General features: G+C 39.1%; 2 protein-coding genes across 4 annotated transcripts in view; one reads left to right on the top strand and one right to left on the bottom strand.

Annotated features, from left to right (window-relative positions):
- The first annotated feature begins 18,618 nt into the window (after nucleotides 1–18,618).
- On the top strand, nucleotides 18,619–38,323 carry SPARCL1 (SPARC like 1). The gene is made up of 10 exons (XM_028117752.2): nucleotides 18,619–18,675; nucleotides 21,785–21,958; nucleotides 22,959–23,954; nucleotides 25,469–25,541; nucleotides 26,310–26,428; nucleotides 26,898–27,018; nucleotides 28,699–28,835; nucleotides 31,159–31,307; nucleotides 31,925–32,073; nucleotides 38,295–38,323. Exons 1-10 carry the CDS (start codon nucleotides 18,622–18,624, stop codon nucleotides 38,321–38,323), a joined length of 2,001 nt encoding a protein of 666 aa, XP_027973553.1. The 5' UTR covers nucleotides 18,619–18,621.
- Nucleotides 38,324–59,387: 21,064 nt separating this feature from the next.
- Nucleotides 59,388–72,089, bottom strand: part of NUDT9 (nudix hydrolase 9) — a 21,648-nt gene continuing 8,946 nt past the window's right edge. For all 3 annotated transcript variants that reach the window (XM_028117783.2, XM_028117782.2, XM_028117784.1), the window contains exons 4-8: nucleotides 70,216–70,302; nucleotides 64,918–65,029; nucleotides 62,382–62,528; nucleotides 60,949–61,033; nucleotides 59,388–59,898 (exon numbers count right to left, since the gene is read on the bottom strand). In XM_028117783.2, coding sequence (XP_027973584.1) covers nucleotides 59,720–59,898; nucleotides 60,949–61,033; nucleotides 62,382–62,528; nucleotides 64,918–65,029; nucleotides 70,216–70,302 — 610 coding nt within the window. In that variant the 3' untranslated portion in view covers nucleotides 59,388–59,719. The remainder of the gene's footprint in view (nucleotides 59,899–60,948; nucleotides 61,034–62,381; nucleotides 62,529–64,917; nucleotides 65,030–70,215; nucleotides 70,303–72,089) is intronic.

Consider the following 72,089-nt stretch of genomic DNA (forward strand, 5'->3'; position numbering starts at 1 on the left):
GAAAAGAAAAGGTAGATAAAAAGAGAGAAGAGGTGTATAGTGACACAAGGAGTGCCCAGTGGAGAGAGATGGTTAGAATAGGTAGATTTAAGCAGCAAGAGAACATGCAGAACTTCAAAAACACGATTTATCTTTTTAAGTTTAAATTTAAATTAGTACTTCAAATGAAACAATTGAACGAATGTCCTACAAAACTACAGAAACTGAAAAGAAATCAGATACAAAAGTCTACTGTGACCCAATCTTATTCTAATTTAAACTTCCTAGAAAATATCCTAGAAACTGAAATGCAACCAATCACAAATAAGAACTCATAATGAATTAGAGTACCCAACATATATTCTGGTAGTTTGTGTAAGTTCACTCCTAAATCTAGATGGAGAATGACATTCTAGGGATTGCCAAACTTTAGGCTCCCTTCCCTACTCTAAGAGATAGAAATTTCTGGACATCAGGAGATAGACCAAGAGTCAGAGGGTTCCATTCAGAAATATTCCCTACCAAAGCAGCATCCAAGCCATATTTAGCTATCACATGCACTGCTTTCCACCCTCCATCTAAAGGACAGGACACTGGTCCTAGAGGCCAGAGCTGACATAGCTCCATCAGTCAGGGGTGGCTGACACACGCATGGCCTATTTTTCCTGTGCCTTTAGTCCAGTCCCTTTGGGCTCAGCTGGGCTACTTTCCCAGCTAGAGGAAAGGATATCCAGGCCCTTTTCCTTGTTTTTCCAGAGACAGAACTTGTAGACCTGCTGAGAAATCTAATTACAACCTCCTTTCATGCTAAAATCCAATTACAACCTCTCTTAGGGTGAAAGCCAATCTTTTTGATACAAAAGGAAGCCAAACAAAGAGGCTTCAAGCAGAGGGTGTGCCTGTGTTCTGCCTTCTCTTAGGCAACTATTCAGAAAGGTTGCAGTGACTTTCTCTTGCCTTGAGTACGAATGGCGGTCATAATCTATTACGACTCCCGTCCTCATAAGAAGGAAAAATATTTTTCTATCGATGCTGGAGTTGCTGGAGTTGCTGGGGATTTTCTCAAGCATCCATTAGTTGGGCAAAGCAAATTTTGAGCCACTCTCCACACACACATTTTTGATTCAGCAAGATGACATTTTTTATTGAATTTGGAATATGTTAAACAAGAAAAAAGTGAGTTATTAAATCCAATATCCTCCTATAATCTGTTCCTACCATCTTCAGTGTCCTATGCCACCCTTTCAGCTACCTGTTCACTTAAAGATAATGAGAAACTGCAGTGCTGCTTGAAGAAGGGTCACCCCAAATTCCTGAAACCTAAATAAGATGAACAGAGACAGTTCTCAAAATAGTCATTTATGGAAATACATATTTTCCAAGTACCTGGCATAAGTCTGTAATTGCTGAAACAATAAAATCCTAACCACGTTCTAATCAAATATCTATCACAACTACATAATTACTAGTCACAGACTATGTATAAAATCCAGATTTGCAGCTTATCCCCCCCAAAAATGGGCAAAATGTTTAGAAGGAGCATCCAGTTATCTATTAGGTTTTTAATTGGATATGAGTGGAGCAATGGTTTTTTTATAGGATAAAAATTACCCTAGGCCCAAATCAAAGTGCTACAGCCATAAAGTTAATATAAATATATGAACAAGGATAAGATCCACCATTTAATGAATCTCAAATACATCCAAAAGCAAAACATTTTTACTACGCTTGACTCATCTTCAGAACCTAATCATCTATATAATATGATAGGGAGCCAGTAGCAAGGATGACCAAGATTTACAAAAGTCAGAAGAATTGACCTTGACTGTAAGTCAGTGAAAACCTGTAACTAATTTTAAGACACCATGTTTGCTCAGATCTTCATGTTCTCTTAGCCCTCTGGAATCATTTTTTAGCTCTCAAGCCATTCGTTCAGAGGGTTCCCTCAACCTTTTATTGGAAACCAAAAAACTTTGAGCTAACTCTAAATCCATGTAGCATTCTGTTGGAATTCAGGAGAATTAAAACACAAATGCTGAACCCCAAATGTCCTCTCTTCCTCTCTTTTTCTTCCCGGATCCCCAGTGTCAGCACATAACAGTAGCCTTTGAAGACTTCACAGTAGAGTGCAGGTTAAGCTCTTTCCAGGAAACTTTTCAGTAATTTCCTAAAATATAGGTAGAGGAAAATACTAGAAGTTTTTGTTTTAAACTTGGAAAACTTTTGGTTTAAACCTTGGTACTCCCAATGGTCTTGCATTTAAGAGCTTCTTAGATAGGTATGGAGGCTTTAGCCACTGATAAAAACAGCTGATTGATGTCTCCTTGTAATCTGAAAACAATTGAATGTGATGGATTTCAAAAGCAAATGTTTTCCTATAATTTGAAAAATACTCTGGGTAGGAAAGTAGACGGTTACTATAGTCTGAGCTCTGGATATGATTAACTTCTTTTCTTTACCCAAAACGTGACAGACAGAAATTAGCCCATGCTTATTCTATGTTTGGTTTTTTTGTTGTTTTATTTTTCCCAAATCCTCTGTATTTGGATGGTGGCCACAATAAGGTCTGAGGTTGTAATCATGGCTGGAAGTAGCTGACTCACCTCACATTCCCAGCACCCTGATAACAGGGCTAATATCTCTAGAGATCCATAGTGTAGTTATTGAATGTAGTACGTACATTTTAGTGCCATGAAACTATCAAAAATAGTCATTGTCCCAAAAGAATTAACAGCAGATTCCCTTATACACTATTATTCATCCAAAAGACAATTTTGTTTCAATGTGGCTAATTAGACTACTCTTTTTTTTTTTAAGATTTTATTTATTTATTTGGCAGAGAGAGAGCAGGAGAGCACAAGCAGTGGGAATGGCAGAGGGAGAGGGAGAAGCAGGCCCCCTGTTGAGCAGGGAGCCCTACTGGGGCTCAATCCCAGGACCCTGGGATCATGACCTGAGCCAAAGGCAGTCGCCCAACCAACTGAGCCACCCAGGTGCCCCTAGACTACTCTTGATGAGGCAAATTTCTGCATGTTTTGGGACTAACTACCCCAAAACAGTGATTTTTAGAACAGAGGTTTACAGTCTGTAGTCAGCCTGAGCTAATGAGTTGGATTTCCTTTGGCATAGAAAAAGACTGCAAAATGGAGGGGAAAAGAACAGAGAGACTAATTTACTTCCTAAGGTTCCAGATTAATCCTGGTGTCATAACATTCTAGAGATTGTATGAAAAGCAAAATGGGAGAGTACTTTAAAGTGAAAAAAAAAAAAAGCCGTGTTCTAACACAAAATACTCCCAGAGCTACTTGCCCATATTTCTTTCTAAAACTCTTCAGTTCACTCTTCAAATCTTATGATTATAGCAGCAAAATCATCTTTATTGAGTGCTAATCACATTTGAATACCTTGTAGCTTTGGATTCTCTCCAAAGATGAGGACTGCTATGTTCCATTTAAAAAGAAAAATGTGCCTCAGCTAAGGCACTACAGAGGAGGAAAAACTTTTTCCTCTACCCGCTCCTGTTCAGTGTCTGAGGTCTGCAAATTAAACTGACAAAAGACAGGTTAACAGGAGAAAAAGGTTTATCTGTATGCACCCAGGAGCTGGCTCCTTAAAGAGTTAAAGTTTAAGGCTTATACATCTAACTTAGTAGGGAAAAGGAATGAGTGAGGGAAGAAACAGCTTCTACGAAAGGACAAAAGGTTTCTTTAGGAAAGACAAATGGGTTTTTAGAACAAACTGGAGATAAGAGAGTTTGTGAAAATGTGTGATTATACACATATAAGTGGTCTTTCTTCTTCAGAGCCATAAAACTCTCCTGGAGAGGAATTTATGGTAGGCTTACTATTGGGCTCTCTCCTGGGAGTAGAAGCTACCCTGAGGAGGGAATTTATGGCATTTTTCATTTCTCAGAAGGTCCTGCTTTTAGTCAGATAAGGGAAGCTCCAAGAAGGCTTCTTTCTGCATCTGTTGAATCTCAGATGCCCTCAGCTTTCAATAACCGTCATACCAGCTCAAGGGTTCCAAGTGGGTCCCCACAGCAACTATTAGACAGACTTGAAACAGGCAGCACCGGGGAGCAGGAGACAGCTTCATTGGCAGAGGATCTGAAAATATTCAAACCCATGAATCCTAACTTTTGAATCAAGTGTTTTTTGGTCAAGGTTCCGGAAATGATAGATCCAGGCGGAAAAATTGAATTTGGGATCTGAGAGAATGTCTTAAGGGATTATTTATCAAGGTGTGGGCAGTGTATAGGGAAGCCACAAGGGGTTCTGAGAACAGGCTAATAAGAACTAAGTTTGTACATGCCAGGGAAGGGAGCATTTTCTAAACTCAGCCAGAAAATGCTGCATAGAGAGGGTCACTGAGGGGAGCTATGACCTTCACGAGAGGGGCATAGTCACAGAGAGGGAGCTGAGAAAATGTATTCCCTGATTTTGCACTCCTCCTTCCCTCAAATTTCTCCTGAGTGCACCCCACCAGGTGAACTCAACAGAAAGCATAAGGCAAGAGAACTGGAAGATGTGATTCATACAGGTTCTGGGAAAGCTCAGTTTGGAGAAGGCTTGGAGAGTGGATATGGTGTGGATCTGGAAGAGCAGATGGAAGGTTTCTAGATATTTAGTTGGAGGGAAATCTTTTCCCAGTGTGGGAGAGGTAGAATTAACAGCTGTAGATCAGCTGTGTCCTCTCCTTGCTTGAATGAATCTTCTGGAGCTTCCCCTTGGAAGGCATAAATATGCCCAGGTTTTTCACCCTATTTTCAAAGAACTTCTCAAACCTCAGCCATAAAATCCATTAGGGCTATTGTATCTGCTGCTTTCAGGGAAGACAGGTAATGTGCAACATTGCACCATTGGGAAAAGCCATTGTTCTCCCTGCTTAATGTGTTGGCCCTCACCAAGGCATATGAGAGGCTTCAACCATGTGCTGAATCCTGGAGGGACTTATGCCTGGAGTGAGTCCTTTCATTAGTGGTTCTCACAAGAGCTACTCATCAAAGCCCACCATTGTTCCCCAGCAGATCCCAACACCATGAGAATGAGGCTATTTGGAACTGTTCTTAGGTATGATTTGCTGTTTTCTTAATCCTGGAAGAGAACTACCCCAATGAATAGTTCTTGGTACATTCACAGAGCTTTAAGCACTTGAAATTCCTCTCCCAACTAGCAGCGCTTAACAACCGACTTTGTTAACAAAAGAGGGACAATTTCCATTGAATCCAAAGAGGCTTTCTATTGTGCTGGTTGAGTTTAACTAATAAGGGAAACTTAAATAAGAATAGTCAGAGCAGAAAGCCAAGAATCTGACATTCAGGGGAAAGAAATTTCAGGAAAGTAGGGAATGAAATAAATTGGGAGAGTGGGGTGTAGAGAAAAGAGCTAAAGGCAGAGAGAGAATAGGAGTAATAGATCTGATCTTATCATGGGCTAGGCTTCAAAAGGTGAACTGTCATGCCATTAACAACATGAAGCAAATCATTCAGGTTTTTGTTTGTTTGTTTGTTTTTAATTTATTTGACAGCGAGAGAGGGACCACAAGCAGGGGGAGTGGGAGAGGGAGAAGCAGGCTTCCCGCCGAGCAGGGAGCCCGATGCGGGCCTCAATCCCAGGACCCTGGGATCACGACCTGAGCCGAAGGCAGACGCTGAACGACTGAGCCACCCAGGCGCCCCTCATTCAGTTATTAAGTCCTGCAACATGACAAATGCCACAGGCCTTCAGGGGAGCCGTACTCAGGAGTAGATTCAGAATTTGTGAACCAAAAGTTTACTGTATGTATGGGGCCTTCTTTTTTAATATAAAAAATAAAAATTAGGTACAGGGCTTTGTAAAGACCCCGTTCAAGTGAAGAGCTCTAAAACTTAAGTTTCGGGCGCCTGGGTGGCTCAGTTGGTTAAGCAACTGCCTTCAGCTCAGGTCATGATCCTAGAGTCCCGGGATCGAGTCCCACATTGGGCTCCCTGCTCTGCGGGGAATCTGCTTCTCCCTCTGACCCTCTTCTCTCTTGTGCTCTCTATCTCTCATTCTCTCTCTCTCAAATAAATAATAAAATAAAATCTTTAAAAAAATAAAATAAAATAAAACTTAAGTTTCTTAGCTCTGTAGTACATCCACCTCTGGCTATATTCAGGTGTCTGTTAATCCAAAGAATATGCAAAAAGATGGGGGGGTCAATGTAGATACAAGAAAACCCTGCATGCACACAGAGAAAAAGGAAATAAAAGGACAGATATCATAATGATGGGGTTTTGGAATATAGGTGAGGTTCAGTAGGGTGAGGTCTGGAGCCAACAACCAAGAAGGAATTCTTGAGTGCAAAATGGTGGTTTATTAAAGCACTGGGACAGGGCCTATGGGCAGAAAGAGCTGCTGCCCCAGGATTGTGAAGGGTAGCTAATTATACACTATGGGGTTGGGGGAGGTAAGGAAAAGGGAGGTTTTCAAAAGAACTTTCATATGCTAAAGAGGACCTACAAGATACTAGAGGCCTTGCCATTGTCAAGTTAAGGTTTTTTTTTCCTTCTAGCAAGGCATTAACATGAATATAGTTAGGAGCTTCCTTGGAGGAACATTACACTCTGCCCGCTTCAAGTATCTGTTAATGAGCTGCAGGTTATAAGGACATTTAATTGTATCTACGTTTCCTTCTGGAAGCTAGGCCTTTGATAGAAATGCTTTGTAGATTGCTAAAACATTTGTAAACTGAGGGAGACTTTAGTCTTGCAGGATTGTAATCTCTGTAAGTTAACTATTTGTTTTTTCTTTCCTTAGCTTTAGGGCAGCCAGGAGTGCATGAGGAATGTCACATATATGGGGGGGGTTTGGGGGGGTGTCAGCTTCTGCTTTGTCCTCACCTTGCCTCCTGTTCCCTCATCAATAATATGATTGAGCAAAGAAAAATAAATATAGCCAAAATAATTTTTCACATTGCACCACTCTCAAATAGCTCCAAAAGCAAAGCGTTTTTCCTATACTTGCTTCAACTTCAGTTACCTAATCATCTATAGGATATGTTAGGAAGCAGTGGGATCAGAGTCTGAGATTTACAAAAGTCAGAAGAATTGACCTTGTTTATAGGTCAGTGAAAACCTGTAACTGGTTTTAAGACACTATGTTTGCAGGGTACCTGGTTGGCTCACTCGGTGGAGCATATGACTCTTGATCTCAGTGTCGTGAGTTAGAGCCCCATATTGGGTGTAGAGATTACCTAAAAATGAAATCTTAAAAAAAAAAAAAAAAGACACCATGTTTGCTCAGGTATTCATGCTCCCTTAGTCTGTTAGAACCATTTTTAACACAGGCAGTGGTGGAAACTTTCAGAAGGGCTGGCAAACGCCTGAGGGAAAGAACAGAGCACTGCCTTCATGGGTCCCTCTTGTATAGAGTTGTGAAATGAGACCCAGTGAGATTAGTGAGTGGTGAGTGGTACAATCAGATGAGGAACTCCAGGAGGAATGATGAAGAGGTGTGGAAACATGGCTGTCGTACAGTCTTGCCTAAGATAAGCCTGTGGGATCCTCTAAAAATAAAGTAATCCTTCAATTACACGTTATAGAAGAGGGAGAATGTACTAATTTCTCCCAAGCTGGAGAGAGAGAAATCTTTGAGAATGCCCCTGAAAAACAATACCTTTTGAAATCTTGCATGTTCCTCATTCATGACGGGGCACAGTGGCACAGAACTCAGGAAGCTCTCACTGGATGGATACTCTATGAAGTGGAGGTGAGGCGACAGGTAGGAATACACGGATGGTTCATAGGTGAAGTGCTTAGCATAGTACTTGGCATATAGTAAAATCTCAAAAAATATAAGCCATTACATTACCTATTATATATAACAGTTAATGATAAAAACCTAGTTTTTCAATAAAACTATAGTTGGGTGAACATAAGTCAAAATTCCAAAGCTTCTTATGAGCTAAACTCTAGAGTCCTAGAATATCACTTCTACCTCAGTCATTTGGTCAAGTAACTAAAGCCAGTCCAGACTGGAGTGGCAGAGAATTAGACCACTCAATAGGAGGAGCAACAGCTATCTTTACTGTCCTGTAATGTTTATGTGTGTTAAATAAGAAACGTTAGAAATTGTCTCAAGACAGCTACCCGTGCAAGTTAGAATAGAGTTGACATTCGTAGATGTTTGGTTCTTAAAGGGGAAATCTGTTTCTGTCATGCCGAATGTTTCATCTGGATGTTTGTTTTGATGCAACATGGGCTGGCCAGTAGAAGAACTTCAGGCATTTAAAATTTCAAATCCTAGGTTTCCCCCAAAAGGCCATTCCTATAAAATGCAGTCTAGTTGTCATCTGTTAACATTCCAGATGAGGGTCTCCTGAAAGTTTGGTAACAAGACACTCTGTTTCTAACAGAAGGGAAAAGCTCTCCTCAAAGTTCCCTGCCATCTCTCACCTCTAACCTCTCTAGACCCATGAAAAGAAAGAGTGGTACAAAAGAAAGAAAGAATTTAAGAACACGAAAGGGATGAATTAAAGTCTCTGTGAAGTATTAATTATTAGACTTATTAAGCCATTTTTGCTTTCTTTGAAACTTTGAATGTTTCAAAGAAATGATATCTTTCATTTCATTTTTACAGGTGCAATCACCAAATGACTATATGATCACATTTGAGTCTCAGAACAACCCTAGAAGATAAATAGGAGAGGTACTATAATTTTTTCTGTTTTGTAGATGAAGAAACCAGTGACTTGACAAAAAGTCTCTTGGCTGGCAAAGGCAGCTCAGTTCTGGAACTCAGATCTTTCAACTCGGTACCAAGTGTTCTTTCAGCTATGCCGATGCCTCTGAATAGATTCATACATTTGGGCGAAAAAACATGATCTAATTTCACATCAGCTCTCCATATTTAAGTCCTCAAGACTAATAACTTTGTATTCAAAAATTTGTCTCATTTCTGGATTTTTCACAAGAGTTTTATTTGTTCTTTTTACAAAAAGAACAATCTGCATTTTGTAGAAGACACACACCAAATTTAAATGTCTCAAAATATATGACTTTTTACTTATCCAAGATTAAATGGTATTCATCATGCTTAGTAAGGACATCATGGGTTTCATTTTCAAAGTACTTTGCAAGCATCAGCTAATTAAGCCTCCCTGTCATCTTCAGTATGACAGTTGTTTTCAAAATATCTCTCATTTCCCAGGAAAGTTCTCCACTCTGTCTTATTTATACAAATCAGCACATTTGTTCAGTTCTTAAAATAAGCTAAAGGCTGTGAAATTATTTTGATCAGTGTGTGGCAAATACGATCAGCTCAGTGAGGCAAAAATGCCCAGTGACTGGTCTAAAGGACAAAGGGGAACACAGCATGAGAACTCAAGTCCTTCTACATTCTGAATACTAGATTGTTCCACAAGGTCTAGTCTTTAAAAGTATAACATAGTCATCTGCTTTTTAAGTGAATATTCAAGGTGTTTTCCCACTTGGGTCATTCTAAATGACGCAGTCATATTCTGTCTTTAAATTTTGTCTTTTATTTCAGGATGAAAATAAACATGAGACCCATAGAAAATAGTCCCATTCTGGACACAGTAAATAATCAGGGACCATACAGGAAATATTGGGTTGACTCTCAAAAAGCCTGCACAACGGGTCACCAGAGGCCATGTAACAAACCCTATACTTATTTCATGTCTTAGTATGTCTTCCCATGGGGCTATGCCAAGATTCTCAGCACTGTATTAGCTCCTTTGGGCTAAGGCCAATGTGAAACTACATCTTACGTGAGACTAGAAAGACAGTAATTCAGGAATACCCTTATCTCCTAAGTATGGATTAGATGCATGTAGAAAACTAGAATTTAAATGTGGGGAATAGAGGACAAGTCTGTTTGAGTTTGTTTTTAATGAGTGAACTAAATGTAAAAATGTTCCAGAACTAGGACTCTTGGGCAGCTTAAGATCACCAAGGAGAGGAAGACATGGAAGGATGGAGGGGAAAAAGTAAAGGAACACTAAAGATTCATTTTCTTTTTTTTTTTTTTTTAAGATTTTATTTTATTTATTTGAGAGAGAGAGAGAGCACAAGAGGTGGTAGGGTCAGAGGGAAAAGCACACTCCCCACTGAGCAGGGAGCCCGATGCGTCACTCGATCCCGGGACTCTGGAATCATGACCCGAGCCAAAGGCAGTCGCCCAACCAACTGAGCCACCCAAACGCCCAAGATTCGTTTTCTTTATAACACACCTAATACAAGACATAAACGACCACAGTGATAATATTTTTTTTTAAGATTTTATTTATTTATTTGAGAGAAAGAATGAGAGAGAGAGAGAGAGCACATGAGAGAGGGGAGGGTCAGAGGGAGAAGCAGACTCCCTGCTCAGCAGGGAGCCCGATGCGGGACTCGATCCCGGGACTCCAGGATCATGACCTGAGCCGAAGGCAGTCGCTCAACCGACTGAGCCACCCAGGCGCCCACAGTGATAATATTGATGAGATGCACCAGGCAGAGTGATGGAAACAATAATCAGTTACATGTGTGTGTTACTTCAGAGTTTGCAAAGAGCTTCTCCACCTCACTGGCTCCCTTTGACATTGCAAGGAATTGTTATTTGCATTCTATACATGAAATTTGGAGAGATGAAGTAATTTGCTCAAAGTAATATTTAGTACTTGGCAGAGCCAGGGCCCGAAGCCAGAATCTCTCATTTTTAGTCTGTAGCCTGTTCTGAAGCCATGAGAGAATTTTGCATTCTGGGTCCAAAGCACTGCATTCTAATCCTTGCTCACCTCTTAAGCCTGCACATTTAGCCAAGTAATTTAGATTTTTCAGGCTTCCACTTCTTTACAGTCAAATGTTGTCTACCTACTTTCCTTATTGGATCAAATGAGACCGTATACAAGAGAGTATTTTATAACTGCGAAATGTTATATAGATGTAAAAAGGGGAATAGCTAAGTGCAACTTAATGAATCCTGGGGCCTTGCCTCAACATATCCTTATTGCTAAGCTTTCCTCCCTTCTGTCTAAAAGAACAAAGAATTCCTCTTCTCTTCAAAGTTAAACCTTCCACCTGTGCTTTAATATTAGACCAGCAAATATTTATCAAGATTCTATCACCTCACTTCAATTCCATCATCATTGTACAGAGAAACAACTGAGAGTCAAAAAAGCTAAATAATGTATCCAAGATTATGCAAATTAAGTAATAGAGCCCAGAAGTCCTGAATCAGAGCCTTTGCAATATTCCCTTCACAATGACTCAGGCAACTTCTCTGTTTTCCTCCTATTTCACTTATCTGTTAAATGCATAACAATCTACCCCAAAATTAAATCACTTAAAACCAATCCCCTTATTTGCACATGATTCTGCAATCTGAATGGGACTCACCTGGGTGGTTCTTCTGGTGATTTTTGTCTGGAGTCACTCATGTGGCTCCAGCAAGCTGAGAGCTCTGCTGGGGCTGAACCATCCCAGATAGTCTTTCATCTTCCAGAGTTCTCTGTGGCCACTGATCATTTAGCAGTCCAAACTAGTCTCTAGTCCAAATTTTCTTACAACACGGTGAATGGCTTTCATAGGAAGACAAATCCCAATATGCAAGTGCTTACTGAGCTTCTGCTGGCATCATGCTTGATAATGTCCCATTAGCCAAAACAGGTCGTAAGACCAAAGCCAAAGTCACAGAGCATAAAGCCCAGAAGTTGTAGTTCACTAGGGTTATCGTTGTTTACTGCATCTCCTCTCTCTCTCCCTTTATCTTCTCACTCATTATTTATGCTTTCCCTTCAGCATAGAAAATACTTTAATGACCACATTTAAATACAAATAAAAATTTCCTGTGATCACACATTCCCCTTTAGCTACCATCTTAAGTGAGTGGTCTACATTCATTGTCTTCATTCCTTTTTCTACTCCCCAGTAACTGCAGACTGGCCTACGCCAACACTATTGCACCAAACCTAGTCTCCCTCAACTCCAATAACCTCTGTATTTCCAAAGGCAATGGATAATTCACTGACCTTGTTTATTTTGACCTCTCTGTGACATTTAACACTTTTTTTTTCTTATGTGACTCCTTTCTCTCATCTTTTGTATCTTTAGCTTTCCTCATCCTCTAATGGCACCAAATGGTCTTCACTCACCAGGGTTGTGGCTCCTGCTCTCTGCTCTACTCACTGTACGGCTTCTCATGCTAATAGCATCCAAATCTATATCTTTAGCCCCAAACTCTACGCTTACCCCAGACCTATTTATCCAAGTATGTCTCTATTCAAATGCAATTAATTTAAAACTAATTCATCATCTTTCTTCTAAAACTGTATCTTCCTGTTATAATCCCTTATCTTGGTGATGAATGCCACCATTTACCCAGCTGCCCAAATTAGAAATGAGATAACCCAAGACTCTTCCTTTTCTTCTTCCCACAGTATCCAATTGGTCTTATCTGTTCTAACTTTAAATAGTTCTCAGAATATTTATGCAGTGGTAAATGTTTAACAACCAGCTTTGGGCAGGATGGGGTGGGGCTAGTGGGGTTGTTGGGTAGCATTATCTAATTTCAAATGCCTTTTATCCCTATTTCTGTTGCATAATGTACACATCACATTATACTAAATCATTGATGTACTTGACTTCCTCCTTTTTAACTCTTCAGACAGGAACTATGTAGTCCTGTGCTTAGGTGGTATCTAGTAAGCACTTAATAAATGCATAAAAGAGTGAAGGAGTGACGCACACCCTGGCCAACTTGACACATGTTTCTTCTTGATCCATTCAGCTGCATTCGATTTAAGAAAACAAAGAGAATTATGTGAGATCCTATGATCAAGTTAAAGGGAAATTTCTTTTCTCACATTTAATTAGCTATGCATATTGCTATAAAAACTAAAAACAAAGGAAATTAGTCTTGAAACCCATAATACTTTTGATGATTCTTGCTTCCTCTTTATGTTGCTACCATTTATAAGAAAACATGGTAACAGTCCCTTAGCCTAATTTCATTGTTAGTTTTGGTGAATGTAGGAAAGACTCCTGAAGTTAAAGAGAACTTTGGTAAATGTGTAGGCAAAGAGACTGTAAATGTTCCACTGGAAAATTATTTTGATCTCACAGCAAAACTTATTTTCTGAGGCTTTGAGTTGTATTCAAGAATTACCATTTGAGGGCGCCTGGGTGGCTCAGTTGGTTAAGCGACTGCCTTCGGCTCAGGTCATGATCCTGGAGTCCCGGGATCGAGTCCCACATCGGGCTCCCTGCTCGGCGGGGAGTCTGCTTCTCCCTCTGACCCTCTTCCCTCTCATGCTCTCTATCTCTCATTCTCTCTCTCTAATAAATAAATAAAATCTTTAAAAAAAAAAAAAGAATTACCATTTGAGGGGCGCCTGGGTGGCTCAGTCGTTAAAGGTCTGCCTTCGGCTCGGGTCATGATCCCAGGGTCCTGGGATCGAGCCCCACATCGGGCTCCCTGCTCAGCGGGGACCCTGCTTCTCCCTCTCCCACTCCCCCTGCTTGTGTTCCCTCTCTTGCTATGTCTCTCTCTGTCCAATAAATAAATAAAATCTTAAAAAAAGAAAAAAAGAAAACACCAAACATTTAAAAAAAAAAAGAATTACCATTTGACTTTTATGGAAGAAGAAATTAAAAAAGGACAAAAATGTATCGAGTACCTCCTAGATATCAGGCATTTTTACAACTATTATTTCTTCTAATCTCCACAAAACTGATTTAGATATTGTATTAGTCAAGGTTTTCCAGACAAAGATAGATGGAGGGTGGGGGGGGGGAAGAGATGGAAAGAGAGGTTGATTTATTATAAGGAATTGGCTTATGAAGTTATGGATGCTGATAACTTCCATGATCTGCCTTCGGCAAGCTAGAGACCCAGGAAATATGTTGTTTTTACATAACTCTCTAGCCCCTAGTCCAAAGGTCTGAGCACAACAAAGACTGATGGAATATGTCCCAGTCTGAGGGCAGGAGAAGACTAATGTCCCAGCTCAAACAGTGAGACTGAAGAACAAATTCTCCCTTACTCCACCTTGTTCTAGTCACACCCTCAACAGATTAGATGAAGCCCACCCACTCTGGGAAGACCAATCTGCTTTACATCACAGTCTACCAATTCAGATTCTAATCTCTCCTGGAAACATCCTCACGGGCAGACCCAGTAATAATGTTTAACCAGATATCTGGGCATCCTGCAGCCCAGTCAAGTTGTCACATAAAATTAACCATCACAGATGTTATCCTCATTCTAGATGGGGTATCTGAGGCTCACAGGGTTAAATAATTTGCCAAAGATTACATAGACGGCAACTGCTGGACCAAATTCAAATACATGTCTTTCTAACCCCAAAGCACCAATCTCCTTCTAAACTAGTAGTTCTCAGTCAGGGCAATGTTATCCTGCAGGGGATACTTGGCAATATCTGGAGACATTTTTGGTTGTCATGACTGGTTGGGGATGAGGGACTTGCTATGAAATCTAATAGGTAGAAGTCAGGGATGCTGCTAAACATCCTACATGCATAAGAATGCTAAACATCCTACATACTACAAAGAATTACCCACCCCAAAATGTTCATAGTGTCAAGATAAAGAAGCCCTGCACTAAATTATACTATTTTGTATTTTTACAGTTTCCTACTGCTAGCAGAATAGTAATAATATGCTGATCTAAAATATAAATGACTGTAGTTCCTTACTCTAATAAATACTGGTTAAATGAGTGAATGCATGTTAAATTCTGAATATAGAGGAAGGAAACTGCATTTTTCAATGACTTTTTACATTAGCATTCACTAAGAGAATAAAATATTTTAAATTATCATAAATAATACGGATAGGAAATAGATACCACTTACGTGCTTAAAGCATTAAATGCCATAATATAAAATGTTTCATTTTGATACAGTAAAATCATACAATATATTTAGTTTAAGGAAAAAAGATAGCAGCAGTTTGTGGTTCATGAGATTTATAGAATTATCTCCAGTTTTAGAACTATAACATATTAGTTATAGGATAAAGGATCATCAAGGTCATCTGCTTCATTGTTCCTCACTTGAGAAAACTGTATCTAGGAAAGGGTAAGTGACATACCCAAGGTGAAGGACAGTATGGGAGCCAGAATTCAGCTCTTCTGACAGGTACATGTTTTTTTTTTCATTCCAAGGTATTTTTCAATATCCCTGATGTGTTAGAATTTGGGGTGTGGGGTGTGGTACTATTTTTATTTAAACACATACTTCATTCAAAGGAAATTATATTTCTATGTTCTTGCCTTGTTTAGACTATAAAAAGCATCATTGAAAGGGATTTTTGATACCAAATAACCCAACGAACATTCTATGATAAGACTTCTTTTCTTCAACATAGAAAAATGTATTTGTGGGGCTCCTGGGTGGCTCAGTCATTAAGCATCTGCCTTCGGCTCAGGTCATGGTCCCAGGGTCCTGGGATCCAGCCCCGCATCAGGCTCCCTGCTCTGCGGGAAGCCTGCTTCTCCCTGTCCCACAGCCCCTGTTCCTTCTCTCACTGTGTCTTTCTCTGTCAAATAAATAAAAAATCTAAACAAAAAAAAAAAGAAAGAAAAGAAATATGTAATTGCCATGTATGCAAAATCTTAAACCTTAACATATTGGGAACTTTTTATTTAAAAATTCAAAGCAAATTCTGAGTTTTTCCCAATACTGGCTTAGAGTTTTTTCCTCCTTCCCTACATCTTTGTGCAAGAGGTAAATGGAGATCTTTATTTGTAAAAGAGCTGGAAGAGCACCAGTGCAGGAGCCAGGAAAGCTGGGTTCAAGGCCAATTCCCTTTCTTAACAGCTCTCCGACCTCCAGCACGTCCTGTCATAGCCTTTCTAGCCCCTTTCTTCATCTGCCACATCATGGGGTTGTTGCAAAGGTCAATAAGATACTATCCCATTTTGTAAATCTGTTTGGTAAACTCAAGGCACTTCGATAATATAAACTGCCAGTATTTGTTTTGCACCATTATTAGTTTTAAATAATGTTTATTTAAAGATATAAATGGAACACACATTCCACTGTTAGTTCTTTGAATTTCTGAAGTTATGGATAGTCATTTTCAGAGGGATCCCTTAGAGGAATTAAATTGAAGTCTCCAAGCTAAGTACATGTTATTTTCATTAAAAACTAAATAGATTTGTTTATTTAGGTGATATAAGGTTACAAGTGATTTTAGTTTTCCCCCACACTCAGTCTTTATTCTTTTTCTTTTATTATGTTATGTTAATCACCATACATTACATCATTAGTTTTTGATGTAGTGTTCCGTGATTCATTCTTTGCCTATAACACCCAGTGCTCCATTCAGTACATGCCCTCTTTAATACCCATCACCAGGCTAACCTATCCCTCCACCCCCCTCCCCTCTAGAACCCTCAGTTTGTTTTTCAGAGTCCACAGTCTCTCATGGTTCGTCTCCTCCTCTGATTTCCCCCCCTTCATTTTTCCCTTCATACTATCTTCTTTTCTATCTTCTTCTTCTTTTTTTTTTTTTTAACATATAATGTATTATTTGTTTCAGAGGTACAGGTCTGTGATTCAACAGTCTTACACAATTCACAGCGCTCACCATAGCACATGCCCTCCCCACTGTCTATCACCCAGCCACCCCCTCCCTCTGACCCCCCACCACTCCAGCAACCCTGTTTGTTTCCTGAGATTAAGAATTCCTCATATCAGTGAGGTCATATGATACATGTCTTTCTCTGATTGACTTATTTGGCTCAGCATAATACCCTCCAGTTCCATCCACATCGTTGCAAATGGCAAGATTTCCTTCCTTTTGATGGCTGCATAATATTCCATTGTATATATATACCACTTCTTCTTTATCCATTCATCTGTCAATGGACATCTTGGCTCATTCCATAATTTGGCTATTGTGGACATTGCTGCTCTAAACATGGGGGTGCACGTACCCCTCCAGATCACTACATTTGTATCTTTGAGGTAAATATCCAGTAGTGCAATTGCTGGGTTGAAGGGTAGCTCTATTTTCAACTTTTTGAAGAACCTCCATACTGTTTTCAAGAGTAGCTGCACCAGCTTGCATTCCCACCAACACTGTAGGAGGGTTCCCCTTTCTCCCCATCCCCGCCAATATCTGTCGTTTCCTGACTTGTTAATTTTAGCCATTCTGACTGGTGTGAGGTGGTATCTCATTGAGGTTTTGATTTGGATTTCCCTGATGCCAAGTGATGTTGAGCACTTTTTCATGTGTCTATTGGCCATTTGGATGTCTTCTTTGGAAAAATGTCTGTTCATGTCTTCTGCCCATTTCTTGATTGGATCATTTGTTCTCTGGGTGTTGAGTCTGATAAGTTCTTTGTAGATTTTGGATACTAGCCCTTTATCTGATATATCATTTGCAAATATCTTCTCCCACTCTGTCGGTTGTCTTTTGGTTTTGTTGACTGTTTCTTTTGCTGTGCAAAAGCTTTTTTTTTTTTTTAAGATTTTATTTATTCATGAGAGACAGAGGGAGAGAGAGAGAGAAGCAGAGGGAGAAGCAGGCTCCCAAGGAGCAGGGAGCCCGATGCGGGACTCGATCCCAGGAACCTGGGATCATGACCTGAGCTGAAGGCAGACGCTTAACCATCTGAGCCACCCAGGCACCCTGTGCAAAAGCTTTTTATCTTGATGAGGTCCTGATAGTTCATTTTTGCCCTTGCCTCCCTTGCCTTTTGTGATGTTTCTAGGAAGAAGTCTCTGCGGCTGAGGTCAAAGAGGTTGCTGCCTGTGTTCTCCTTTAGGATTTTGATGGACTCCTATCTCACATTTAGGTCTTTTAACCACTTTCAGTCTGTTTTTGTGTATGGTGTAAGGAAATGGTCCAGTTTCATTCTTCTGCATGTGGCTGTCCAATTTTCCCAACACCATTTGTTGAAGAGACTGTCTTTTTTCCATTGGACATTCTTTCCTGCTTTGTCGAAGATGAGCTGACCATAGAGTTGAGGGTCCATTTCTGGGCTCTCTATTCTCTTCCATTGATCTATGTGTCTGTTTTTGTGCCAGTACCATACTGTCTTGATGATGACAGCTTTGTAATAGAGCTGGAAGTCCGGAATTGTGATGCCACCAGCTTTGCTTTTCTTTTTCAATATTCCTCTGGCTATTCGGGGTCTTTTCTGGTTCCATACACATTTTAGGATTATTTGTTCCATTTCTTTGAAAAAAGTGGATGGGGGCGCCTGGGTGGCTCAGTCGGTTGAGCGGCTGCCTTCGGCTCAGGTCAGGATCCCAGGGTCCTGGGATCGAGCCCCACGTCAGGCTCCTTCCTCAGCGGGGAGCCTGCTTCTCCCTCTCCCTCTGCCTGCCACTCCACCTGCTTGTACTCTCCCTCTCTCTATCTCTGTCAAATAAATAAATAAAATCTTAAAAAAAAAAAAAAAAAGAAAGGTAGGTTCAGCCAAACACAGCTGGGCCAGAAAATCAAGGAGTCATTCTCACAGAGACACATAGGCTAAAAACTCATTAATCCATCTTTCCAGATATGTTAGTCCACAAAGACAATAATCACCTTTAAATACAAAGATCAATATCAAGCTCAATATTTGCTAAGAAGATTATCTTTTAATGTTTCACAAGGAAACTTTTACCCACCACTGCTAATTATCTTCTTGGTTCACAGGCCTAGAAAACATGAAGACTGTGCTTTTTTTCCTATACATTTTGGGAACTGCAGCTGCAATCCCGGTAAATATCCTTTTTTAATCTGTTGTTACACCTCTCCTTCCTGACATTTAATTTAGACGTCCTCCATTTAAAAAGAAAATGTGTGCATATAGTGGTTTGAAATTCTCTTTTTAATTTTAATATTATTTTTTCCCAAGCAGGGAATGAATGACTAGAAAAAGTGAGATAAAATACCTTCTAAAAGAATACTTCTTTTGGAACTACCAGATTCTATAAGATAGGATAAATCAAAAACTGAAAATGTTGATTATCAGTTATTAGAAAGGCAATATGCCAGGGCACAAAAGCCAAAGAGAATGGGGAGAAATATATTTTCCTATGGAAATTCATCACTTAGTATGAGAAACCCAAGAAATTAGTATGAGAAGTTTTGGGAGTGCATATCCATACTCTTCAGCTGCATTTTCTTCAAGTTCGAATATATACTGGCTCATCAATTCTGAGTCTGTAATAAAACAGGAACCGATGGGTTAGGGGCAGGAAATGGTATAATTATAATTCGGCTCCTAACTCATCCTTGGGGGAGGGGGGATGCTGTCCAAGCAAACATGTTGAAAATAGACAGAACTAGAACTTTTTTGTTTCTTCACAATCAGATATACTGGGCCCACCATTCACACGGCAATAAATCATCCACACACAAATCAGAATCATTTGAGACCATGTCAGCAGCCTTAAAATAACGTGCAAGTTTTTGTTGTTGTTGTTGTTAATGGAACCATGGCTTGGATGATCATTTCCCAAATGATCCATATCATCTACAATCAAACCAAAGGATTTGTGCCATTTTTTTCTTTTTGCCAAATGGAGGACTCAATCTCCTTTAAATAGACAAAGTAATTTCTCTCATCCCTTCTCTTCCTCATTCTCCGCTATGTCTAGGATTCTGTCCTTGCTTTTTGGATAGCTGGTGGCTAACATTTGGTTGACAGATGTGTCAGCAAAGACAAACATCATGCCACCCAGACCAAGCAGTTCTTAGAAAACAGAATGTATGACAACACTGCTAGGGATTATGCTTAAGTAGCTGGAGCTACTCCAGCTGAAATTATACATTGTCCTCTGAAATTACAAAAGTGGGATAAATTATGTTTGGCACAGAAAGAAGCCTCCACAGACCCATTGTTCTCTCCTAAAAAATGTGTTTTGCCCTTGCAGCTGTTGCCACTATGTAAACAGACATCAAAGGGTCTTTCAACCAAATGTTTGAATAACACATCTACATATAGACACATTTTAGATGTTTTCTCTTTAAGACAATTTGTTATGTAGATCCAGTCAGATGCTAAAAAGCTAAATATTTTATTTAGCTAAATATTTTATTTTATGCCCTTCTCATAGGGTTTACCTATTAAAAATCTTGTATCATTTTTCCCACCTGCCTGAATTCCACAGATGTAAGTGGTTAGGAGATTCCACACAAATTTCCAGAGGCTATGTTGTTATAGCTGTGGGAATAATAATAAAACAATTTGTTTTCAGAAAATTTCTAAAAGAAGAAAAGCTGCCATGCTTTTTGTGCATTTCTTCCACCTTAGGGAGGCAGAGCAGAGGACGAAGGGAGCAGAGAGGGGGAGCAGGTCCCCACTAATAAGTCTAAAATCTCCTCCTTCCATCGCCTTCCATGATGCCCCTGCCAGACTGGCCACCATTCTTTCTCCTTGCCCTCTTATAAATGGCTTCTTTGGAAATTTTTTCAAATATCATTACTCCTTTTAGTTGAGAAGGTGATAAGAAGCAAGAAGCAGACAGCATCTAAAATGAATCCTGTACTCCCATGTCTTTCCTCACGTTACATAATCGGTACAACAGAATGTGCTAATAAAAACAAGTCAGTGCAAATAGAATCTGAGTTTTGTACTTACGCTTAGATCTGCTTGACATCTGAGCATCCATAGCATCTCTCTAATAAAGATTTGTGGTGAATACCTGCTTAGGGTATCAGACAGTTCACAGTGTTACCACTGTATGATCTCACTGCTAGCAATAGTCATTTTTCACCTGGGTAACTTTTTATAATTCACAAACTATTATATATGCATAGACTTATCTTGATATTTCTGCTCACTGTACCTTGATAGATGACAGGGTAGGGATTCACAATTTGTCAAATGACAGATAGATAGTTAATAACAAAGTCAAGACTTGAAGGGAGATCCCTTATCTCTAAGTCCAGTTGTTAAACGTCTCCGTTATATATCACTGCTCAACCTACTCAAGCTCTTCATCGATGCCTTCAGACTTGCTAGAAATAGAGCCATCCCCCTAGTTGAAATAATACTCCATAGCTGTTCTTCTCTACTCAAATTAAGTGTACTATTTCACACAACTTTTGAATTCGTTCTACATTAAATTATTTTTTATTATAAGACTTCTTGATGGATATAAGGCTGATTGTGTTAAGAAAATAAACAAATACTGAACAAAAAGTTTGTATCTTTTCTGCTAATTATCAGTGAGTACTTAAAAGTTAACTTAAGAAAATGTAGTGTTACATCCTTTGGTTAATTTAATTTGACTTTGACTTTCTGCTAAACAACAGTTCTCAAAATTATGAAGTATGAATATTTTTTAAAAGTTTGAAAAGCACGGAAAATAATTCCAAAACTCAAAGATGACTATTATTGAAATAATTATTGCTCTATTTCCACCCAGTCTCTGCATATATAACTTTTTCTTTTTCTTAAATATGTTTGGGACTCTGTTTTCATTTAACATTATAATCTGGACATTTGCTTGTATTCTTAAACATTCTGAGAGTGTCTTTTTTTTTTTTTTAAGATATTTATTTATTTATTTATTTGACAGAGAGATAGAGATAGAGCACAGATAGGCAGAGCGGCAGGCAGAGGGAGAGGGAGAAGCAGGCTCTCCATGGAGCAGGGAGCCCGAAGCGGGGCTCATTCCCAGGACCTTGGGATCATGACCCGAGCCGAAGGCAGCTGCTTAGCTGACTGAGCCACCCAGGCGCCGCTAGAGGGTATCTTTTAAGTGATATTATGTATGAAGCATATTGTTACTAATAATGATGACAATAAAAGAGTAACTAGAAATTTTAAACGTTAACATCTAGACATGAGTAACATGAGCCAATTTCTAATTTTTTCAGACAAATGCACGGTTCCTGTCTGATCATTCCAAACCAACTGCTGATCCCTTGAGTTCTATCCAACAGGCTGAAATATTGGTAACACTTAACAACACTGCAATCCCCATGTTAGGGGTTGAAGATGCAGAAAATGAAAAGGAAATTGCAGTGTCTGTAGACCATCCCAACCATAAGGTAAAAGTAACATGGTTATACTATTACAATTTTTTAATTTTCCCAAGGTATTGATTTCAAAGCATAGTCAAGGACATTACCTCGTTCTCACTCATCTCAGCTTAATTTTTTTTTAATTTTTTTATTGTTATGTTAATCACCATATATTACATCATTTGTTTTTGATGTAGTGTTCCATGATCCACCGTTTGTTCACAACACCCAGTGCTCCATGCAGAACGTGCCCTCCTTAATACCCATCACCAGGCTAACCCATCCCCCTACCCTCCTCCCCTCTAGAACCCTCAGTTTGTTTTTCAGAGTCCATCATCTCTCATGGTTCGTCTCCCCCTCTGACTTACTCTCCTTCATTCTTCCTCTCCTGCTATCTTCTTCTTTTTCTTTTTTCTTAAAATATGTTGCGTTATTTGTTTCAGAAGTACAGACCTGTGATTCAACAGTCTTGCACAATTCACAGCACTCACTGTAGCACATACCCTCCCCAATGTCTATCACCCAGCCACCCCATCCTTCCCACCCCCAACCACTCCAGTAACACTCAGTTTGTTCCTGAGATTAAGAATTCCTCATATCAGTGAGGTAATATGATACATGTCTTTCTCTGATTGACTTATTTCACTGAGCATAACACCCTCCAGTTCCATCCACGTCGTTGCAAATGGCAAGATCTCATTCCTTTTGATGGCTGCATAATATTCCATTGTGTATATCAGCTTAATTTTTAAAAGATGATGATGATATCAATTTGTCTCCAACCACCAGAACTGTGAGAATGAGTTTTACACCTTCGGCCAAGTTTCTATATAATCATGTCATTTCATAAAATTTGAATTCGAGTTAAACTTGTAGCTATAGAATGTGAAGAACATCATATATAAATTTACCTGATATTATGTGATGAAAAAGAATAACGAATATTAAGTGTTGGCTTATGAATTATAAATATAATGTAGATAGTCCATTATCATTTGTTTCAAGAGTAAACTTCCTTTCTTTTAAGGCTGAAAAACCTTCAGTACTAAAGTCAAAGGAGGAAAACCATGACCAGTCAGCAGATCAGGACCAGGGTTACAGCCCAGAGCTCGGATTGCAGGGTAAAGAGGAAAGTGAAAGTGACTTCAGTGAGAATTTGGAGTACATACCATCTGAAGGTACACTGGACCTAAAAGAAGCTATGGGTGAGCCTCAAAAGAAAAAACTCCCAGAGAACATTGATTTCCTTGCTCCTAATATTAGTTCCTTCATAGATCCTAACCAACAAGAAGGCATCACAAACACAGAAAAAGAACAGGAACAACTAATAAATGATTCACATCCTCAGCTGAACAGGAGCAACGAACATAGCCAAGATGTAAGTGATCAAGGAAACCAAGAGCAGGATCCAAATATTCCCAATGGAGAAGAGGAAGGGGAAGAAGAGCCAGGTGAAGTTGGTACCCACAACGATGACCAAGAAAGGGAGAGAGAATTTCCCAAGGAGCATTCTAACAGCAAGGAGGAAGAAGACAGTACCCAATCTGATGATGTTTTGGAAGAGTCCTATCAACCAACTCAAGTAAGCAAGATGCAGAAAGATGAATTTGAGCCAGATAACCAAGAACAAGAGGATAATTCCAATGCAGAAATGGAAGACAAAACTGCATCAAAAATTAATAAGCACAATCAAGATGCTGAATGGCAGAGCCAAGAAGAAAAACCGGAAGTTATCAGCAACCATGAGGAGATAGATAAGAAGTCTGTTTCTGAGGCTCTGTTTGTGGAGCCTACTGAATCTGGTAACAACATGCCCAGAAATCATGGAGCTAATGATGATGGGGATGATGACCCCAGACACGATGCAAGTGATGACTACAAATTCATCCCAAGTGAGGACTTCATAGAGGCTGAAAGATCTCAGTCCATCTCCTATCACCTCAGACATGAAGAGGAAAGAGAAAGAGAAAGAGCACGTGAGAATGGGAATGTAGGTACCAGTGAACCTGGAGCATACCAAGGGGTGAGACTCTTTACAATAATGCTTTTCTGATAGAGCAGTTAGCTTTATCAAGACATAGCCATGACCTTTCTCTGTGCTCTCAGTCTCCTATGCCTATCTCTCTCAGTACATTATTAAAATATATCAAAATTATTTATTTTCCTCTGCATCTCCATCACTAGGCTGAAAGTGCCTGTTTTATTTGGGTTCCCCTAGAAGTAGATCCTGGGTTTTAGTACAGTTTATTTGAGAAGTTCAGGGAACAAAGAGGTATAGAACGTGATACAGGGAAGGAAAGGAAGCTAATCAAAAGTACATCATTAAAGCCATGTAAAGCACAGTCCTCTGAATTACCCCATTTGGAGAGTGAGGGAGCTGGGGCATTTATAACAGACTGAGAATTGCTAGGAGAGGTGTTAATTCTCCAGCACTTTTGGTCTGTCCTTTGAGCAGGCCACATAGATTGCCATGGTTTTTCAGGCACAGAGATGCAGATACAGGCAGTTGAAAGTGGCTAGAGCTCACTAGAATGATAAACTCTGACAGATCTGAGGGATGGGGGAGACACTGACAGCTATCGCTGTAATGTCTTGAGAGTAGATGCCATGTAATATTCAAGTTAAATCATCAATGTCTAGCAAAATGCCTCCAACATAGTAAGAGATCCAGGAATGCTGTTGATTTAACTATAAAGATTAAGAATAAAGACTTCAGCTACAACTTTATTAAGCAAACACATGCCAAAATGATCATCAGAAAACTGCAGCAGAGTAGGAGTAGGAAGAAGTATATTGTTATTGGTTGTTTAATCATTTGGAGCTCTCATGCAAAACCCCAGCAGCCACCCACTAGGACTTGACAGCTTTTGGTGGCCAAAGTCAATAGTAACCTTGCTTTCTGAGAACTCTGCTGCCATTTTAAGGTAAGAGTTTTATTACACTTTAGAAACCTGGGGCATCTGGGTGACTCCATTGGCGGAGCATCCGACTCTTGGTTTCAGTTCAGGTCCTGATCTCAGGATTGTGAGATCAAGCCCTATGTAGGGCTCCACACCCAGTGTGGAGTATGCTTGAGTTTCTCTCTCCTTCTCCCTCTGCTCCTCTTCCCCACACTTGTTCTCTCTCTCTTTAAAATAAATAAATAAATCTTAAAAAAAAATAACAACCTGGTAAGAAACCTTTATCAACAGCTTCATAGAGATTACTGATGTAATTGTGTCTTAACTATGGAATCATATAATACTGCATTTCTACTGTTTTCCAAAATCCAAAGGGAAGGTTCCAACTTTGCTCCTGATGTTAGTTCCAACTTTGATTGAGTAATCTCCAGAGATATAGCACTGAATCCAGTTGAAGATACAAATGGCTCCCCTTCTCAAAGGGTTACTGTCTATTTCCACAATTACGGCTGGTGTTTTTTTGAGATCTGAAATGATTTGGGTATGAAAAGCTTTGTGAAGGTATGCAGTAGAAATACAAATTATGTAATGGATTTCCCCTAAATAGACTTCAGCTTCTTCCCTTGTTATTATAAAGGCCAAGAAAACAGAGAGCTCACCAAAAGAAGATGAAAGTTCGTATGAAGACAACAGAATGGTGCACGGTATTGGTGAGTACAGGCTAAGCAAGTGGCTTTTGACGGTATCAAGGAAGAAATGGAATTGTTACGTGAGGCTCTCCCCAGTCCATCATTTGTCACTGCTTCACAGAAATTTCCTCTCCGAAATCTTCCCCAAGGAAGTGTTCTCATAAGTTGTTGACATTCTCTTGCACACATTTGATATACAACTATGGGCAAATATGTTTACAAACTGGAAGTCTTGTTGTAATACCAGTATGAAAGCTAGGCTCTTCTTTTGTCCTAAATCCTTTGCTTCTGAGAAGAAGAATTAATTCTGCCTTATTTAATCTCAAATCCGTAACTTACTAGTGAATTTAGATCCCCCCCCCGTATTTAATTCAGACCTAATTCCCAATTGCATACCCCTATCACAAACATTTTTAATTTCAACACAATAAAAATTTTATGGCTTATTTAACTTCTAACCAACTTGGACATCTTTGAATTATAGACTCCAGACTATGGCCATTGTAGGCAGGCCAAGAAGAGCTGTTTGTTCTTTTTAATTTTTGTTTGTTTTTTGTTGTTGTTCTTTTTTAATTCCCAATTCAAGCTGCACAGAAAATCTAAACGATTGCGTAAAACAGTCTGAGGCCGGAGGGTCCCATCTGAACATTAACATGTCCATTAAAATGGTTTCTAATATTTTCCCAAATTTTCCCTCATTAATGCAAATGGAGCTAATTATCTGGATGAATTTGAGGTTGCATACTCAGTTCAGCTTTGCTTATGTTCCTGTCCAAACTTTTCTGTTAGATTCTTGCATGAACTTCCAGTGTAAAAGAGGACACATCTGTAAGGCTGACCAACAGGGAAAACCCCACTGTGTTTGCCAAGATTCAGTGACTTGTCCTCCTACAAAACGCCTTGACCAAGTAAGTGTTCTACAAAAGGGTCTCCAATGGGCCCCAAATAGTGATTCAAATGAAAGTGGTTTGCAATTGAAATATTTGGTTAAAAAAAAAAAGGCAAATGTGCAGGTTATCATCTAACACTTGAAATAATATTGAATAGGAAAAAATCCAGCAAAAACAAGGAATTTCCCCTGTGCCCTAAAAAGGCAATAATGGCATTGATCTTCGGAACTCATTTTAAAATTCACTGTATCCTTGGAACATCTGTAGTCTGCGTTCTACTGAGCTTATCTAGAGCTAAATTGTCGTCACCACCAAATTTAATTGATTTTTCCTTTTTTTACCAAATGGGACAGTTATCACTTTAATAACTTCACTTACCTGACCACATCATTGGCACAGTTGGTCAGTCTACACGCTTTAAGGAGCAGGGTCTTTCCCCGATGTACACTCAGAAACATGAGCTTTTTCTCACGCTGGTCTGTCCTAGGTTTGTGGCACTGACAATCAGACCTATGCCAGCTCCTGTCACCTGTTTGCTACCAAGTGTAAACTGGAGGGAACCAAAAAAGGGCACCAACTGCAGCTGGATTATTTTGGAGCCTGCAAATGTAAGATTCCTCCACTATTCCACTGTTGCTGAGAGGATTTGGGGTGATTCTCTGCATATCTGAGTAATATAACGGAAAAAGGCTAATGTAGTTCTGAACCTAGGATGCTCACTAAAGGAGAGACTTTATTTTTTTATTTTTTATTTTTTTAAAGATCTTATTTATTTGACAGAGAGAGAGAGACAGCCAGAGAGGGAACACAAGCAGGGGGAGTGGGAGAGGGAGAAGCAGGCTTCCTGCCGAGCAGGGAGCCCGATGCGGGGCTCGATCCCAGGACCCTGGGACCATGACCTGAGCCGAAGGCAGACACTTTAATGACTGAGCCACCCAGGCACCCCTAAAGGAGACACTTTAAAAAAATAAAAAGAAAAATGCCCAGGCTTTAACTATAAGAGACTGATTTAATTGGACTGGGTTGGGGCTTTGGTATTGTTTTTTCATTTGTTTTTAAAGTAACCAAGACAACTCTAATGTGCAGCCAGGTTGCAAAACCACTATGATAATGTTACCACTTAATAACTGAGACGAATCATTGGAATTTTGCTAAATTACTTGTCCTCTCTCCAATGTACGTTAAGTCTCTGCCCAGAAGTTTTATGACAATCTATCCTTCCAGAAGTTTTCTTAATTGTCTTCCTTTTACCAAGATACTCTCAGCTGTGCTTGGATCTCCTTATCACTAAGTAATTCTCCACTTCAGCCGTGCTCACTAATATTTCCAGTTCTCCTCTCCTTCCTGACACACAAGAGTATTAAACTTCTCAGCCCTCTGGATGTTAAATGTGGCCATATGAGTTGCTTTGTTCAATGGAATTTCAGCTAAAAGCATCTGTGTGAGCTCTGGGCAGATGTATTTAAGAGCTAGTGTTTGGTCATTTATGTTTATGCTCCCTCCACCTTGTGTGGAGACGGTGGTGTCTTCATCATCCTGAGCCCCAGAGAGACTGCCATGAGCAGAGCCCTCTTGCCAACTTGTATTGGACTCCAATGCCCAACACAGTGACTATAGTTAACACTGCCATATCTGAAAGTTGCTCAAAGAGTAGATCCTAAAAGTTCTCATCGCAAGGAAAAATAAAAATTTTTGTGACTGGATGAGGTGATAACAGTTAACTAAACTTACTGTGGTAGTCCTAGCACAAAATATGGATGTCAGTCATTATGCTGCACACCCTGAACTTACACAGAGCTGTGTGTCGATTATAGCGCAATAAAACTAAAAAAACAAACAAAAACACTTTTGTTCTTTTAAGCCACTGAGATTGAACATTATTTGTTGCCACAGCATAATCTAACTTCCACTTTTGTCTTTTTTCTCCTAATAAAGAGTTCTTGCGTCTTCCACCTCCACATGCCAACTTTCTGATTCTAGGAGCAGTGGTTCTCAGCCCTGCCTGTGTATCAAAATTATCTTTGGAACTCTTAAAACATCCTGATGCCCAAGCTCCACTCCAAACCAATCAAATCAGAATTTCTCTGAATGGAAGCCAGTATTTGGTATGTTTTCCAAAAAGCCTGGACGGTCCTGTTGTGCCACCAGGGTTACAGAGACTGTTGTGAGGGTAGGACAGTAAGGGAGCCATCAGTCACCGGATGTTGTTAGGCTCCTATTACGACTACTTGCCCATAGGACAGGAGTAGAACCCAAGATTAAATCTCTTTTCTTTCCCCTTGGAATAGCTATTCCTATTTGTACAGACTTTGAAGTGACTCAGTTTCCCCTAAGGATGAGAGACTGGCTCAAGAATATCCTCATGCAGCTTTATGAGCCGAATGCTGAACATGCTGGATATCTAAATGAGAAGCAGAGAAATAAAGTAAGTTATCCACAGGTCAGCTACCTAAGCGTCTGTCTACGGGGCCTGAGCAAAAAGGATGTGTGTGTTGAGGGAAGGGGGGGCCTACCTCCCTCTGCATATCAGCAAGAGCCCACTTTGCCTTCCCCCACCTGGTAAGTTCATAGGTACTAACAGAATAGTAGTGGTCACCATTCATGCCACAAGGCTTGAGACACGGCCAAACCACCCCATTCCTACTCAAAGGGCAGCGGCCTGAGCAAGGACTCTTTAACTCATACCCTAGAGCAAGCCCTGGTTGAGCAAAGTGAACCTCAATTCAGCATTTCTATGTTCAGGCCCAGACATATTATTTAAATTTAAACATTTTTTTGCCCTCATAGGCCAGACAGATTTAGTATATAAGAGAAATCCCCTACTTGCAAAGTCAGTAATATATTAAGATTTAAAAGTTTAGAATATTTATTCCAGAAGTTCTCAGGGATAATTCATTCATCAAATAGCTATTGATTGCATCTCAGGTATCTGGAATTGATTTACATACTGGAGATATAGCAATGAACCAAACAAAAATCTCTGCCTTCATGAGCTTACATTCTAGGCAAAGAGACTGTGAACAAATACGTGTGTGTGTGTAGATGTGTGTGTGTGTGTGTGTGTGTATAAATATTGCAAATATGGGCATACATGCAAATATATAAATATGTAAATAAATATGCAAATATATATATAAGATACGTCAGATGGAATGCTATAAAAAAATTAAGAAGGAGGCTATGAATTAACTGTGTCAAATGCTGTTTAAAGGTTGTAAGAGGAGGACTGACGTGGCCACCGATTTGGCATGTGGTGGTCACAGAGCTGATCTTGACAGAAGCTGTTTCTGCAGAATGCAGAGGAGAAAAGCCTGAGTGGACAGGGTTCAGAAGAATAGGAGGAAGGATGTGGAAGCATCAAGTACAGGCAATATTTTCACAGCATTTTGCTATAAAGATGAAAAGTGAGATGGGTGGCAACTGGAGGGAAATGTGAGTTCAAGAGTCCCATCTACCAGTGGGAGATGGTAGAGGATGTTTGTATGCCTCTGGTAGTAACCCAGTAAAGAAGGAAAAACTAATGAGGGGCAGAAAAGGTGCCCAACTGCCATAGGGTGTTCTTGAAGAGATGAAAAGTAGTGGGCTCCTGAGCACCAGTGAAGGGTTGGGCTTATATTCAGAGCATAGGAAGTTCATCCAGGCTAACAAGGAGGGGGGTTGGTGAATATGGCCATGGGAATGAGTAGAAGTTCTGTTCTAATTGCTTCCTTTTTTTTTTTAATTTATTATTTTTTTAAAAAAATTTATTTATTTATTTGACAGAGAGAGACACAGTGAGAGAGGGAACACAAGCAGGGGGAGTGGGAGAGGGAGAAGCAGGCTCCCTGCAGAGCAGGGAGCCCGACGTGGGGCTTGATCCCAGGACCCTTGGGATCATGACCTGAGCCGAAGGCAGACGCTTAACGACTGAGCCACCCAGGCGCCCCTGCTTCCTTTTATTTTTTTTAAAGATTTTATTTATTTATTTATTTATTTATTTATTTATTTATTTGACACAGAGAGAGAGAGAGCACAAGCAGGGGGAGTGGGAGAGGGAGAAGCAGGCTTCCCGCTGAGCAGGGAGCCCGATGTGGGACTCGATCCCAGGACCTCGGGATCATGACCTGAGCCAAAGGCAGTTGCTTAACTGACTGAGCCACCCAGGCGCCCTGTTCTAATTGCTTCCAGTTAGTTCATGAGTAACATCACAAGCTGAGAGTTTTATATAAATTGCCCAGAAATAATTTCTGTCCTCTCTCTTTAATACATTATCATGAAAACCTTGAGAGCATTACATACAAAACAGGGAAATATTAATGGGGGTGGCCAAGTGGTGTCACACCACGGCTAGACTGTGAGCAGACACTGGACAGAAGTACACAGAGAACTAAGAATGGAGTATACCAGTGGGGGGGAAAGCAAGACTTTTTACTAACTTATCAATAATTTTGCTTAGGTCAACTTAGCCCCTTTCATTAAAACCTTCTCCTACTGTGATGAATAGTACCCGGTTAAAAGAAAAATCAAAAGACTTAAATCTCTTCTGAAAACCACAGGTTGTTGTTGTTGTTTTTTAATGTTAGCTGTTATTCTCTGTAGAAATAAGAAAGTCTATAGTGTTGATTAGAAAATATTTCATTTGGTCTCATATGATGGTCTGGGCTTATTTTCCTCTGTCATGTCCCTATCACTCTTTAAGCAGTTTAGCAAGTGATAATTCCATTTCACTTGTCTGGTTCCCCCATGATTTTCTCCCTTCCTAATCCCAGGTCAAGAAAATTTACCTGGATGAAAAGAGGCTCTTGGCTGGGGACCATTCCATTGACCTTCTCTTAAGGGACTTTAAGAAAAACTACCACATGTATGTTTATCCTGTGCACTGGCAGTTTGGTGAACTTGACCAACACCCTATGGACAGGTAAAAACTCTTTATCTTCCCATTACTAGGTCATCTCCCTGATATAATGTCTTAGTTATCTATACAAAGATAATTCTAAACAAATTTAGGAAGTTTCCCAGCTCTGATTTAGAACATTGAGATGCCAAACAAGTGTGGTTAGGTGTGTAAACACAAAACTGCTTTGAAAAGAACAGAATACGGCCACAGCACAGTTCCCAAGTTTAAATGTTAGGACCCAGCCTGCAACAGAGACTCCTTCAATTCTTTCTCATCTGTGATCCTAAATTCCCAAGATAATCTGATTGGCCCAACTTGGGTCAAGTGACTACACCTGGAACAATCAGGTATGGTCAGCGGGTAAGAGCCAGGTTGTACAAACACAACTGCTGGTGGGGGCATCCCTATAAATCTAAGATGGTGGGAGAATACTTCCCTGCAAGGAAGGAAACCTTGTGACATCCCAAGCGCTGTCCATCTTACCCATAAATAGTTTATTTCATTTGCAGTTCTTCATGACTGTACTATTTATTTGGCATAAGTAGCAACCTTGTGGAAGGAAAATGCCTTGGTTATCTTAAAAGTTAACTTTGATACACAAGCTACTCGTTAACACACTGCCATTTACTTTATTGCAGAGTCTTGACTCATTCTGAGCTTGCTCCTTTGCGAGCATCTCTGGTGCCCATGGAACACTGCATAACTCGCTTCTTTCAGGAGTGTGACCCCAACAAGGATAAGCACATCACCCTGAAGGAGTGGGGCCACTGCTTTGGGATTAAAGAAGGTAAATTCATCATCAGCCCAGGGAGAGGGGTGTCCTTTTCTCCAGCAGAGCCCTAAGCCCTCCTAGAGAGGTCCTGCTGTGTCCTCAGATTGAAACCTCGAGACAGCAAGGTGGCAGCACCACAGGTAGAAATCCCTCAGTGCACATGTTGTCATGGCAAGGTTATTTCCTACTTCCCTCACGATACTCTTTTTTTCAAAGGGTAACAGGTGGGAATATGGAGGGAATAACTATACTGAGGTCTTAGCAGTTGCCTAAGCCAAAGAAAATGATGTCAATCCACAGAGCTGTGCCAAATGTCAGAAGGCTACCTTTCTGAGGAAGAAGGGATTTTATATCCTTTCTTTACCTGGGTATTGGTTCAAACTTCTAAAAATCGTATGTAAAGAGTAAAACAGCAGGTCTCATTCTGCCAGTGGGAGATGTCAGAAAAATCTTAGAATTCATTACAGATGCACTGAAGATTGGGCCTCATATCACAAGTTGTATCCAGATATTATGCCTTTAATCCATGACTGCATCTTCAATGACAATAATAATAATAATAATAATAGTAATAATAATCAAGGGTTCTTTCTTTACTCCTGTAATGGAGGAATTTAGACATTTGTTTTGCTAGGTTATGTCTTAATGTACTTCCTTTTATTTCCCTAAGTTAAAGCTGATTTTTATGAGTAAGCATGTTTTTAATAATCAAGATCGGAAAGATGTTCAAAAAATGAAGAATCAGAACTGATTGTACAATGTAAATCAACAGTAAACATCAAATCTCTAAAGCAGAGGTTTTATATGTATGTTCACAACATACAAGTAGGATGAATGTACAGCCACTCAATAAAGAAAAGTAGGTTCATCAAAGGTCAGAATTTCCCAAAAAGAGGTAACTTGTGTGACCTTCATTTAAAAAATATTCTTCATGGTATGTAGAATGCCTTGAAATTAAAGAGAAAGAGCAGAGAGTCAGAAGATTTACTTACTTATTGATAAATAGGTAAGCAGAAAAGATTAGCTCTTTTCCTCTGCAATATTATTCTGTGAAATAAGCACAACTGTAATGAGCAAAGAATGTGTATTTCTGTAAGCACCGAGTGCTGTGTGTTGGTTGCCTAATGCTGTATAACCAATAACTCTAAAGCTTAGAAGCTTAAAATCTCACAGTTTCCAAGATCAGGAATCTAAGAGTAGTTTACCTGGATGGTTCTGGCTTGGGTTCTGCTCTAAGCTCACCCACATGGTTACTGTTAGGAGGCTTCTTTTCCTCACCATGTTGTCCTCTCCATGGGATTGCTCACAGCACAGCATCTGGTTTCCTCCAGAGTGAGTGATCAGAGAGAAAATAGTGAGAGAATCTAAGACTGAAGCTATAATGTCTTTTATAACCTAATCACAGAAGTGACATACATTACTTCTGCCATATTCTGTTGGTCAGACAGACAGCCCTACTGTAATGTGGGAGGAGCTCTTGGAGGCTGGCTGTAACATACTGTTTATACCCTTTTAGCATTGATAGGAAGTTAACAAACTATTAAGACAGAGACCTGCATAAATAATACCAATTTCCTTTCTAACATCTATTCTATAAGCACATTACTTATAAATTCAAATATACTCCTAAAAATGGCTAAAACTGTCTTTTCTAATTCCCATGTTAAAAAGGACAAAGTTTGAGATCTAGCAATTTTTGGGTGGAGTCTTTGGGTTTTCCACATAAAGTATCATGTCATCTGTGAAGAGCGAGAGTTTGACTTCTACTTTGCCAATTTGGATGCTTTTTATTTTTTTTGTTGTCTGATTGCTGAGGCTAGTACTATGTTGAACAACAGTAGTGAGAGTGGGCATCCCTGTCGTGTTCCTGATCCTAGGGGAAAAGCTCTCAGTTTTCCCCCTTTGAGAATGGTATTGGCTGTGGGCTTTTCATACAGCCACACTGGAAAACAGTATGGAGGTTCCTCAAGAAGCTAAAAATAGAGCTACCCTATGACACAGCATTTGCACCACTAGGTATTTACCACAAAGATACAAATGTAGTGATTTGAAGGGGCACCTGCACCCCAGTGATTATAGCAGCAATGTCCAGCACCAATGTTTATAGCAACTGTGGAAAGAGCCTGGATGTCCATCAACAGATGAATGGATAAAGAAGATGTGGTATACACACACACACACACACACACACACACACACACACAATGGAATATTACTCAGCCATCAGAAAGGATGAAATCTAACCATTTACATAGCCGTGATGGAACTGGAGGGTATTAGGCTGAGAGAAATAAGTCAATCAGAGAAAGACAATTATCATATGGTTCCATTCATATGTGGAATATAAAAACAGTGTAGAGGATCATAGGGAAAGGGAGGGAAAACTGAATGGGAAGAAATCACAGAGGGAGATGAACCATGAGAGACTCTAAACTCTAAAAAACAAACTGAGGGTTGCTGGAGGGGAGGTGGGTGGGGGGATGGGGTAACTGGGTGACAGGCATTAAGGAGGGCACGTGATGTGATGAACACTGGGTGTTATATGCAACTGATGAATTACTGAACTCTACATCTGAAAATAATGATGTACTATATGTTAGCTAACTGAGTTTAAATTTAAAAAAAAGGACAAAATATACCCAAGTACAGCCACCCCACTCCCTCCACCCCACCATTGTCAAGAAGGGGGAAACTTAGCTGGGATAGGACATATTTATGTATGCCCTTTTACATGGCATTTAATTTCAATGGAGTGATCAAATTGGAACGGAGTCCATTTATTTAAGGAAACCAGTTGTGCTTCACTGTTCTAAAACTTCTGGCAACTCTTCAGCATGTAGTCTCAGGCTCTGTACTGGGCGGTTGTCTGGGAGGAGCAGGAAGGGCTTAGAGTTCAGTGACTCGAAAAGCTCCTAATGACCTTGTTTGTTCACTGTGGTTTGGCCATGATTACGTTATTTTGAAGAAGGGAAAGAATTATCACATAGTAAACCAATAAAGCAGATATTTAGTATTCAGTCAGAATAAGTAAACAAGTTACTGCTTTGGGATGTAGCTAGGGAAAACAAAACAAAACAAAATATTTTTAAGTATGCTCTTCCTTCCCTCATGGCTAAGAAATCCACAGAAGGACAAGATAAATCTTAGCCAGTGTTTTCCTGAATTTTAACTGACTTTTATCTGAGCTAGATGTGCTCAAATATTCCAGCTCTGTCATTAACTAGCTATGTGAGTTAGGGCATACCGCTTAACCTCAGCAAGTCTCATTTTCCTTATGTGTAAAAATGAGGTTTAATTAAAAGGTGGAGGAGTCTTATTTATTTAGTGCCCATGACATACCATGTATCCACGTTAATCTTCAGAAGAACCTGCCAAGTGAGACCAACAGAGCAAACGAGTCAGATCATGCAGGTTCTACTAAACCAATTACAGACATTATCGTAAGAGGAATGAAGGATCATGAAAGTGTTTTAAACAAGGGAGTGATTTCACTAGATTTGTATTTAAGAAAGATTCTTTTGGTTACATTGTGGAGAAGCCCGAGAAGAGTTGAGAGGATGTGTGGTAAGTTCAGGCGTAGTTGATGAGAATTTGAACTAGGGCAGTTACAGTAGGGAAAAAGACAAGGAAAACTGTTCAAGATATATTTAAAAATATACTATTCAAGACATATTCAAGAATATAGACATATTCGGGCACCTGGGTGGCTCAGTTGGTTAAGCGACTGCCTTCGGCTCAGGTCATGATCCTGGAGTCCCGGGATCGAGTCCTGCATCAGGCTCCCTGCTCAGCGAGGAACCTGCTTCTCCCTCTGGCCCTCCTTCCTTTCATGTGCTCTCTTTCTCTCTTTCTCACTCTCTCAAAATAAATAAATAAATCTTTAAAAAAAAAAGAATATAGACATATTCAAGATGTATAGAAATAATAAGACAATGTTTCCTAGGAAATATGTGGGGGCAGGGAGCAGACAGAGGGATTGAGAGAAAGAGAAGTATGAAATCCAGGTTCCCCGCTCAGGTCAGGCAGGTAAACAGAGGCACGGAGATAGAAAACACAAGAACAGAAGCAGATTTGGGGAAGATTTTAACTTCCATTTATGACACGTTGAACTTTTAGGTACATGGGAGACAATGTACAGTTGATAGATGAATACATGGGTCAGCTTTTCAAGACAGCATTTGGAATTTAAGTACATGAGGATTATGAGCATACAAAAAGTAATCAGCACCATAAAAGGGAATTACTTAGAAAAATGTGTTCAGTTACATGGAAAAGGCTCTAGGGTTGAACACCAAGGAAAAACAATATCTGGATAATAGAGGAGGAAGAAGGACTTCACGAAGAAGAACGAAAAGTCTCTTGAAAGGAAGGAAGAAAACAGGATAGTGCCTCATCAAAGGAGGTGTTCAAAGAGGAGGAAGAGATCACAGTGCCAAATGCTGCTGAGATGTCAAAATAAAAGACTAAGAACATTCCTTTTACATAGAACTAAGTATACCCTGAGTGGCCTTAGTAAGAGCAATTTTGGTGGAATGGTAGAGATGGAAGCCAGATTGTATAGACTGAGAAATAGATGAGATATGGTAAAGACTGGCTGTTTGAAGGCAGGACAGAGCTAAAGAGGGCTGGCTATAAAGTTGAAGGAAGCATTTCTGGGAATAAAATAAGCTTGAACACTGACTCATTCATTCATTCAACAGATGTTTACTGATGGTCCACATAGTGCCAAGCACTGTTCTCAAGGCTGGGTATGCAGCATATTTAAATGCTAATAGGAAGGGCCCAGTGAGGAAAGAAAGGTGGAAGATATAAGAAAGAAAAGCAAAAGATGAAAATTAGGGAGGAATTTCTGAGGTCAGGAGACATCCTGGGCACAGGCAGAGGATTAGCCTAAAGTCAACAGGAAGGACATCTCTCATCTAAACAACAGAAAGAAAACAAAAAGTATGAACACAACGATAAGTAAATTTACAAGTCATGAGACTAAAATGTCCGTTTTACAAATGAAGCCATTATTTAAAAGAAATATGGCAAAGTTCATAATCTTTCCTACTCTTGGGCAGAGACTTACATTGGACAGGAAAATTACCTGGTGTCCCAGACAGGGTAGTAGCTTAGTGTGCTTCAGGTTTATCTGCTTAAGTATTTGTTCAACAATTAGTGAGTGAGGGTGGCCCATACTGGTAGGAGTGGGCTTATATCCCCTAAAGGATGCTGTCTTCTTTCATAGGTGTGGCAACAAGTTCTTTTATAATTACTTGGTTGGAGAGGCACCTGGGCGGCTCAGCCTGTTAAGCATTTGACTCTCAATTTTAGCACAGTTCATGACCTTGGGATTGTGAAATAGAGCCCTGCACTGGGCTCTGCACTGGCCATAGGGGCTGCTTAAGATTCTCTCTCCCTCTCCCTCTGCCCCCTGACTCTGGTGTCCGCATTCTCTAACTCTCTTAACTTTTTGCATACACAAAAAATAATAATTACTTGGTTGGAAATTTGATTTAATTGGCACTATACTTCTTATTTCTATTATATTTTAACAATCCTTAGAGGTTAACATATTTGACACTTTCTTGGCTGGGCCTCTACTAGTCCTTCTCAACCCTACATTAGAACTACCAGTGGAGCTTTTTAAATGTATACATGCCATTGTCCCATCTCTGGAAGTTCTGATTCAGGAGGCCCGGGGTATGGCCTGAGGGTGTATCTTTTTTTTTTTTAATTGCGATATAGTTGACACATAATGTTACATTAGTTTCAGGTGTGCAATATAGGGATTCAACAAGTCTATATGTTACCATTATGCTCACCACAAGTGTAGCTACCATCTGTCGCCATACAGAGCTATTAGGAAACCATTGACTATATTCCTGACACTGTATCTTTTTTTTTTTTTAATCCCTGTGACTTATTCGTTCCATAACTGGAGGCCTATATCTCCCACCCTCCTTCACGCATTTTACCCATCTCCCCACCCCCTCCACTCTGGCAACCATCAGTTTGTTCTCTATTTCTGCTTTTTGTTTGTTCATTTGTTTTGTTTTTTAGATTCCTCATATAAGTGAAACCATATGGTATCTTTTTAAAGCTTCACAGGTGATGCTGATGCCCTACCAGGGTTGAGAACCATCCTACAGTCTTATTAAGTGGTTTCTCTAATCCCCCACCTCTGACATTATGTGTTTATATTACTACTCTGGCTATTTTCTAAAACTGTGTTTTGTTTTTGTTTTTTACAGAAGACATAGATGAAAATCTCCTGTTTTGAATTATGATTTGAAAGAACTCATACATTCCAGCATCCTCCTGTGTTTCTGACCACTCCTGAAATTATATGCAGCCACAATACTTGTAGATTTATATTTAGTAAAATGTTTGCATGTCTGAGAAGACAATGAGAGTAATTGCTTGCTAACAGTGTATGCACCGAGCATTTAACATTAACTTCAGAAATAAAATTTTAAATAAAGTCAACATATGCAAAATACTGTGTACTGTTTGTGAACAGGAGTTTAACTCATCACTCTCTGCATCCATTTATGAGATACTAATTATAAAACTTGAAGAAAATACTACAATCATTTTGTTCATAATATCATGTACACTTCAAGAAAATGGAATAATGCTCTTTTATTGTTAATGTGTATTATTTTCAGTATCGTAACATCCTAATAAAAATCTAAATGCTTACTCAAGCTTATTTCCAGTCATTTATTTAAACAACTGTATGTGAAAGACCAACTCAGGACTAACACTTCAAATCAAATTATAATTGTGCTTCCTAGATCCTACCACTTTTAAAAAGAAAAAAAATTGTGAGTGTGGTCGGGGGAGATGTTTCCTATGGGAAACAAATATTCAGTTGCTAAATAGTAGATACTTATTAATGTCCTTTGTCATAATGTAAATTTAAACAGAAAAAATAAATAAATTCAAGTGCTTTTTACTAAATTCAATTTAATATATGGATGACTGTACACTCCTCAGTACAACTAATTTTAACTGTCATGCAGTTGTCCAAGTGTGTTGGGGGAAGGGGGCCTTGCGAAATTTCTACACATTTCATGTCCTCAAAATACAAGTCATGTAAAGATAACACAGACAGTAGAAAGCTCTGAAGTGTCTTAATGTCCAAGGTGGTCAGAGATAAATATTACTACTGTAAATTGATAGCAAGAAATCAGTCATAAGAGAAAATTTGTGTTTTCATTTGAACTCTTTCTTCTTTGATAACTATTAATACAGTAAAGGCTAGATTGCAAAAATAATAAGACACCATAATAGAGCTTTTTCCAAGGGCTGAACTAAGGCATAAAAGAACCTGTCACCTTCTATATTCTACTTAACAATATTTAAAAGAAAATGTTTTTGTTACATATTTTCCTATCTGAAAGATATCAGTGTAAATATCTTTTTTTTTAAATAATCAAAAATGTGTTGTTGTGGTTAAGAGCTTTGTCTGTTGTAGTGACTGAGAGAATGTGCCCCAAAGAATTTCATCTGAAGGAACTTATGGAAAAGTTTGCTTTTTATCAGAATAATTTTCTCTGATTAACTTCAAAATTGTATTACCTATTTTCTTAGCTCTGTGAGTCACTTCTTTTTTTTTTTAATTTTTTTATTGTTATGTTAATCACCATATATTACATCATTAGTTTTTGGTGCAGTGTTCCATGATTCATTGTTTGTTCATAACACCAAGTGCTCCATGCAGAACGTGCCCTCCTCAATACCCATCACCAGGCTAACCCATCCCCCTACCCCCCTCCCCTCTAGAACCCTCAGTTTGTTTTTCAGAGTCCATCATCTCTCATGGTTCGTCTCCCCCTCTGACATACTCCCCTTTTCTTCCTCTCCTGTTATCTTCTTTTTCTTTTTTCTTAAAATATGATGCGTTATTTGTTTCAGAAGTACAGAACTGTGATTCAACAGTCTTACACAATTCATAGCGCTCACCGTAGCACATACCCTCCCCAGTATCTATCACCCAGCCACCCCATCCCTCCCACCCCCAACCACTCCAGTAACACTCAGTTTGTTTCCTGAGATTAAGAATTCCTCATATCAGTGAGGTCATGTGATACATGTCTTTCTCTGATTGACTTATTTCACTCAGCATAACACCCTCCAGTTCCATCCACGTCGTTGCAAATGGCAAGATCTCATTCCTTTTGATGGCTGCATAATATTCCATTGTGTATATATACCACATCTTCTTTATCCATTCATCTGTCGATGGGCATCTTGGCTCTTTCCACAGTTTGGCTATGGTGGACATTGCCGCTATAAACATTGGGGTACACGTACCCCTTCGGGTCCCTACATTTGTGTCTTTGTGGTAAATACCCAGTAGTGCAATTGCTGGATCGAACGGTAGCTCTAATTTCAACTGTTTGAGGAACCTCCATACTGTTTTCCAGAGGGGTTGCACCAGCTTGCATTCCCACCAACAGTGTAGGAGGGTTCCCCTTTCTCCACATCCCCGCCAACATCTGTCGTTCCCTGACTTGTTAATTTTAGCCATTCTAACGGGTGTGAGGTGGTATCTCATTGAGGTTTTGATTTGGATTTCCCTGATGCCGAGCGATGTTGAGCACTTTTTCATGTGCCTGTTGGCCATTTGGATGTCTTCTTTGGAGAAATGTCTGTTCATGTCTTCTGCCCATTTCTTGATTGGATTATTTGTTCTTTGGGTGTTGAGTTTGATAAGTTCTTTATAGATTTTGGATACTAGCCCTTTATCTGATATGTCATTTGCAAATATTTTCTCCCATTCTGTCGGTTGTCTTTTGGTTTTGTGGACTGTTTCTTTTGCTGTGCAAAAGCTTTTTATCTTGAGGAAATCCCAATAGTTCATTTTTGCCCTGGCATCCCGTGCTTTTGGCGATGTTTCTAGGAAGAAGTTGCTGCGGCTAAGGTCGAAAAGGTTGCTACCTGTGTTCTCCTTTAGGATTTTGATGGACTCCTGTCTCACGTTTAGGTCTTTCAACCATTTGGAGTCTATTTTTGTGTGTGGTGTAAGGAAATGGTCCAGTTTCATTCTTCTGCATGTGGCTGTCCAATTTTCCCAACACCATTTGTTGAAGAGACTGTCTTTTTGCCATTGGACATTCTTTCCTGCTTTGTCAAAGATAAGTTGACCATAGAGTTGAGGGTCCATTTCTGGGCTCTCGATTCTGTTCCATTGATCTATGTGTCTGTTTTTGTGCCAGTACCATACTGTCTTGATGATGACAGCTTTGTAATAGAGCTGGAAGTCCGGAATTGTGATGCCGCCAGCTTTGCTTTTCTTTTTCAGTATTCCTCTGGCTATTCGGGGTCTCTTCTGGTTCCATACAAATTTTAGGATTATTTGTTCCATTTCTTTGAAAAAAGTGGATGGTATTTTGATGGGGATTGCATTGAATGTGTAGATTGCTCTAGGTAGCATTGACATCTTCACAATGTTGATTCTCCCAATCCATGAGCATGGCACGTTTTTCCATTTCTTTGTGTCTTCTTCAATTTCTTTCATGAGTATTTTATAGTTTTCTGAGTACAGATCCTTTGCCTCTTTGGTTAGATTTATTCCTAGGTATCTAATGGTTTTGGGTGCAATTGTAAATGGGATCGACTCCTTGATTTGTCTCTCTTCTGTCTTGTTGTTGGCGTATAGGAATGCCACTGATTTCTGTGCATTGATTTTATATCCTGCTACTTTACTGAATTCCTGTATGAGTTCTAGCAGTTTTGGGGTGGAGTCTTTTGGGTTTTCCATATACAGTATCATATCATCTGCAAAGAGTGAGAGTTTGACTTCCTCTTTGCCGATTTGGATGCCTTTGATTTCTTTTTGTTGTCTGATTGCTGTGGCTAGGACTTCTAATACTATGTTGAATAGCAGTGGTGAGAGTGGACATCCCTGCCGCGTTCCTGACCTTAGGGGAAAAGCTCTCAGCCTTTCCCCATTGAGAATGATATTCGCTGTAGGTTTTTCATAGATGGCTTTTATGATATTGAGGTATGTACCCTCTATCCCTATACTCTGAAGAGTTTTGATCAAGAAAGGATGTTGTACTTTGTCAAATGCTTTTTCTGCATCTATTGAGAGGATCATATGATTCTTGTTCTTTCTTTTGTTAATGTATTGTATCACATTGATTGATTTGCGGATGTTGAACCAGCCTTGCAGCCCAGGAATAAATCCCACTTGGTCCTGGTGAATAATCCTTTTAATGTACTGTTGGATCCTATTGGCTAGTATTTTGGTGAGAATTTTTGCATCCATGTTCATCAAGGATATTGGTCTGTAATTCTCTTTTTTGATGGGGTCTTTGTCTGGTTTTGGGATCAAGGTAATGCTGGCCTCATAGAATGAGTTTGGAAGTTTCCCTTCCATTTCTATTTTTTGGAACAGTTTCAGGAGAATAGGTATTAATTCTTCTTGAAATGTTTGATAGAATTCCCCTGGGAAGCCATCTGGCCCTGGGCTTTTGTTTCTTGGGAGATTTTTGATGACTGTTTCAATTTCCTTAGTGGTTATAGGTCCGTTCAGGTTTTCTATTTCTTCCTGGTTCAATTTTGGTAATTGATACATCTCTAGGAATGCACCCATTTCTTCCAGGTTATCTAATTTGTTGGCATAGAGTTGCTCATAATATGTTCTTATAATTGTTTGTATTTCTTTGGTGTTGGTTGTGATCTCTCCTCTTTCATTCATGATTTTGTTGATTTGGGTCATTTCTCTTTTCTTTTTGATAAGTCTGGCCAGGGGTTTATCAATCTTGTTAATTCTTTCAAAGAACCAGCTCCTAGTTTCGTTGATCTGTTCTACTGTTCTTTTGGTTTCTAGTTCATTGATTTCTGCTCTGATCTTTATGATTTCTCTTCTCCTGCTGGGTTTAGGCTTTATTTGCTGTTCTTTCTCCAGCTCCTTTAGGTGTAGGGTTAGGTTGTGTATTTGAGACCTCTCTTGTTTCTTGAGAAAGGCTTGTATTGCTATATACTTTCCTCTCAGGACTGCCTTTGCTGTATCCCAAAGATTTTGAACAGTTGTGTTTTCATTTTCATTGGTTTCCAGGAATTTTTTTAATTCTTCTTTGATTTCTTGGTTGACCCATTCATTCTTTAGTAGGATGCTCTTTAGCCTCCATGTATTTGAGTTCTTTCCGACTTTCCTCTTGTGGTTGAGTTCTAGTTTCAAAGCATTGTGGTCTGAAAATATGCAGGGAATGATCCCAATCTTTTGGTACCGATTGAGACCTGATTTGTGACCTAGGATGTGATCAATTCTGGAGAATGTTCCATGGGCACTAGAGAAGAATGTGTATTCCTTTGTTTTGGGATGGAATGTTCTGAATATGTCTGTGAAGTCCATTTGGTCCAGTGTGTCATTTAAAGTCTTTATTTCCTTGTTGATCTTTTGCTTAGATGATCTGTCCATTTCAGTCAGGGGGGTGTTAAAGTCCCCCACTATTATTGTATTGTTATCAATGTGTTTCTTTGCTTTTGTTATTAATTGCCTTATATAATTGGCTGCTCCCATGTTCGGGGCATAGATATTTACAATTGTTAGATCTTCTTGTTGAATAGACCCTTTAAGTAGGATATAGTGTCCTTCCTCAACTCTTATTACAGTCTTTGTTTTAAAATCTAGTTTGTCTGATATAAGGATTGCCACCCCAGCTTTCTTTTGGTGTCCATTAGCATGGTAAATGGTTTTCCACCCCCTCACTTTCAATCTGGGGGTGTCTTTGGGTCTAAAATGAGTCTCTTGCAGACAGCATATTGATGGGTCTTGTTTTTTAATCCAATCTGATAGCCTGTGTCTTTTGATTGGGGCATTTAGCCCATTTACATTCAGGGTAACTATTGAAAGGTATGAATTTAGTGTCATTGTATTACCTGTAAGGTGACTGTTAACTGTCTGTTGTCTGTGTTCGTTTCTGCTCTTTGCTGCTTTTAGGTTCTCTCTTTGCTTAGAGGACCCCTCTCAATATTTCTTGGAGGGCTGGTTTCGTGTTTGCAAATTCCTTTAGTTTTTGTTTGTTCTGGAAGCTTTTTATCTCTCCTTCTATTTTCAATGACAGCCTAGCTGGATATAGTATTCTTGGCTGCATATTTTTCTCGTTTAGTGCTCTGAAGATATCTTGCCAGTCCTTTCTGGCCTGCCAGGTCTCTGTGGATAGGTCTGTTGCCAATCTAATGTTTCTACCATTGTAGGTTACATATCTCTTCTCCCGAGCTGCTTTCAGGATTTTCTCTTTGTCTCTGAGACTCGTAAGTTTTACTATTAGATGTCGGGGTGTTGACCTATTATTATTGATTTTGAGAGGGGTTCTCTGTGCCTCCTGGATTTTAATGCCTGTTTCCTTCCTCACATTAGGGAAGTTCTCTGCTATAATCTGCTGCAATATACCTTCTGCCCCTCTCTCTCTCTCTTCTTCTTCTGGGATCCCAATTATTCTAATGTTGTTTCGTCTTATCATATCACTTATCTCTCGAATTCTGCCCTCGTGATCCTGTAGTTGTTTCTCTCTCTTTTTCTCAGCCTCTTTATTTTCCATCATTTGGTCTTCTATATCGCTGATTCTCTCTTCTGCCTCATTTATCCTAGCATTTAGTGCCCCCATTTTTGATTGCACCTCATCAATAGCCTTTTTGATTTCGATTTGGTTAGATTTTAGTTCTTTTATTTCTCCAGAAAGGGTTTCTCTAATAACTTCCACGCTTTTTTCAAGCCCAGCTAGTATCTTTAAAATCATGATTCTGAACTCTAGGTCCGACATCGTACTAATATCCGTATTGAGTAGGTCCCTGGCTGACGGTACTACCTCTTGTTCTTTTTGCTGAGGTGATTTCTTTCGTCTTGTCATTTTGTCCAGAGGAGAATAGATGAATGAGAGAACAAAATGCTAACAGGTTTACAACGTCCCCAGCAAATATACTGTATACAAATCAGAAAAGACCTGACACCAGGGGAAAAGAAAGGGAAAGAAAGAAAAAAGAAAGAGAAAAAGAAAAAAAAAAAAAAGAAAAAAAAGATAAAAACTAAAACAAAACAATACAAAAAAGGCAGAATATGATCAAATATGATCAGGCTAGTGCATAGATCAGTGCCACACACTAGATTTGGGGCGTATTTTAGTCTGTTAGAAAAAAGTGCCTCCTAAAATTTTAAAGGAAGAAAGACATATATGTACAAAATAAGGGTTGATACAATGAAGGGATGGAAGATGACTGTAAAGATGAAAATTATAAAAGATTTTATAAAAGGACTTGGTAAGATAAGTTGTTTGAAAAAAGAAAGAAGATTTAAGAAAAAAAAAAGGAAAAAGGGAGAGAATGTGATCAGGCAGGAGACTAGAACAAAGCCATACACTAGTGATTTAGGGTATATTTTGATCTGTTAGAAGAAACTGTACCTCAAAATTTTAAAGAGAGAACAACTTATATATATATATGCCAAAAATAAGGGTAACTACTATGAAGGGATAAAATATGACTCTAAAAATGAAAAATAAAAAATGTTTTTTTTTTTTTAAAAAAAGGGATTTATAAGATGTTGGTTGAAAAAGGGAAAAAGAAAAATAAAAAAAACAGTCAACAAAAATTAACTTTGATGAAATAATGAATCATGGTAAAAAAAAAAAAAAAAAGCCATGAATCTATGTGCAGTATTCCCCTAGCGCTGGAGTTCTCCTATTCTCCTTGATCGATCAACTTGGTCTTGGCTTGCTGGCTGTTTGTGCTGATCTTCTGGGGGAGGGGCCTGTTGCTGTGGTTTCCAAATGTCTTTGCCGGAGGCGGAATTGCCCCGCCCTTGTCGGTCCAGGCTAAGGAAGCTGCTCCGGTTTGCTCTCAGGAGCTTTTGTTCCCTGCAAGCTCTCGGCACAGCTTTGGAGGCCCAGGGCAGAAATGGTGGCCTCCCAATCTCCACTTGGAGGAGCTGAGAACTCGGGGCCCCGCTCCTCAGTGTGCCCCCAGAGAAAAGCAGTCACTTCCGTGTCCCCGGTCTCCGGCCACACTCCGTGCTCACCCGGCCTGTGATCGAGCGTTGCTATCTCTGGCACCCGACCCCGCGCGGAGTCTCCAAACCCAGCAGATCCCTGCAGTGCGTTCCCGCACCGCTCCTCCCCGGGAAGGAAGGGGAGTCTCCCCGGATCTGCTGCTTGTTGGGTCCCTGCTGGGGGAGCCGTGCCCCGACTGGGCCGCAGATCACAGTTTATGGCAACCCCGAGCTGAGAGCCCGCGACTCTGCTCCGTATCTGCAGCCGGCTTCCCTGCTCTGATACCTGGGAGCTCTGCTGCACTCAGGCACCCCGGTCTCTCTGTGACCCCAAGGGTCCTGAGACCACACTGTCCCGGGAGGATTCCACCCCCCGCTTAGCCACTGCAGCGACTTCCCTCCGCCCAGCCAACTTCTAAAAGGTCCGATTTTGTGCTCCGCGGTTCTATCACTTGCCAGAAGCGGCCGGCGGAGGCCCCTCCCCCGCCGTCTATCCTCCCGAATATCGCCTCGGATTCACTTCTCCGCAAGCCCTACCTTCCAGTAAGTGGTCGCTTCTCTGTTCAGAGAGTTGTTGCTACTCTCCTGTTCGATCTCCTGTTGAGTTCGTAGGTGTTCAGAATGGTTTGATCCCTATTCAGCTGAATTCCTGAGACCAGACAAAATCTAGGTCTCCTACTCCTCCACCATCTTGCTCCGCCCCTGTGAGTCACTTCTTAACCAGACCATATCACACCAGTCATTTTTAAATAATTAAATTCAATTTGAATAATCAAAATCTAAGTATTATATATAATTTTTTCCATCTAGGGAAATAATTTTAGAAATTATTCCAAAATTCAGAATGTTTTTATTCATAGCTGCAAAGAAATGTCATGAGAAGTCTTAACTAATTAGTTATAAATTTATGAATTTGTTAGGAACAGTGAAATTATATTTGGAGGTATTAATTAGAACTAAAATACCACTTTAAATGTTTTAGAATAGTGAAAAGTGATTTTAGTTATAAAGACACTACCTGTTTATTAAAATGTTTTATTTGAAAATAAGTTCATTTTGGAATGATAAATATTATTTAATAATAGAAAATTTTAGAACCTTAAATTTTCTGTCCACTAAGTCTCCCTCGTGTATTGCTGCCCTAGATGATGTATTGTAGATGTACTTTAATATTCTTGGTAGTCACAATTTTTAATTGTGGTTTGTTTGTAATAAAGACATTGCTCTAATCCCGATCAAGGAGATGAAGTTATTTTCTCAGTCATCAGTCTTTAAGCCCTATCTCTGTGTGAGCTACTTTAGAAAAGTTGGACTTCTAGTCTGAAACCATTTATTCAGTTTAGCTTTAAATCTTGTGACTCATATTGCCCATGACCATAAAGGCATTAGTAATATGTCTTAAATACTAGATGGGTGTGCAGATTCTAGAAGATCACACTGCTCCTTGACTTCTTTGCTCCGAGGGCCATTTGAAGCAAAGGTAATATGGTATATTCTGGGCTGATGCTATTGCATTAGGTAAAAGAAGGTAAAATTTTCTCACGTTGGGTAATTTATGATTTCTAGCAAGCCCACTTATCAAAGAAGAAAATTCAGGGGTTTAGATCCTGAAGGAAGAAAAGTCCAAAGGAGCAACTTGAAAAAGAAGAGAAAGGTAGATAAGTTGCCTAATTCAGGCAAAGTAAAATAGCATGAGGATAAGTCATAGTTGAGTTTAAAATATATATAAAATAGTTGAAGAGTGGCTTTTATAAAGAGATTATACCTTGCTTCAGATGCTGGTGACAAGTCTTATTAAGAATGTGATGAATCTAGGGCGCCTGGGTGGCTCAGTTGGTTGGGCGACTGCCTTCGGCTCAGGTCATGATCCTGGAGTCCCTGCAGCGAGTCCCGCATCGGGCTCCCTGCTTGACAGGGAGTCTGCTTCTTCCTCTGACCCTCCCCCCCCCATGTGCTTTCTCTCTCTCTCATTCTCTCTCCCTCAAATAAATAAAATCTTTAAAAAAAAAAAAAAAGAAGAATGTGATGAATTTGATTTTTCTTTCAAAATTCAATTCCAGAGTACAGTGGTTTGGTTTGAAACCCACATGGTAAGTTAATTTGAATTAAATGTGATTTAAGACTGTAAAAATGCTTGCTTTCAGAATCTGATGGCCAGTAAAGACCACACTGATTTCCTTTTTTGAATTTACTCATATTTACTCGTATTGTGCTATTCTCTACCAACCCACTGTGCCTTACAAGACTTTTCCCCTATCATTTTCTTCTTGAGAAATTATAATTGTCAGTAACAGCATCCAGACTATGTGAAGGTCTAGTAAGTCTCATGTGGGTAGAAGCTTGAGGTGGATTTATGTGCATATTATATAAGAAATCTCATTGGAGGGGTACCTGGATTAAGCATCTGCCTTTGACACAGGTCATGATCCCAGGGTCCTGGGTTTGAGCCCTGCATTGGGCTTTCTGCTCAGTGGGAAATCTGCTTCTCTCTCTCTCTCTCTCTCTTTCTCTCCCTCTCTCCCTCCCTCCCCACTGCTCGTTCTATCTCAAATAAAAAAAAAAGTCTCATTTGAGCCAGTGGTGATATGTCCCCAATACGAAGTATGATGCAACACTGGTGTTTAAAGATTGGTGGGTAGAGGTCACAAATTCAAATAACTTCAGGGACCAAACAGGTATAGGTTAAACTGTGAGATGATAAGGAAGAGTAGGAATTGTATGCAATGTTATGAGCCCAAGAATGTATGTCTTGTCTGAAGGCATTCAAAGTTTTTTTTAAAGCACTGTTCTAGGCTTAGAAAACCTAAATCTGGAGGCAGAATTTAGCTTGACCACATTTCGACAGCTCTAAGTAAACAACCTATTTACAACAGAAATAGGACTCAGAAAAAACTAAAAATGATCTTCTAACCCTTCAATTCCAGACTCTTCCTTCAGAATGCAATTTCTCATCTTGGCTGGCCTTTTGAGCATTGCCACTGCTCTGCCCATCCCTGTGAGTACACGTCCTCCATTGTCCACTCCATTTCCATTCTGGAGACAGTATTTCTGGGCTAGGAAGACTTTCCTGTATCTTTTCATTTCACAAAAGAGAAAGGTAGAGTCCAGGAAAGTTGTAGACTCAGGAATTTATCATTTGTCCTCACCCAGTGGTCTTCCCAGGACAAATCTCAGTCCCACGTGCCATCTGCTAACTGGGTGACCTTGAGCAAGGAACTGACCCATGGCTTCCCAGTCTGTAAAATGAGTCATAAGAATGACCTGAGTAGTGCAAAGATAACAAAAATACATCTGAAGCACATAAGAGTCCTGACTGGAAAATAGGAAGCTCTCAAGTAAATTTAGCAAGATGGAACTCCTATTCCATAGTGACCTAAGTCTTAAGTATGCAGTTTGAATTGAGTTTCATTTATGATATCTTTACCCCAGTCCGTCTCACCTTGACTATAGCCATGCCTTCCGCATCTATACCAATGAGATCCAGGAGTGTCAGCTGTATCAGCTACAGTCTGATTAAGTAGGACACCCAGGAGACAAGAAATCCTCTTTCTTGCATGTTTTGTAACCAAGGAGGTTTCAAAGTGAGGGAGCTTTCAAAATTTGTATTTGGGGATACAAAATTTAAATCTACAGTACTATACTCCCTTCACTTTGAACTTCTAAACACTGAGAACTAAATTGAGAACACTGTTGATTCGAAGATAAAGAGGCATGCAACATGTAATTACTCTTAAGAAATGTAAATGAAAACATTATTCCGAAGTAAGTTTAAAGGCAAAAAGTACACCTTCCAAATTACTGGACAAAATTAATTCGATCTTTCCCCATTAGATAGGCAACCACTTTTCATTTCAGAAGTGAAGGTGCAGGGGCACCTGGGTGGCTCAGTCGTTAAGTGTCTGCCTTCAGCTCAGGTCGTGATCCCAGGGTCCTGGGATGGAGCCCCGCATCGGGCTCCCACATCAAGCCCCCACATCAGGCTCCCTGCTCGGCGGGAAGCCTGCTTCTCCCTCTCCCACTCCCCCTGCTTCTGTTCCCTCTCTCGCTGTGTCTCTCTCTGTCAAATAAATAAATAAAATCTTTAAAAAGAGAAAAAAGAAGTGAAGGTGTAGAATAGTGGCCTGTTACCTATTCTCATAAAATCTCTTTGTAACAAATACTGTATTGTCATATGTTGCTTCACCTTGTTGTTGTTGTTTTACAAGCTTGAACAATTTGAAGGAAGTACCAGTGAACAGGTAAACTTCTCATTGTATTTTCTAATACCGTGTTCATCATTTTTAAAGTTTACAGTTGTCTGAAATGACTGACATCATGTTTCTTTTTACAGAGATTTGGCTTTTACCCACCACCAGGACCACCATTTTTTCCCCAGATCCTGTTTCCCCCACCTCGGCCTCCCCAACTGCCCTTGGTAAACATGGGTTTGAGGAATCTCAAATTACAAAACATATGTATTACTTAGATGATGGTTATTACATTTCCCAGATTTTCATACCCAAATATGAGGCTTTAAGATGTTGCCAGGCATCAGCTCCTCACACCCCCGCCCCACATAGCCTGTGGTGGAATGTGACTAGGGGCCCGAGGATTTCCCCCTCTGAATAATTAGTGACTTCTTCCAATTGCCATCAAAAAGGTGTTCATACTGAATTCCTTTGTGGTGAGCCTAGTTGCTCTTCATGAAGAAAATACTAACCTCTTTCAATACCTTTTTCTTTTCTTTTTTTTAAAGATAACCGTAAAGATATATATATTTTTTTATTTTAAAGGATTTATTTATTTGTTAGAGAGAGACACAGCTAGAGCAGGAGCACAAGCAGCGGGAGTGGGAGAGGGAGAAGCAGGCTTCCCACCGAGCAGGGAGCCCGATGTGGGGCTCGATCCCAGGACCCTGGGATCATGACCTGAGCCGAAGGCAGACGCTTAACGAGTGAGCCACCCAGGCGCCCCAATACCTTTTTCTAAATCATCTTGCTGCTTTTAATTTTTTTTCCAGCTCTCTGTAACTTTTTCTCACAGGTGAAACAATGTAATTATTTTACTCTTCCTGTTAGTTCCTCTCCAATGTCTAGTATCTAGATTCTTGTAACATTTTTAAATAAAGGCCAGAAGAGTGCTAAATACATAATAGAATTTCCTTCACACTCTATGTAATACTTACACTCATACAGACAGATAACATTCATTCGATTAATATTTACTGAGTGTCTACTGCATGGTAGGGTCTCTAGTGAGGGCTGGAAATACAAAAACTATGAGATAAGTTCACAATCGGATGAGAGAGAAATTTGTAAATGTAAAAATATAAGTTAAGTGCTTCTAGATGTAAATACAAAGTTGATTTGGGCCGTGGATCAAAGACTTCACTCACAGAGGAGACGTGAGCCGAGCCAGGTGACAAGGGCTGAGGAGTGGGTGGGGCACTGCAGCAGAGGGAACTGCAAGTGTGTGGGACAGACCTGAGAACGACAGGACAATTTGGGCGAAAGATCAGTATAATGAGGCTGTAACACAGACTGGAGATATGTTAAATTTGGATGGTATTTAAGCAATGATATTTTGAAAAGTTCACACACATTTTAAAATATAATCTTGCTTAACTTCTTGTCTACCACCTACTTTGAAAACAAACATGGTTTTGTATGATTTTTGTTTTATATCTAAATGTAATAAACACCTTTTTGCTTGTATTTAATTTCAAATTGTTTATTTCACAACTTTAAGTAGGCTTTTGGAAATTTGTCACTGAAGTTACACTCCTCAATGGAACAGTCTTTCCCTTTAATATTTTCACATATCCTGAATTTCTAAGTACTTGCATTTATCATTAATTGCTAATTAATTGCTAATTTTGGTTCTAGTCAAGACTAGAGCATTTTTTCCCTTTTCGTTTTTTGGCTGAAATTCAGTAAGATTTAAGTTTCTCTGTTAACATCTTATGTAAATCCGTGTGGCAACAAAGAAATCACTAGTATTTGAAATGGAAACTTCCTTCCACCAGATGGCAGAGTAGTATTAAAATCAAAGAATCAACTACTATAGAGAAACTGGCAGATTCGCAAGAACTATCAAGCACGTAAGACAGATTCCTTGGCTTTCTATTTGACTAATTAAGCCAAAAAAAAAAAAGCATACCTCTAGAGAGAAAAAAATAATTTAAAATCCCTTAGAACCTAAGCTCCACCAAGTAGAAAGTGGGCTCCTTGAGAGCATATAATTGCTCAATAAGTACTGGATGGAGGATGGATGGATGAATGAGTTAATGAGAAAAAAAGCTAAAACAAAATTTTGTTTTATTCACAATTCACTTTTGCCCTCTCTTTTTTTGTAGATTCCAATTCCTTTTCCTTTTCCTTTTGATCCAAATCAGGTAAGTATACTTAAAATTTCCTTAAAGTATTTAAATGAATACAAAACAAAAACTTGAAAATTCTTTAGATTTAATTGGAGAGAAACCTGATACCAAGGATTAATAGTCATCATTCTCTTTTGGACTTTCAGTTATTGGTATTTTATCTGGTTTGAGTCATTTAATGTACAAATCTCACATACCCTTGCAAACTGAACTACCTAAGACCTGAAACTTTCCTTGATCGTGTGGAAGGAACCCAGGAAACTAGTAGAAAAAGCATTTGAAGTCAAATAATCTGGGGATGCAAACTCTGCCATTTCATACTTTGGAGTGATCTTGAATTTCTTTGAGTCTTTCTTCTAGATCATAAAACAATGAAAATGACTTATAAAGTCCATTTTACCTCTAAAATCTTATGTTTATATCTGCCATTAATGAGAGAAAAATGCATTCTTACTGAAATGGAATCCTTTGAACTGGATTTAAGATTATGGTCATGTTATAAAAGGATTATTTAAATTTCACTTTTGACAGGATTTTGCTGAATGGGAGGACAATTACATGTGATGAGATTGAGTCACAAACCAAAAAATAAGTTGTGTATTTTATAGCATATTAAAACTAAATTTTTTAATGATACTCGTATTACAATGATAGGAAATGACATTATTAAGGTTTTCTTTCATAAAGAAGTGATCCTAAAATATAGTCTTTTTCCAACCTAGGAGGCATAAGTTTAATGACCTTTTCAAAAAGTCCCTGCTGTGTTTGGAAACCACAAAAGAAAATGTGGACTATATGCTTCCAGAGATAGTAGGTTTGCAGGGGAAGGAAAGGGGAGTTACTTAAAATATTAGTGAATATGATTCTTAATGACATAATTTTAGAAATGTAAGAATTCTAAAAAGCATGTTTTCATTAATCAAGCTAATATAAAATGTATAACAGACAAGATAGACAAAAGGCTGAATTACAACTCCTTATTTTATTACGTTTTATTCTAGGTCCTGACACTTAATGATCTTATAATGGTAAATATATCTGCCCTCTTAATGTATAAAGTTCATAAAAATGTTACATGGAACTCCTTATATAAGATAAGCCAGTTCATCATGAAAATTACTATCTTTATGCTTTTTTTTAAAGATTTTATTTATTTATTTGACAGAGAGACACAGCGAGAGAGGGAACACAAGCAGGGGGAGTGGGAGAGGGAGAAGCAGGCTTCCCGCTGAGCAGGGAGCCCAATGTGGGGATCGATCCCAGGACCCTGGGATCATGGCCTGAGCCGAAGGCAGACGCTTAACAACTGAGCCACCAGGCACCCCGAAAATTACTATCTTTATTAGTCTAATTCATTTGGAAACAAAATAAAGCACAGCTGTTAAATTCAAAGCCAAAAAACAATCTCAATGCACGTGGACAGTTCTACATTCACTATTGAATTCATCCAAACTATAAATTGACAAAACAACTTCTTCCATCACTGATGAGGGTGAAAGTGAAGAGTTGAAAGACTTAGAGAATAAATTGCTTTAGGAGAAATGAAATAGACTTGACTATTTCTTCACTAACAAGGCATTAGTATAAACACATAATACATTAAAAATTATCAAATCTAAATTCCAATAGATAATACTTTTTTAACTGAAATGCATGAATTCAACTTTTTAATGAGGCCCTTTATTGATACAGTAAGTTAGTCAGGATCTTAGTTTATGAAAACTCAGGAGAAATACTTGAGTGGACTTATAAAAGAAAACAATAAAAAATTCCATTTCCTCTAAAAACATACTTTTCATACTTAACATTTTCTGAAATCAAGACAAACCTCACAACAGATACATATATTTATTCTAAGGAGATCTCCTTTTTCTTTAAAATGCAATCATCAACTAAATGGTACATTTTACAGTTGGTGGTATCTTAGAATCAAGGACATGCATATTTTGTACAAATGTCAGAAAATTAGACCTAAATCATTTGTGTGCCTGAGGGAAAAATTTTCAGATTCGAGACTATTTAAAGCCAACCATCTTGAGGAATAGTTAAGTGTCCCAGAAACTTGAGATCAAATAGCTTCTGAGTCTAATCAATAAGAACTTAAGTCTCTTGATTTGAAGTGCTAGTGCTCTCCCCACAATCCACTCTGTTTAAGCAACATTATAGTCCATTTCCAAATGGCAAACAATAAAAATTGTTGCATATTTCTAATGAAAAATGTTTTAGGAAACTATCTTCCATGATTAATTACTGATGGTTACAAAAATAGCAAGTTCACCTCAACATCAAAACATGGCTGAAAGACCACTGGCCTGCAGTTAGAAAGCTTAGATTCTCATCTTACTTTTACAATTAAATTAGCTGTGTGACCATGGGAAAAAGTATAGTTTACCTCCAAATCTCTTCCAGTGGAAATACTGACTCCTCAGACACAGGACTCATTCAGATTACCAGATCTGAACACTTAATACCTATTTATACTTTCTTTTACTGAACCTTTTAAAAGTATTATTGGCTGGGGCATCTGGCTGGCTCAGTCAGTAGAGCATGGGACTCTTGATCTCGGGGTTGCGAGTTCGAACTCCACGTTGAGTGGCAAGATTACTTAATAAAATCTTAAAAAAAAAAAAAGTGCTGTTGGCTGCAACCCATCGTGGGAAGAATTCTGACAGAATAACTTATGGAATTGCCTTATCTTCATAGTCATAAGGATTTTTTTCTCCCAGTGATCCTAGTTAAGTCAGAAAGCAGGAAGAGGCCCCCTAAGAGAACAAACACTACCTCAGGTATTGCTCTTACCTAAGAGAAAATTGGGACATTGTTTAGCTTACATGTTCTTGCATATGTGCTGGGGTGGACAGCTCTGCAAATAAAGGGATTCGCCTTCTTTCAGTGGTCAATTCCTTGAGCGAGCTGCCAGTCTGTTAAAACAGAAGGACCTCTGGAAGCTACAAAGCAGTACTTTTCCAGTGAAACTGCTTGTCTAAGCAGACCCTCAAAGCAAAGTAGTCACAGTTGTCCTAAAATTTTGGTTCAAGTATCATTCACATAGGGAGCTTGCATAATTTAATGTAGCACTTGCCTGGATGTGTACACAGCAAGTTTCTTAACCATTCACATCAAGTTCCTATCTTTCAGATATAGTGAATATAGTTACAAGAAAATAGTTACAAGGAAATAGTTTTTTGAATTAAGGAAATTTAGATAGTGTACATTCATTTTAAAATCTTACATCATGTAAATAAAGCACTAAAAATGGAATTTTTCAACAAAAAGATTTTCATATAGAAAATATTTTAGCTTGTATGTGGACTAAGTTAAAAAATAAACCCTCTGACAGCTCTAGCACTGATCATTGACTTTTCTTCTTTCACAGTTAATCACTTCTATTTTGAACCAATTTGGGGTAAGTTCATATTAATTTTTAAGCTATTAAAAACTACAAACCTATTTAATGGACTGATGAGTTTTTTTTTTTTTTAGGGTTTCATTGGGGTAAGACTTTATTTCTATGATTTTATTGATAAAAGCAAGTGACATTTAATCTCAGGAAAGGTAAGGATAATTCTCCTGAACTATAAAAACATATGGCAGAGTCAAACCCAACTGACTTACCCAAATTAGAGCTCCTTAATTATAAACTCTGGGCTCTTTAGATCAGAATTTCTGCAGGTCTAAAAAGGTATTTTCATAATGTGCATGGTATGTGACAAAATTTCAGCTTACAGAAATATATGCAATATTAGCTTAAGAAATTTCAAACAGTAAATTTTACCTCAAGCTTGTTTTTGTTTTATGGACAATTCATAGTAAGCAATGAGCACAGTCTGCTGTGAAACTACCACATCTAGAAATGGCCCGATTTCAAGGCACAGCAACACATCTCCATACCACAAAAGCATCAGCTTGCTGGATAGCGAGGCTACAAATCTTGAAACTTCCCACTTTGATTCTCATCCAAGTTTGTTTTTATTTAAAATATATACCAAAAAAAGGTATATTTCTTTTTTAAATATCTGAATTAATGTCAATCAAAAGTATATACAGCATGTATTTATTTTATCTACCTTGAGAGAAGCTAATGAGTCAAAATATTCCCAATCCCAATTTTGAGAAATTGGATTTTACCCCAAGTTTTCCTTCTGACAAATTTCACTGCCCTAAAACGCTTATTTAGTATTTCTTACTATTTCAAATGCTCTTATCAGGCTATCAAAGGCCAGATGGGAGAAGTTAAGTGCTTTATTGCAGAAAACCCAGTTGAAGATACAATTTATCAGTACTTCTGGTATAACAGAACTACATTATTTTCTACCTCCCAGTACACGTGATTATACCAATACGAATCCATCAGCAATAAAATAACCATAGGATGGGAGACATGAGTGGAAGCAAAGAAGAAATTATGGCAAAAAATACCTTCATATAATAACCATAATCTGTATTGTTTATTTTGGCAGAAATAATTCTCTCACTACTATGTCAGAAGTTATATACGGTGGGTAAAATCTCCAAATATATTTCAAGCACTATTATACATTTTAAAAATATTTTTATCTTAGCAGTTTAATAGTCTCAGGTCATGTCCATATTGATAAATAGTTTGATGCAAGTGTACTGATGAAAGCAGGTAATTAACCTACTTAAAAGCTTTCTTCAAAGGATGTATTTTTAAATCAGTTTATTAAAACTTCACAAATATGTTAGAGTATAATACCAACCACCATTTCTTATACTGTAAGAAAATACAGCATTTAACCTCTAAAAGTGGTTAGAATTTTCAAGTGCCCTCTTTAGCTACCAAATATTTAGGGTTTAGATAATTATGGTCTTATTATGTAAGTTCAGCATATGCTTCCGTTTGAGTTTGAAATGCTTTCAAAAGCTTAAGAACACCTGCTAGCAAGACAAATATTGGTTGCTGCCAGTTATCCTTAAGATATTACCAAATAAACTGTCTCTGAGCCAAAATTTCAATTTCGACAACGCTAGCTAAATCACACGTGGCCCTAAAGTCAAGTCGTAAACTCTAACTGTATCACTATGGATAATGTGGGTACTCCTTAGGTAATATATAGTCTTCCAAAGAGCATGCTTAAAATAACAGATCATAAAAGCTTCATCACCTTAGTAAGGAACATAATACAGAACAGGTTTAGGAACAAGGCAGACCAGGATTCAAATCCCAGCTCTGTCCCTTTCCGAATTAACCTTGGGACAATCTTTCTAAATATCATTTCATCTGTGAAATGGAAATAATACCACCTAACTTCATAGGATTGTTGTTGACAATTGAGTGATATCATGTAGATACTCAGTAAATGGATGTTATTACTATTTTGCTAAAAATCTCCTTTAGATAAAAGTATTCCAAGAGTATTCCTTATACCTAAAATATAATAAAAGCAAACATGGAGGTAATATCACCTAGTAATATAGGAGCAGATATTCCTCCAGAAATGTCTTAAACTAAAATTTTAATCTGGTTTTTCTTATTATAGATGATGCTGGATATTTAAAACTTATCAGAAGATTATCTACTTCTATCCTTCTATAGTTTATAGTTTTCTAATTCTGCATACTTTGTATATGTTCCAGAGAAAACTCCAAAATGCCATGAAGAATTTATTATCTACAGATCATGTGCTTTAGTCATTCTTTAAATAAAATGTTGTACTATCTAATATCTTTTCTAATGTCAGTGTAAGTATTTCAACACTATTAGACATAAGTAAATGTTGACCTTCAGGGAATTGCTCAAACTTTCTCAAGAGCTTTAGTAAGCAGCTTCAATTTCAAGAATTCTATTCAGTGCCAGGAAAAAGCAATCTCTTCCTGCCACAGAGTAAATGTAGAATCCAAATCGTTCTAGGTCATCCTACCTGTCCGCTAATGAGCAGGTCATCCTGGTCAGCACCAGTCCCTTATTACATACCCAGGGACCAGCATTTTATGGATTTTAGAAAATTAAGACCATATTTAAACCTTATAACTCTTCCAGAAGGGTCTGAAACATCCTGAAATCAAACATTCTAATGTTTTCCCAGCAAAACTTATAGTCACAAGAATGGGAAGAAAGCTTACTGTCAGTTCAGCTCAGGTTTACCACCAAAGTAGTTTTGACACTAAACTGGGTGGGGAGACACTTTTGATTTACCTTAGCCCAAGTTCTGTCCTCAAGCTACAGAGTAAACCTAATACCTTTTTCAAATATGTGAAGAAAGGGAAACAACCATGTCTCTATCCCCTAAACTTCCTTTTCTTCAGATGCCCCACCTGCAGTCCAGCTGGAATGAAGGAATTATGATGGTCCCTACTTTAGGTTGACAGGACTAAATACCGTGGGACTTTCCTAATAGTTATCTTACAGCCAGAATGTGATATACATGCCCACTCAGACAAGTATTCTTTTCCTTCCTCTTCCCTGCTTCCAGAAGCACCTAGAACATCAACAACTCTTTCCTTTCCTCTGGGAATTATAATGTTAACAGTGGGCCTCTCAAAAACCTATTCAAATCCTTAACGTTCCCTTCCAAAAAAAAAAAAAACTTTAACTCTCAAAGACCTCCCTCTCTCTCATTTCCTTTCTGAACATCTATTATGATACATGCAGTTACAGTACTGAAATAAACAATTTACTAATTTCCTGAACATATTTTAAATTCAGAATTTTTGGGGAGAAGTGAGAACATGAGCTCTTGTTCATTGATCTTGATCTTTATTGACTAAAAGAATGACCGAAATTTCCTCAAAACAATGATGACTCTAAAGTCAAGAATACATAAGGTTTCCATTTTGAAATCAGTTTCAGCAAGATCACATAAAACAAAATATGAAGGAAATAATTTAAAGATAAATTAGATTAGACAATGGTGGTGCTCCTCCTAAAGGAGACTGATGTGGCAGGAACATCCTTCAGACACCAGAAGATCAATAGAAACAAAAAAGAACAGAACTGAAAAATAAGAACTAGATGGAAAACAGAAGTTATGGGTGACCATAAATTTATCTTTATTCAGATTATGATTCTTCAAAGATCATCAGTTGTTTAGAGTTGGTTTAAGCTATGCTTAAATAGAATACAGACAAAATGATTGTTTATATTTCTTTTGATTAGAAAGCAGAAAATTCTGTGTTGCATTTTACCATATTTACTAATTTTATTCCGATGTGAACCTTCTAAATGCAAATAGCTCTGAAAGTGAATAAAATAATTTCCAAGTGACCAACCCTGCCCTCCTGTAGGATGAGCTCTGTGATACCGCCTTCTTTTCAGCACGCACCCCTTTGCTGGCCTGTGGCTCCCACAGCAATGCGGGCTACAACCCGCGGCACTCAGTTTCAGAGTCCTCACTCCAGTGTGCATCTCGCTTCTCAGCCACAAGTTTGATAAATTGAGAGTGACTGGCATAAAGCTGGAGTTGATCACTGATGTCCACCCATTTCACTTTTCCAGCATCGTCTCCAGCTTCTAGGGTAAGGTTATCCATTATCTCACCTGTTACCAAAGAAAAAACATCACCAAGGAAAAGTAATTCATTTATTTATTTATTTTTCAACATAATTCTATAGATTCAAGTATTCCTACTAAAAATAATCTTAAATCATCATTGTATTTGGTGGCCCAGTCAATTAAAAACTAGAATGTTCCAAATTTTCCAAATGCCCAAATTTTAACCAAGTTCCTAATTTTTTTTAAAAAGATTTTATTTATTATTTATTTGAGAGAGAGAGAGAGAGAGAGCACAAGCAGGAGGGAGGGTAGAGGGACAGGCACACTCCACGCTGAGTGCTGAGCCCAACGTCGGGCTCGATCCTAGGACCCTGAAATCATGACCTGAGGTGAAGTCAGACACTTAACTTAGCTACCCAGGCACCCCCAAGTTCCTAAATTTTAAGTAGAGGTACCAATAAGGAAACTTTTCCCTTTAAGAATATTAGCCTTAAAAAAAAAAAGAGTTCATATTAAATAAGTATGAAAACTTATGTCAAAATAAATTCTAAGGGCCCCTGGGTGGCCCAGTCATTAAGCGTCTGCCTTCAGCTCAGGTCAGGATCCCAGGGTCCTGGATCGAACCCCGCATCAGGCTCCCTGCTCCACGGGAAGCCTGCTTCTCCCTCTCCCATACCCCCTGCTTCTGTTCCCTCTCTCACTGTCTCTCTGTCAAAAGATAAATTAAAAAAATCTTTAAAAATAAATAAATAAATTCTAGAGGGATTAGGTTTAAATGTAAAAAAAATAAAACAATTATTGGCAACTCATTTTACACTCTTAAGTAGATCTTTCTAAGCATGACCCCAAACCAGAAATCATAAATGAAAATATTTATATTTACAAATATAAATTTATTAAAATAATTATAACTATCAAAAAATTAAAAGTAACACTCTTAATCACTGTTGGGAATGAAAATGGCATATTTCTGTAAAACAATGTGGCAATGCTATCAAGAGCTTTGAAAAAGCAAATGCTCTTTGATGAGCATTCATTCCACAAATATCAGAGTGCCTCTTATCCAGTCGGTTTAATAAACATAAGTCAGTTTACCTGTTTCATCATGGTAGTTCACAGCTTCTGTCTCCATCCACGCATTATCAGTGTTTCGAGGATCATCAACATATCCCTTATATATCTATTTTTAAAAGAAGGCAGAAAAAAAGTGAAGAATGAACACAAATGGGTAGAGCAGATGCATGTTACCTTTATTAGAATCAGAAATGTAAATATCCTGTTGCAAAACAGTGTGCATATAATTAACATTACTTAACTGTACATTAAAAATAGTTAAAATGGTAAATTATGTTACTTATTTTTTACCACAGTAAGAAAAAAGTGCCAAGCTCAAACTGTCAGGAGGCAATAATTAAGCATTTATTTAGGATCAAAGAACTGCAATTCAGAGTACACAGATCTGGGTAGCAACCCAGTGTCCCACTAGGGAGCAAAGTCAGGAGTTTTTATTTTGTTTTTGAAGATTTTATTTACTTATTTGACAGAGAAAGAGACAGGGAGAGAGGGAACACAAGCAGGGTGAGTGGGAGAAGGAGAGGGAGAAGCAGGCTTCCTGCTGAGCAGGGAGCCTGATGTGGGGCTTGATCCCAGGACCCTGGGATCATGACCTGAGCCGAAGGCAGACGCTTAACGACTGAGCCACCCAGGTGCTCCAAGTCAGGGTTTTTTAAAGACAGAAAGAGAATGCTTGTAGAAGTTATTTACAAGGAATTTTCACTGGCGTTGGTACAGAAAACCAATTGTGGCTGAATATAATTGCTTGCTAAGGCTATCACTAAGCAGGTCTGTTCTTTAGCAAGTTGCAGGTGTTTGTGTAGAGTCTTTGGAGTATTTGTGGTTTGGCCCAGTTTAAAAGTTCAGGGCTCCACCTGGTGAGGAAGTGTATAAGGCCCACCTCCCTAAAGGCCTCTTAGCTCCATTTTAAAACCCCTTGACATAACTGACCCCATTATTTCACCTTTCATAGAAGAAATGTAAATATCATAGAGCTTTTTTCATGTAGCATTCCATATGCTTGTTTTAAATTTCCCAGGAAACAATACTGTCCAGAACCATTTGAGTCAGCTTTAAAATTCACAAAACCCTCAGGGTGCCTGGGTGGCTCAGTTGGTTAAGCGTCTTTTTTTTTTTTAAAGGTTTTATTTATTTATTTGACAGAGAGAGAGAGAGAGACAGCACATCAGGGGGAGCAGCAGACAGAGGGAGAAGCAGGCTTCAGCGGAGCAGGGAGCCCGATGCGGGGCTCAATCCCAGGACCCCGGGACCATGACCTGAGCTGAATGTAGACGCCTAACGACTGAGCCACCCAGGCGCCCCTAGAATTTAAATTGTTTTCATGAATATTCATTTCAAATACATAGGTAATTCACTTTATTCAGAGAATAATCTACCAGCTATCCAGGTGAACTTTTAAATAATTTTCACTAATCCATGGGGCTTAATCCTTCAGAGGAACCACCATTTCTTACCACTAGATGTTCCTGGCTGAAGAGTTTGTGCAACTGTTCCTCTAATTCTCTCTTCTCCGCGCTGGATTTCTGTAAGGAGTTGAGAGCTTCTTCACCAAACTCTCTTTTAAGTGTAGCACCAATCTTCTCTCCTGGATCCACCATCCCCTAACAGTCACATTTTTGTTTAAGAAAAAGAAAAAGTACTATGTTTCAACTCATGCAACAAATATTTACTGGGTGATACAGTACACATTTATTGTTCTATCTGCCCATAATCATGATCCCCATTCTCCTGTGGTATGTTCTTCTGTAAACCATTTGATTCTAGGAGAAGCAGCCAGTCAGGGTATTTCATGTATTTGATCACAGTAATTGGTCCAAGGTTAGCCTATGGTAAACTGAGCCAATCAGACTCCTTTCCTGATACCTTCCAAACTCCAGCTAAGGAAGGAAGGCCTGGAGGCAAGAAAGAATACAGCAAGCTAATACTTCCCCATTGCTCATTCCAATCCATTTTTTTTTTAAAGATTTTTTTTTTTTTTTTTTTGAGAGAGAGAATGAGAGAGAGAGAAAGCACATGGGGGGGAGGGTCAGGGGGAGAAGCAGACTCCCTGCCGAGCAGGGAGCCCGATGCGGGACTCGATCCAGGGACTCCAGGATCATGACCTGAGCCGAAGGCAGTCGCCTAACCAACTGAGCCACCCAGGCGCCCTCCAGTCCATTTTTATCCTACAAAGAAAAAAACCATTCTTGCAGATAGCAGTATATGTATCAGTCATCCTCTTATCAAACTATCTCCATTTCATATGGCATAAAATAGGAAACCCTCTGTTGCTAAAAAATTAAAAAAATTTAAAAAACAAAACAAAACCTTCTATTGCGGGAGCCTGGGTGGCTCAGTTGGTTAAGCATCTGCCTTCAGCCCAGGTCATGATCCCGGAGTCCTGGGATCGAGTCCCGTGTTGGGCTCCCTGCTCAGTGGGGAGTCTGCTTCTCTCTGCCCGTCTCTATTCCTCTCTCTCTCTCTCAAATAAATAAGGGGCACCTGGGTGGCTCAGTCGTTAAGCATCTGCCTTCAGCTCAGGTCATGATCCCAGGGTCCTGGGATCGAGCCCTCCATTGGGCTCCCTCTTCCGCGGGAAGCCTGCTTCTCCCTCTCCCACTCCCCCTGCTTGTGTTCCCTTTCTCGCTGTGTTTCTCTCTCTCAAATAAATAAATAAAATCTTAAAAATAAATAAATAAACAGGGGTGCCTGGGTGGCTCAGTTGTTAAGCGTCTGCCTTCGGCTCAGGTCATGGTCCCAGGGTCCTGGGATCAAGCCCCACATCGGGCTCCCTGCTCCGCGGGAAGCCTGCTTCTCCCTCTCCCACTCCCCCTGCTTGTGTTCCCTCTCTCGCTGTGTCTCTGTCAAATGAATAAAAAATCTTAAAAATAAATAAACAGAATCTTAAAAAGCAAAACAAAACAAAAAAAACCTGTTACACAAACACCCATTTTAAAATGCCACTTCAAATGTACACTGACATGAATGCAAAAACAGTCCACTATTCCTGATATTATGGAAACTTTTTTTTTAAAGGTTTTATTTATTTATTTGAGAGAGAGAGAGAGAGAGAGAATGAGAGATAGAAAGCACGAGAGGGAAGAGGGTCAGAGGGAGAAGCAGACTCCCTGCCAAGCAGGAAGCCCGATGTGGGACTCGATCCCGGGACTCCAGGATCATGACCTGAGCCGAAGGCAGTCGCTTAACCAACTGAGCCACCCAGGCGCCCGATATTATGGAAACTTTTAAAACTACAAGGAACAGTAAGTAATAAAAGTTATCTTTTTTTATGTCTAAAGTTATCAGAATTGAACAAAACAATGTTAACAGTTTTACTCTGGACTTGGAGTAGAGGTTGAATTCTGAAATGGGATCCAACATTTATGAATACCCACTTTATGTGAGGTGCTTTATATGCTATTGCTAGTAATCCTATGAAGTAGATACAATTATCTTTATTTATTTTTTTTCTAAAGATTTTATTTATTTGACAGAGAGAGACACAGCGAGAGAGGGAACACAAACAGGAAGAGTGGGAGAGGGAGAAGCAGGCTTCCCGCGGAGCAGGAAGCCCGATGTGGGACTCGATCCCAGGACCCTGGGATCATGACCTGAGCCGAAGGCAGATGCTTAATGACTGAGCCACCCAGGTACCCCATTACCTTTATTTTAAAGAGAAGAGTCTGAACTCCAAATATTCAGCTCAAAGTGGGAAAGCCAGGATACAAGTCTATGTGTAGACTTGTACAAAACATGTACAAGTCCATGTTCTTTTCCAAAGGTTTTATAATTAGACTTAAATTCTAACAACTTTGATGCATTATCTTACACTTGCTATTGACAATGAGACTTCATTGCAGTGATGAATGACAAAAGAATTACTAATTGAAGTGGAGAGGAATGGAAAATAAATGAAGGATAAAGATCCACACACAATAAATAACCCTGCAGCAAATGAAGCAACTAAGGACTTAAAACATTAATTTGATTTAATTTTAGTTCTTTTCTTACCCCTGGGATTGCCCATTCTCCACAGTCTTTCCTTTTTATTGCCACAAACTGTAAGATGTTTTTCCCAGAAACGGGGTGGGTGATTTTATTTCCACTTGTATCCCTTTTCCACCTGTAAATAGTAACATAAAATCATAAAAGATTTAGAACAAAGAAAAGGACCTGTCTCAAGTTTGAGACAAAGTTACGAAGATGTATTTTTCTTTATAACAAGACTATATGTAAATTTACCTCAATTCAGCTAGTTTTACCAGAAAAATATCTTGTAATAGAAACATTTGGTATTTTGCACTATTACAAACCAAGTCAGATATCTACTTTCTATAAAAGATACTGTATTCTCCGTAATAAAAATTCAGAATATAAATAGTTTTTACTACTTAAAGTACTGTCAAAAAAGAAGTTTAAAAGCCAAACAGAATTTAGAGACAGGGGTGTAAACGTAAAAACCAGTCCAAGGACCTTTTTTAAGAATCACAAGTGTAGGGGCACCTGGGTGGCTCAGTCAGTTAAGTGTCCGACTCCTGATTTCAGCTCAGGTCATGATCTCAGGGTCCTGGGATCGAGCCCTGCATTGGGCCCGTGCTCAGCGCAGAGTCTGCTTGTCCCTCGCCCTCTGCCTCTTCTCCCCCCCTCTCGCTCACTCTCTCAAATGAATAAAATCTTAAAAAAATTGTTTTTTAAATAAATAAATATCAAGGGGATGGTTCCTTTCAGAATGCACTTCTTCTAACCATATCCTCTTTCCCAAATGCTGATACATCTCCCTTTTCCCTTCTCTACCCCTACCATAGCCACCCCAACACCCAATTTTAAGAATTGTTCTAATACTGTCTTAGGCAAAGATAAAGACTTTGAACTTCCAATACTTAATCAGAAAAGAAAGCCTGGTACCTAATCACTGCTTTGCATCAGATTCAATGAAATAAATGAGCTTATTTTTTTAAAGATTTTATTTATTTATTTGAGAGAGAGAGAGACAGATAGTGACAGAGATAGTGAGAGAGAACACAAGCGGGGAGAGGGAGAAGCAGGCTTCCGCTGAGCAGGGAGCCCAATGTGGGGCTCAATCCCAGGACCCTGGGATCATGACCTGAGCCGAAGGCAGCCGCTTAACCGACCGAGCCACCCAGATGCCCCTAAATAAATGAGTTTAAATAGGAGTTTCCAAATTTCTTTATATAGTGGCTGACTACCAGTTCTATCCCATAATTCCTGCCCTGAATGAGCTCAGAGTCTAGCGTGGAGCTAGACATGTAAGTGAATGAATTGTAAGAGAAAATGACAGTTTGAGGAGTACACTAATGAAATGAAATGAATTAATAATTGAAAGAATGAAATGAAAGAATAATTAGTACAAGAAGACAGCATCAGTTTTTAAGGATGCCAGACATAGGTATAACATGAGGAAAAAACAAAGATGTAAAATAGTATGTTCAAGAAACTGAATGTATAGGTGGGGTCTGGCCCCATGGGCATCAGTGGGGGCAAGAGGTATGAGGAAGCTGGAGGAGTAGGCAAAGAATTCATCAAAGTCAGCTGCTTAGAGAGCCAGAGAATGTATTTAAGGAGGGCAAAGCCATAAGCAACTGGTATTTTAGAACGCTCACTCACTTTGACAAAAGTATGGAGGCTGGTTTGGAGGGAAGCAAGACGGGAGGCTAGAAAACTGTTACCGTGATCCACGTACAAGATGATGAGGACAGGACTGAAGGCAGACATGGTAAGAAGAGAAAGAGCATGCGTTTTACTTTTATTTCTTAAAAGCCATTTATATAGCACTTATCACGTACCCGATAACTGTTTTAAGTCTTTAATGTACTTCTCCATTGAAACCTCAAAACAACCCTATCAAGCGGTTGCATTACTACCTTTACTTTACAGGCAGATGTGGAAAATGAGGCACAGAGAGGTAGATTAAACTTGCCCAAGATTGCAGAGCTCGTAAGTGCTACCACCCAGGATTTGAACCCAGGCAATCTGCTTCCAGAATCTGTTCTCTTAATCACTATACTATTTACTTAAGTCAAACAAACACAATGTTTACACTAATTAGATAAGAGGAGGTAGTAAGAAGGTGAGTGACGATGCTGTTCGCTCACAAACATTTACTAGCACCTACTACACATCACATTCAAGGAGCTGGGAAAACAGAGACCAACACAGTCCCCTGCTGCTCAGCCAGCCAGCCAGTCCTGGCTACGGCACGGGGAAGACAAGCAGAACAGAGGGAGAGATGCCGCCTGCCGGGCAAGGCAGGACCAGCCAGAGACTGAACAGCGTGCACATCATGTTTACATTCTCAGATTTTATCCTGAAGCCACTCACTTAAGGATTTTAAGCAGAGTAGTTTCTTGCTTTGTTCTTTATTTGTACCCAATACATCATTACCAAATTTAAAACAAAATCTGATATACTGGAAATAATGTATCATTTTAATTAATGAATCTCATTAACATGTCTTCAGTACCAATGATATTTCTATATACTATTGACATTCCCTCCCCACTTCTGATGGCCCACACCTTCCTGTCTCACCAAAACTAGAAAGAAAATGTTAACACCATTAACTTTTGATCTGATTTTATTCATAATAATATTTAACACTTCCCATCACATTTTCATTTTAAAGGATCTAAAGGAATGTCAGATAGTTGGACACATAGAATCTCTAGGAGAGGCATCTGGGAAGAGAAAAATTTAACATTTGCCTGGAGAGTATGGACAAGAACGTTTGTGAAATTCTATCCTATACAATGCTGTTCCTGAATCATGAAGTACTTGAAAGAAAAGGGAATGGAATCTTTTCTTTAAAAGTGACTAGGTGACTCTTAGGGATTACTCACTAGTGAAAAACTGGTATAAAAGAGGAAAAGCACAATATCTGAAGCCAAATATCCCCAATTCAAATTTCAGATCTACGAGATTTAGGCGAGTCACTTAACCTCAGTGAGTCATTTTCAGATCTATAAAATAGAAAGGTTAATACCTACTTTGAGGAGTTTTGTGAGAAACAAATGGACAAACTAACATCTTACATTCTTCTCTTCCCTCCATTTCTACTGCCACTCATCTATTTAAAGGGACTCATCGGTTAATAGATCCATTACCGAGGTAGCAAAGAGCATCAACCTAACAGCACAGCTGGGAAAGCTAGACTCTGCCACCTGTGGGCTCTTTCATAGCCTTGGACCATCTCAAAGCCTTCAGGTGTCTCCTTTGTATAATGAGAGAATTAAGCTCAAGATGTCTATTATTTTGAAACAATGCAACACAATCACCATATACACTCCTGTATATTTGGTCCACCAGAGATAAAAATAAGCTAACGAAAAGCTAATTTTCAAGACTCTAGCTTCCCTTTTCTTCTTGGCCCCTTACTAGCATTCCTGCTTCAAATGTTTCACACCTTCCTGATTTTAGCCAGCTTCAGCAAAACTGGAAAGAAACTGATACTGTCATTAGTATTTTTTACTTACATTCATTAATAAAAATACATTAACTCTTCCCACTTCATTTAAACCATAAAGCTTCTAAAGGAATTTGAAACTGATAGGTAGGTTGGTAGGTAGATATGTAGGTAGGGAGGTGGACTGGTAGGAGGGTAGATGGATGAAAGATAAATCTGGGGTGGGGTGTGGGGTAAATATCTCTTTTGGCGGGAGAACTGAAAGGGCAAGTAGGAGAATAAGATGGCACAAATATCGGTGCCTCTTCCAGGAACTTGAAAATAAGGGAAATAAGCTGCTTTCCTAGAATTAAACTATGAAATCATACTTATATCTCAGATCAGAGAAAAACAAAGTCTCCTGAAAGAATGAAAGGTCCTCAAAATATCAAAACACAAGAAGTAAAAATAGTGGGGCACCTGGGTGGCTCCGCCACTAAGTGTCTGCCTTCGGCTCAGGTCATGGTCCTAGGGTCCTGGGATCGAGCCCCACAATGGGCCCCCTGCTCAGTGGGAAGCCTGCTTCTCCCTCTCCCAGTCCCCCTGCTTGTGTTCCCTCTCTCGCTGTGTCTCTCTCTCTGTCAAATAAATAAATAAAATCTTAAAAAAAAAAAAAAAAGGAAGTAAAAATATTGAGGGTATTTGCATTATTTAAAGGAAAGTGACAATTACATGTGAGAAGGGAGTTGAGAAGTGAAGAAATCCTAAAAATAAAAAAATTAAAAGGATGACAGGATATTCCAGATGTATTGGAAAGATGATCCCTATGGAGATGGTCAAGTACATCTAAACATTGGATTCACCTACCTTCTTTATTCTATTCATGTTCACCAAGGGGTCTTCTGAATACAATTTGGCTTACCAGATAGACCAGGCTTCAGGAAGAGAATGCCTGTCCCCTGTTCTGAAACCTTCACTGGCTCCAGTTCACACTCCTTAACTTTGGCATTTAATATTCTCCACAATAAAATTGCACAAAAATTAAGTAAGTTTGATTACCCGCTATTTTCCTACAAAAATCTTCTGCTTCAACCAAGCTGGTCTTTTCACTGGCCCTCAGTACTCAGATATTACTACAAGCCTTTTTCTTAGGCCTCCTACTGTCCCCCTATCTAAGCTTCCAAGTTCAGCTCAAGTTGGCCTCCTTAATAATGCCTTTCTTGGGTGCTCCAGCTTACCATCATCATGACCCACATCTAATCTAATTTGGGGGGGGGTGGTTGGAGGAGAGGGAGAGAGAAAAATTTAAGCAGGCTCCATGCCCAGCACGGAGCCCAATGCAGGGCTCGATATCATGACCTGAGCCAAAATCAAGAGTCAGACACTTAACCTACTGAGCCACCCAGGGGCCCCTCATCTAATTTTCTAAAGCATCCTCTATCACCCATGTTACCTGACATGTTTTCTTTTTTTTTTAACCTTGACATGTTTTCTTATTTCATATTTTTCATCTCGCAAATGAAGCCATAGCTCTTCTGTGACAGGGAGCTGAAACTTAGGATTCTTTTATTTTTTATATCCTCCAAAGCACCTACTCAATTCTGTGAACAAACAGATGTTCAGTAAATACCACGTGAGTTAACTTCGTTCAGATGCCTAATCTACTCATATAACATAAAACTACAGCTTTACACTTATATCGATATGATTTCACATAAAGTCCCTTTAAAATATAGATTTCACAAGGTACCTATATATACACACATGTATATATAAAACCACGTATACATTATATATGCATGTTATATATACACATACATACTAGACGTGTGTGTATATAAACACAAGTTACAGTCTGTATTTCTCAATCACTTGGCTCTCTGCTGCTGAAATGTTTTTTTCATTCTTACCTGGTTATGATGGGATCTGCAGCATGATTTGGGCCCCATCGCCCCAAAAGCCCCCGGCCAACCAGTCCTGTCCGTCCTGCAGGATTTCTGGGACAAAAAATATAAAATCAATTGAATGTGTTCATCTTTTTTAACCCAACTTGATATGGCCCAAAAGAAGGCAGTAAGTACAATAAGAGGGAAATAATATCTCGTCCCAAATCCACTAGCATTATCACACATCTGGCACTAAAATCCCGTATTTCCTTACACTGTTATTTAACATTTCTTTTGTGCACGTCTTAAGCTTTGGGCTTGAACCAGGAAGAAGATCTCATTCTCAAAGTTGTTCTCAATATGAGAATTTTTTCTGTTTTCATCTCTACTCCTAAATTCAAACCAGAACTTTATTGGACTCTTACAACAGGGCAGATGAATGGTCTGCACCTAATCATCATCTATCTCTACAACAGTGATGATTTATCATTCAAGACAACCACACTTGTCTTCACTTTCTCACCACTTCCTTTTCTTACTCCCATTCCATACAACCCTTCTCATGAAAATATTTCTGTTACTTTTTTAAAGTTTAAGTAATCTCTATACCCAATGTGAGGCTCAAACCCACTACCCCAAGATCAAGAGTCGCACACGCTTCCAACTGAGCCAGCCAGGTACCCCTATTTTTGTTACTTTTAATAAAAGTCCATTTATTCTCAGTGGGTTCTGGATGTTTATTACCAATAATATATATTTTGTAGCATATAATGAGCTGGTAGTATTACTCAGGATTTCAAGATTTTTAAAGAAAGCAATATAAAAATCCCAACTTACTGTGTAACCAAATAGCATAACCCAATGTTAAAAAGTCTGTCAGGTAAACATAGCAACATTCATGCGTAATTCTCTTCCAGTCAATATTCCTTAAATGTTCAACTTCATCATGTACCAGTAAAATACTGTAACCTACAGTCCTACCTTACTAAGATTTTATCTTTTGTCCTCCCAATACATGAAAGTAAATAAACACATAGCCAAAATTTTCTGTCAGCGATCTCTTTTTATTCTGGTCTTTCCTGTGACTGTTATTCAGGCTGAATGAGTTTTGCTACTGTTTTTGTATTAGGCTCAGAAATATTTCAGCAAGACTTACAAATAAAGACAAGACACCTGGCCAGGTGCCAATAATTTTACTTTTCAAGTTCACAGGAAGAGGGGCAAGGCGGCCTACGACTATGTTTATTCCATGTAACCACCCACCCCTGAATACAAATGATCAAAACCAATATTAAGGGTTGCCTGGGTGGCTCAGTCACTAAGTGTCTGCCTTCGGCTCAGGTCACGGTCCCAGGGTCCTGGGATCGAGCCCCACATCGGGCTCCCCGCTCTGCCGGAGGCCTGCTTCTCCCTCTCTCACTCCCCCTGCTTGTGTTCCCTCTCTCGCTGTGTCTCTCTCTGTCAAACAAATAAATAAAAATCTTAAAAAAATATATTAAGAGAGAATGTCAGTTTTTAACAGATGACCAAGCCTCTAACTTGTACATTAGAAACTATGGAAAAGACACACAGACTATCTTGTAGCCTGAGAAGCAGAGAAAGTTGTTTGCCGTGAAAGAGAAATAAAAGCAACATGTAAAAAAAGCAAGAGATGGATTTTCAATTCTACCTTTCCTCAAGTTAGTTGCACTTATGCTTTGGGCTCCTTGAGATGATCCTATAACCCTAAAGTTCACTTTTTACTCAGGCAAGCTAGAGTTGTTTGTTAGTCAGACTCTTGGCTGAAACAACATGCTATCTTGCCTCTGCTGCCTATCCTTTACGTGGGTACATATCTTTTAATATATTTTACCCAGAAATGAACCAAAGGAATAAGTCAAATGCAAGGAGGGTCTGAC

The sequence above is a fragment of the Eumetopias jubatus genome, unplaced genomic scaffold (assembly GCF_037043125.1).
Source record: "Eumetopias jubatus isolate StellerSeaLion01/CBP00866 unplaced genomic scaffold, mEumJub1_p1.0 scaffold_2, whole genome shotgun sequence".
NCBI classification, from domain to species: domain Eukaryota; kingdom Metazoa; phylum Chordata; class Mammalia; order Carnivora; family Otariidae; genus Eumetopias; species Eumetopias jubatus.

What these genes read in the sequence shown, in the direction of transcription:
- SPARCL1 (XM_028117752.2), top strand. Translation starts at nt 18,622, where the DNA reads ATGAAGACTGTGCTTTTTTTCCTATACATTTTGGGAACTGCAGCTGCA. An exon ending in CAGAATGGTGCACGGTATTG is followed by an intron (nt 25,542 to 26,309) that starts GTGAGTACAGGC and finishes CTTTTCTGTTAG; the next exon opens with ATTCTTGCATGAACTTCCAG. An exon ending in GACCAACACCCTATGGACAG is followed by an intron (nt 31,308 to 31,924) that starts GTAAAAACTCTT and finishes ACTTTATTGCAG; the next exon opens with AGTCTTGACTCATTCTGAGC.